This window comes from Lepidochelys olivacea (assembly GCF_965140295.1).
Source record: "Lepidochelys olivacea isolate rLepOli2 genome assembly, chromosome: 4".
NCBI classification, from domain to species: Eukaryota; Metazoa; Chordata; order Testudines; family Cheloniidae; genus Lepidochelys; species Lepidochelys olivacea.
Genome location: NC_140414.1, coordinates 52,780,937 through 52,853,025, shown reverse-complemented (window position 1 = coordinate 52,853,025; position 72,089 = coordinate 52,780,937).

Sequence of the window (72,089 nt, the reverse complement as noted above, 5' to 3'; positions counted from 1 at the left end):
AGAAGGAGAGGTAGTAGGCAAGAGAACAGCATAGCAGGGTTTCTTGAAATCTTTGTAACCCTGAAAATGTTATCCAAGACAACTCAGTAATGTGCCTCAGTAATGTGCTCCACTTTTTTAATTAAGACAGTAAATGCTTTCTGATTCACATCTTATTCTCATCCCATATTCCTTTCTGAGGCTACTTAGTGATGCCTTCAGCTTAATGAGCTACCATTTGGCAACCACTGAGCAACTTTGATTTAGTGATGTGCCACTCTCAAAAGGAATCTGCAGTAAATATGTTCAGAGCTGCCTGCCTGCTTTCTGGAATGATTGAAGGTACAGTCTTCAAACAAAAGCAGTTGCTTTGTTACTGTCATGAAACTTCACATTATTTTGTACTAGCTATATTGTATGTCAGCCTCTGTCAGTGTGGAATACTTTGCCATTGTCACACAAAATTGGCCTAATATGCTGGATTCCATCCAAAATTTTAAAAGAGATTTCTTAGAGAGGATACCTGGAATGCAGTTCAAGATTATGGCAGACGTTTAATGATGAATCCAGAGTTATCTCTAGAAATATTTCCTCTAAGGCACTTACACATCTCAATACCTTGAATAAACATCTTCACATATGAGATATAGATAAAGCAGATAGAGACAGAGGTTTTGAAAGCATCTTGAGTTATTTAGGAGGTTGAAAATTCACCAAACTACAGTATTTCAAATTTGCAAACTTTTTCTATTTTAAATCCATACCTCTTTTCTGTAGTGGTGATGCAATGTAAAACAAAACAACTCTCTCTCTCTGTGTTTTAGTTATTGGGAAACTGGAAACTCTGTCCTGTATGAAGGACAGAATATGTTATTCCAAATACTGGATACTTACATATGGTACATATGAAGTATTTTTATCAGAGTTTTCTGCCTCTCCTTTTCTGTATCTTTATTCTGTTTCTTATTTTTTACTCTGTCCTCTCTCATCTTAACTTTTCAGTTCCTGTGTTCTTTCTATGCCTGCTCTTTTCCCTATGTCAGTCTTTCCTAATTAAAAAAAATGCTAACTTTTTAATAATGTTCAAGTCAAACCTTTAAAACATTGGCTTTTGTGTTCATTCAAAATGAAGCAGTGCCTATTCCTAATAATAGAAATAGCTATTTTAATAGTTTCAGAGTGGTAGCCGTGTTAGTCTGTATCAGCAAAAAAAACCCTAGGAGTACTTGTGACACCTTAGAGACTAATAAATTTATTTGTTACCACAGTGAAGATACCACAGTAAGTAAGCTTTCGTGGGCTAAAACCCATTTCATTGGATGCCTGCAGTGGAAAATACACTAGGAAGATTTATATACACAGAGAACATGAAAAAAATGGGCATTGCCATACCAGCTGTAACAAGACCAATTAATTAAGGTGGGCTATTATCAGCAGGAGAAAAAAAAAACTTTTGTAGTGATAATCAGGATGGCCCATTTCAAACAGTTGACAAGAAGGTGTGAGTAACAGTAGGGGAAAAATTAGCATGGGGAAATAGTTTTTACTTTGTGTAATGACCCATCCATGCCCAGTCTTTATTCAAGCCTAATTTAATGGTGTCCAGTTTGCAAATTAATTCCAATTCTGCAGTTTCTGGTTGGAGTCAGTTTTTGAAGTCTCTTTGTTGGAGAATTCCATCTTTTAGGTCTGAAATTGAGTGACCAGGAAGGTTGAAGTATTCTCCGACTGGTTTTTGAATGTTATAATTCTTGACATCTGATTTGTGTCCATTTATTCTTTTACATAGAGACTGTCCAGTTTGGCCAATGTACATGGCAGAGGGGCATTGCTGGCACATGATGGCATATATCACATTGGTAGATGGGCAGGTGAAGGAGCCTCTGATAGTGTGGCTGATGTGATTAGGCCCTTGGATGGGGTTCCCTGAACAGATATGTGGGCACAGTTGGCAACGGGCTTTGTTGCAAGGTAGGTTCCTGGGTTAGTGGTTTTGTTGTGTGGTGTGTGGTTGCTGGTGAGTATTTGCTTCAGTTTGAGGGGCTGTCTGTAAGCAAGAACTGTCCTGTGTCCCAAGATCCGTGAAAGTGATGGGTCATCCTTCAGGCTGTAGATCCTTGATGATGAGCCTGAGAGGTTTAAGCTGGGGGCTGAAGGTGACGGCTAGTGAACTTCAAAAACAGACTCCAACGAGAAACTGTAGAATTGGAATTAATTTGCAAATGGGACACCAGTAAATTAGGCTTGAATAAAGACTGGGAGTGTATGGGTCAATACACAAAGTAAAAACTATTTCCCCATGCTATTTTTTTCCCCTACTGTTACTCACACCTTGTCAACTGTTTGAAATGGGCCATCCTGATTATCACTACGAAAGGTTTTTTTTTCTCCTGCTGATAATAGCCCACCTTAATCAATTGGTCTAGTTACAGCTGGTATGGCAACACTGATTTTTTTCATGTTCTCTGTGTGTGTGTGTGTGTGTGTGTGTGTGTGTGTGTGTATATATATATCTGTATCTATCTATCTATCTATATATAGATATCTTCCTACTGTATTGTCCACTGTATGCATCTGATGAAGTGGGTTTTAGCCTACGAAAGCTTATGCCCAAATAAATTTGTTAGTCTCTAAGGTGCCACAAGTACTCCTCGTTTATTTTAATAGAGGTGAGCAATGCTTAGAGTGCAGACAACAGCCATGCAAAGGTAAATTCAGTGCCTTTGTTCCTGCCTATGTAACAATCCATGGGAAAGGGATTAGAAGGAAGAAAATGTGAGAGTTTCTTCCCAGTTGTTCTGTGTGTGTGTGTGAAACATAATTTGTTCCTCATGAAACAGACCTTGGGCCACCTCACAAATCCCTTCACACGTGATAGGCTGTGGCTATTATCATGGAGATCCTAAGGCTCTGAGCAAGGTCTGGTTCTCTGGCAGCCTGCCCACTTCGTTGAAAAGCTACAACTGAACCATGCTGAAATGGCTCCTACAGCCAGAGGTTGCCCTGGGACACTGATTTCCCATCTCCACCATTTAAAGGGGTGTCCCTGGAGCAGTGGTGCCACAGAAAGACAATACAAACTGAGGTTTTACTAACTTTCTTTCACGAAAGCTCATGCTCAAATAAATTGGTTAGTCTCTAAGGTGCCACAAGTACTCCTTTTCTTTTCATAAAAATGTTGGCATACTGTGGGGCCGTGTGGGTACCCATAGCAGTGCCGCTGACTTGAAGGTATATATTGTCCCCAAATGTGAAATAGTTGTGGGTGAGGACAAAATCACAAAGGTCAGCCACCAGGTTTGCCGTGACATTATCAGAAATACTGTTCATGATAGCGTGTAGTCCATCTTTGTGTGGAATGTTGGTGTAGAGGGCTTCTACATCCATAGTGTCCAGGATGGTGTTTTCAGGAAGATCACCAATAGACTGTAGTTTCCTCAGGAAGTCAGTGGTGTCTCGAAGATAGCTAGGAGTGCTGGTAGCATAGGGCCTGAGAAGAGAGTCCATATGGCCAGACAATCCTGCTGTTAGGGTGTCAATGCCTGCGATGATGGGACATCCATTAATCTCTGTCTCTAAGTGGTCACGGTGCTGCTACATGGGAGAGAACACCACACCCAGGATGTGTGTGGGTTACATTAGCACAATACATTTACCCCTTTTAGCATAGACTCCTCTTAGGGCTTGTCTACATTACCAGCTGGATCGATGGACAGCGATTGATCCAGTGGGGGTCGATTTATTGCATGTAGTCTAGACATGATAAATCGACCACTGAGCACTCTCCTGTCAACTCCAGTACTCCACCAGGGCGAGAGGCGCAGGTGGAGTCAAAGGGAGAGTGTCAGCTGTCGACTTACCACAGTGAAGATACCACAGTAAGTAGATTTAAATACGTCAACTTCAGCTACGTTATTCACGTAGCTGAAGTTGCATAACTTAGATTGATTCTCCGCCCCACAGCGTAGACCAGGCCTTAGAATGCAGAACTTATGCTTCCTTCTCTCTCAGGTAGGTACATATAAATAAAAAACATTTCCTTCTAATGTTGGAATTAGCCATGTACATACTGAGAGTTTTGTTTTGTCCTGTCTGGACAAAGAAATTTCACTGGATTTTGAACATCTCTTCCAGATCATGTGGCTACTGGAGTTCTCAATGTGAATGACTTTGCAGAGTGGAAACAGCTCAACAAAGCAGAGTGCTGCAGCCCATGACTACTGATAAGACTAGTGCAGATGAGACCCCCCGACCACCATCCCAACCCCATTATAGTTGATTCAACATCAAAGACCAACTACTAAGCAGAACCGGTCCTTAAGATTCCTTTGAGACAGTCAGCATTTTCTTCACCACCCGCTGTACCTATCAGGCAGAGTTATTCATTAAATACTTAAAAAAAAAAAAAAAAGAACAAGAACAGATTGAATACATTCTAGACAACAGAATAGACATACATAGTATATGCACTAGAAAGATGAAGGTAGTTCACCTTATCCCTTGTTGTGCCCCACAGTCAGTTGTTCATGATTTTTTTTTAAAATTCAACATTCTTACCTCAGAAAATGCTAATTCATCTAAACCAACATTTTTTGCAAAAATACATTTGTTTTGATAAACCTTTTATCGCAAAGTTTTCTCAGGTCCAGGATGGAATTTCTATTCAAATCCACTGCGGGGAGAAAGAGAAAGAGAGACCCACTCCAGAATAGCCTAGTGGTTAGATACAGAACAAAAAACATTCTGAAACTTGTCATTTTTTGCAAACTAAATTTTTGTTTTCCGGACAGCCCTTCTCACACTGCCCCCAGTGCAGTCATATAGCGATACTATCCATCTTTGCAAATGAAAACTTTGTGTTCTGTTAGCCTTACTTATTCTTTGAGTAGATTGCTGGTTTGATAACAAAATTTTATATTTCCTTTTCTTAAATATTTTCTTTTGTTTTGCTATTCTGTTATATTTAATGCTCCTTTATTAATGAGAACATTGTGGTTCCTTGAGTCTGATCCCTAACCCTAACACAGTACAATATAATTATTTTGTTCTTATTTTTTATCCTCTGCTCTTTGTTTCTTGCTTTTCTGCCCTCATGTAACAAAGATTCACCATAATAGAAAGGAGACTCTGCAATAATTGCCTGATACGTTTTTGCTTAATGTAGTGTACAAAATTAAACAAGGGTGAATGTTCTTAGATGGAGCAAAAATCAGTGTGTCATTATTTCCAGTTGTATTTTAATATAAAAATAACATTAAAAAATGTTACACAAAGGTAGAAAACAAGCTGAATTTCTAAGGGTCAGAGGTTTTAACTACTTTCCTCCCTTCACCCCTTCTTAAAGGGGTCAAAGAAAGAAAGCAAAGAATAACAAAGCCCCAAAACCTGGAGCACTTTTTGTTTTCAGAAGTATTAACTTATTAAACAGATTACTGAATATTCATGATGGAAATAACTTCTTGAGTATACATTGTAGAGAAATAATTTCCTATACATGAGATATTTAAAATTCATCTTCATATCTAGCCATTTTAGTCAGAGGCACAAATAACTAAACTAAGGAAGGGAACATCGTCAGTGTTAATGTTAAACATTTATTGCAATCCCAAATCCTTCTATTAATGGAATTTTTGCATGCATGCTGAAATCTATAATCACTGTGAAATGTGCATGTTAATTTGTACATTGCTAGGCATTTTGAGAGAACGATTGTTTTACTATAAACACTCTTCTATGTGAATCTATTTTGTATACATTCTACCAAAAGAAAATGTGTTTTACACTTTTAGCTGTATGTAAAATCTCTAAGTCTATTACTTTCATTCTTATTGTCATGTAATCCAGATTTAGCTGTGATAGCTTTGATCCACAGGTATACTTTAGTAGTATCTGCACATCAATTGGCATTGCATTACTAATCTGAATTTAAAGCAATCGTGTCTAGGTTTATTAATTACCCAGTTCTCGCTATCTTTAGTATTCAAAGGCAAGATGCAGAATAGCGTGTATTGATTTTTCCAATTTCTGCAACTGTATGTGTTTACTGTAAATCAGTATATTTCAATCCTCAAACTGAGATGTGTTGTGTTAAATGTAAACAAAAAATCAAATTTTTTGTCTTCTGCTATGACAACAAATTCTAGGTTTTGTTGCATACCTAGCTTCAGAATATATTCTGAAAAGAAAATGTCTCTTTAGGTGTGAAAGCTACAAATATACTAGAAAAGCTGCCAGGTAGACTGACGTTTAAATAATCAAGTGTGAATTTAATATAGGAGTAGGGAAATACTTTTAGTATATTTAAATTAGACTTCAAGGGCCTACTTTTCAAAACATCAGAAGCTCAGGGCTGCACAGTTATCATCACTACATATACTTCAAGTAAGGAAAAGGTTCATACATTGGATTTATACCAATGTGTTTAGACTTCATGAAAGGCATGTAAATTGCTGGAGGCATTAATCTCACTTATGTCTTGATCACATAATAACTTAAGTTTTTGCTTCGTAACTGTTAAAAATGTTCTGAAACTGGGAACCCAGTCGGCGGGGATCATCTCCTAGCCATCAAGAAGGCCTGTCAAATTAAATGGGCTATTATGGGACATCAAAATACAAAGACTTTCTTAATTGCCCCCTTACACTTCTGAAGAAGCTGCATGCAAAGAGGCTCATCCCATAAGCTTGAATTCTGGAAGAAGGACATAAAAATAGCTGACAAGATACTTTTGCACATTTTGCTGTTTGGACGTGCACACGACCTGAGCTATGAAACAGAAGCAGAGATCCCCAGAGCTAAACTGAGTTTGCCCTAAAAGAAAATTAGACCTGACAGATTACTAAAATTCTGTCACCTCTTGAAGCCATAGACTGTAACTCATTTGTGTATGTATGTTTACCTGCTTTAACCTTGTAATAACTCTCATTTCTTTCCTTAGTTTTCTATAGGATTGGCTACAGCATTGTCTTTGGTGTGAAAGCTAAGGTACAAATTGATCTGGTCTCTTGGGACTGGAAGCAACCTGAATAGTTTGTGATATTCAGTGTATAGCAACCATTTACCACTAATGACAGGTTTCAGAGTAACAGCCGTGTTAGTCTGTATTTCCAAAAAGAAAAGGAGTACTTGTGGCACCTTAGAGATTAACACATTTATTTGAGCATAAGCTTTCATGAGCTACAGCTCACTTCATCAGCTGTAGCTCATGAAAGCTTATGCTCAAATAAATCTGTTAGTCTCTAAGGTGCCATGAGCTGTAGCTCATGAAAGCTCATGCTCAAATAAATTTGTTAGTCTCTAAGGTGCCACAAGTACTCCTTTTCCATTTACCACTAAGTCCATCTTGCCTTGGTGGCAAGATAGACTGGAGTGTCCCTTGTAAGACTGTTATAGTGCTTTAGGAGTTCACACATTTTACTGGGTTGGTGAATCTAATTATAGAACATACCAACACTTTGGGTTTTCTGCCCTGCTTTTTGACAGTCTGCACTGAGGTTGGTACTCATGGTCATGAGCCGCTCCAGAGAGCATGACAGGCAACAGCGAGATAGATAAGACTCCTTGATTCTGGGGACCACCCAATGCCTTAATACCACTCAGAGCTGCTTTCTGGCAGCTTTAAATTGTGCCACTGATGTAGGATTTTTAATGGACCCAAAGCCAATGGAGGATTAGCATAGCTCTGCACAGCTCTACCATTCCCACTCCCCATCCCTGATATGCTCCTACACCAAAGGTGTAGGGCACTGATCTGCCATAGGTATTCTTTGCAGAAAGCTTCTTTACATTAGGAATTTGCTGGTGAGAATTTGCAGGTGATTACAGCTTCATTATGTCTCCTGAACACAACAAAAGGCCTGGATCAAATTAACAAACCTGGCCTAAAGTGATTATTAGTCCTTCTTCTTACAGAAAATGCAATTACTTTTGGACCCCAGCACTTTCCATATCCTTACTAATAACCAGCTTCTTCCTTCCAGACCATGCCCAGGAATTCCAGTGGGAGGGTGATGTCCTCATTATACAGCAGAATTGAGCCCTACAAATTTGCCCATAGAAAAGGCAACAGACATATTGGCAATGCCATTTAAACTTTATAGAGTTTCTCAATATTTAATATTCCACCATGAGGGAAGAATAACATAGTTAATATAGTGAACTCAGAATCTTAAAAATTCTTTCAGAGAGAAAAGAAACTTTACCTTCCTAATAAAACAATAAAATTAGCTACCCAAATGGAATATTTTAGGCTATATACCAATGCTTCTGCTCAGTGCTGAATTTTAACATTTCTTTTAAAGGTTTTCTCCTGAGATGCTGTTAATGAGCTATACCCTCGCCCCAGCTCTTCAAGGAGATGAGAATGTAAAATGTACTGCTTATACAGGAAAATGTTCTATGAAGTACTTACAGAATATTTTATTCTGATTCTTCAAGACTTTTGGTCATAGCTACTTTTTGAAAACCCAAATCTATTCCCACCTATGAAACATTTCCCAAGCATCTTATCAGACATTTATAATTAATAGGAAATCTTACCATCTATCTTCTTTCTAAATTATAACCCTTGCTATACGTTATTTGGAGAAGGAAGAAGCTTGTTCTAGGCATGGATGCAGGAGTGGGGTAGTAGCAGAAGCCAACAGTGTGGTTACTTGCATCAGGAAAACTAGTGATGTAAGAACCTCAAAAGGTTTAGAGTTTGGGCTTGATTCAGGTAGGGAAAAAAGGCTGAAAGTCTCATGAAAGCTAGCCTTCCTTGGAGAATACTGATAGATTGTTCGTCTGGAAGTACCTCTCTCTTCCATCAGCTGCAGCACAAAAGGTAAGAGAGCTGTGTCTGGGCCAGCAGGGAAAGGAAAACCTTTGGCCCTGTCAGGGTTCCTTCCCCCACTCTGAACTCTAGGGTACAGATGTGGGGACCCACATGAAAGACCACCTAAGCTTATTCTTACCAGTTTAGGTTAAAAACTTCCCCAAGGTATAAACTTTGCTTTGTCCTTGAACAGTATGCTGCCACCACCAGGTGTTTTAAAAAAAGAACAGGGAAAGAGACCACTTGGAGACATCTTCCCCCACAATATCCCCCCAAGCCCTACACACTGCCTTTTCTGGGGAGGCTTGAGAATAATATCCTAACCAATTTGTTATAAAATCGTCAAACACCCAAACCCCTGGATCTTGGAACAATGCAAAAATCAGACAGGTTCTTAAAAGAAAGGTAAAAATCATCTCTATAAAATCAGGATGGAAAATACTTTACAGGGCATTCAGATTCAAAACACAGAGGATCCCCTTCTGGGCAAAACCTTAAAGTTACAGAAAACAGGAATAAACCTTCCTCTTAACACAGGGAAAATTCACATAAAACAAAAGATAAACTAATCTGCCTTGCCTGACTTACCTATACTGGTTTCAATATTGGAGACTTGAATTAGGATGGGTTGGAGAAGATGGATTTCTGTCTGGCCTCTCTCAGTCCCAAGAGAGAACAACCACGTAAACAAAGAGCACAAACAAAAGCCTTCCCCCTCCCCCCAAGATCTGAAAGTATCTTGTCCCCTTATTGGTCCTTTGGGTCAGGTGCCAGTTAGGTTACCTGAGCTTCTTAACCCTTTACAGGTGAAAGGGTTTTGCCTCTGGCCAGGAGGGATTTTGTAGCACTGTATACAGAAAAGTGGTTACCCTTCCCTTTATATTTATGACAGGCCCATTTAAGGATTACCTTTCCTTCCCTCCTCATAGGCACTGATAAGTCCTTCCCTTTGCTTGCAGCCCCATTCTGTGCAGAGATGAAAAGCTGCATGTAGGCAGGAGGCAGCGGAGGAGCCTGCCATGGTTGTATGCAACTATGCCTCCTCCTCCACCCACTATTGGGTTAGGCTGTCCCCAAGAGCAACTGGGTGACCAGCAGGATCCCAGCAAAATTTCTCCTAGAGGCTTAGCAGATGGAGCCAGGGTAGCAATAAAGAGCATGTGTAGTGAGTGGGCAGTCCAGTGGCAGCCATGACAGCCCAATGTCTGGATAGCTAATATATGTCAGGAACCAGAGCTTTCACTTTTTGGTGGTGACAAAGAACCCTGTTTGCCCCCTGGCAAAAGCAGAGAAGGATGGCAGCAAGTGCAGGTGTTTTCTCTTGGTGAAGGATTCTTCTTGGCTGGGGGTGGATGCATATTACCTTGAGGGGTATGGTTGTTGTACCCTATCTGAGCCCTCCCTAGTAACCTTCCCTTCCAGACCTGGGAGCAGGACAGGAAGTGGGAGAGACTTGTGAACTTTCCTATGGGCTGAAATTATTGACCTGTTCATAGAATCATAGAATATCAGGGTTGGAAGGGACCCCTGAAGGTCATCTAGTCCAACCCCCTGCTCGAAGCAGGTCCAATTCCCAATTAAATCATCCCAGCCAGGGCTTTGTCAAGCCTGACCTTAAAAACCTCTAAGGAAGGAGATTCTACCCCCTCCCTAGGTAACGCATTCCAGTGTTTCACCACCCTCTTAGTGAAAAAGTTTTTCCTAATATCCAATCTAAACCTCCCCCACTGCAATTTGAGACCATTACTCCTCGTTCTGTCATCTGCTACCATTGAGAACAGTCTAGAGCCATCCTCTTTGGAACCCCCTTTCAGGTAGTTGAAAGCAGCTATCAAATCCCCCCTCATTCTTCTCTTCTGCAGGCTAAACAATCCCAGCTCCCTCAGCCTCTCCTCATAAGTCATGTGTTCTAGACCCCTAATCATTTTTGTTGCCCTTCGCTGGACTCTCTCCAATTTATCCACATCCTTCTTGTAGTGTGGGGCCCAAAACTGGACACAGTACTCCAGATGAGGCCTCACCAATGTCGAATAGAGGGGAACGATCACGTCCCTCGATCTGCTCGCTATGCCCCTACTTATATATCCCAAAATGCCATTGGCCTTCTTGGCAACAAGGGCACACTGCTGACTCATATCCAGCTTCTCGTCCACTGTCACCCCTAGGTCCTTTTCCGCAGAACTGCTGCCTAGCCATTCGGTCCCTAGTCTGTAGTGGTGCATTGGATTCTTCCATCCTAAGTGCAGGACCCTACACTTATCCTTATTGAACCTCATCAGATTTCTTTTGGCCCAATCCTCCAATTTGTCTAGGTCCTTCTGTATCCTATCCCTCCCCTCCAGTGTATCTACCACTCCTCCCAGTTTAGTATCATCCGCAAATTTGCTGAGAGTGCAATCCACACCATCCTCCAGATCATTTATGAAGATATTGAACAAAACCGGCCCCAGGACCGACCCTTGGGGCACTCCACTTGATACCGGCTGCCAACTAGACATGGAGCCATTGATCACTACCCGTTGAGCCCGACAATCTAGCCAGCTTTCTACCCACCTTATAGTGCATTCATCCAGCCCATACTTCCTTAACTTGCTGACAAGAATACTGTGGGAGACCGTGTCAAAAGCTTTGCTAAAGTCAAGAAACAATACATCCACTGCTTTCCCTTCATCCACAGAACCAGTAATCTCATCATAAAAGGCGATTAGATTAGTCAGGCATGACCTTCCCTTGGTGAATCCATGCTGGCTGTTCCAGATCACCTTCCTCTCATGCAAGTGCTTCAGGATTGATTCTTTGAGGACCTGCTCCATGATTGCCATGTTGCCAGGGTGTGGGGAAGAAGAGCTAGAAGGTCCCATCTCAGGGACCTCGGTGGGAGTTCCTGAAGCTGTGGTAACCATAAGATTTTCTTTGGGGTTAGGGACATCTCTACAGAAAGACTGGGTGTTGGAGGGTTTCCCCTTTTCCCTGGATTCTCCAGGAGTTAGAAGTAGCCTGTACTCCTTGCTATGATGCCAGCAGCTGAGCTGCCAAACTAGGATGTGTAACCCGCATTGGAGTTTACCAGCTCCTGGAACTCTGGACTGAGCCTACCATATGGACAACAACAATAATGACTACCAGAGCCCTCTGACACTATTTCTCAAAACGTGTAAAATCAGTGGTGGGGACAGAATGGACTAGAAATGCATGCAGAGTCCAATAGGGAGATTTTTGCATGATAGCAGTTTCTTGGGCCAGGGCCGCTCAGTCCTCTCAGTGGGAGGGGACAGCCTGACTCAGAGCCAAAGACTAGTTTTAGTTAGTTTCAATTTTGAGCTTTGAGTTCAGGAGCTGAGAGAGAAGCAGAACAGTTCAGGGAGTCTGATTAACTCCCACTCCACACATAGGGAGTCTTTGAACTGCTGTGAGATGTAGTGCATTGGTCAGTCGTGTGGATACCGGTGTCCAGAGAGGCAGAGACTTGACTCACCTCTGGTTATTGAAAGCCAGCAGAGACTTCCCTAGGCAGTTTGTTCCATTGTCCTACTGTTCCTAACTGTAAGAACAGTAGGACAATGGAACAGATTGCCTAGGGAAGTCATGGAAGCTCCTTCTCTGGAGGTTTTCAAAAAGAGGCTGGACTAATAGATTTTGGGGTTCATAGGCAATTCCAGATCTCACACATACACTCCACCACACCTAAACTGATCAGCTTGAAATGAAAATTTTCATATTTTTTGGTGAATTGAAATGTACAAAAAAATCATTTTGGGTTGAACTAAACATTTTGTTTTGACAAAATTGACACATTTCATTTTGATTTCAGCCATTTAAAAATAACATATATGGAAAATTAGAAACAAAAAGTCATTCCAAACCAAAATTGAAACATTTCATTTTGAAAATGTAAGATGAAACATTTTGATTTTTTCTAAATTATTTTCTTTTAACTGAAAAAAAATTGACAAAATTGACACAAACTTGTAAAATGTTTTGGTGACACCAAAAACATTTTACATTTTTTGCCAAAAAAGTTCCATCTAAAATTTTTTACCCACTTCTAGTGGTTATTTTATCTGTTTCCCTCTCTTTAAATCCAGTCTGTTCAGACTATGTTTCAAGATCAGGGTGAAAGCCCAACGGGTTATTGGGGATCCCAGCGTCCCGGCAGGTAGTCTCAGTCATAATGGTGAAACTAAGCTTCTTCCATTTCACTCACTCTCCTGTCCAGGTGGGTACTTTAGTAACCCCCAGATACACAGTGTCCAGAAAAAAAGCGACAACTTATTTCCATTAAAATTAACTGAACAACTATATTCTTGATGATTTCATCCATATTTTCCCCCATTTCTAGAATATTTCAGTTCATTAACATGCCAACCAATGATCTTACCAGGAACCTCAAGACTCTTAAATAATACTTCTACATTAAACATATCCAGTTTGTAATCGGGTAACTGGTCCGTTAAATGAAAGCAGACTCAGGTCTCCTGTTCCAGTCTAGGTACTCCTAGTTGGGCCAATTAAGAGGATGAGGAGCACCTTGGGTGTTTATGAGAGTTCTAGTGAGAAAGAAACCCTGATAGGCGAATAAAAGTATTGCTGGAATTTAATTGGAGAGCGGGTGAGAAAGCACTGATGATGCTTTATAGAAGCATTTATGAAATCATAGATTATGGATGCTCAGCCTTTAGTTATTCATCCAGATTGGAGCTCAAAAAGTTAGAAACAATTCAAGCTTGAGTGCTACAAACTTTATCTGGGATAATTCTTATGACATCACTGTGTGTAATATCTGAAGAAATGCCTATTAATTTAACAATGAAATTGTTAGATCTGACATTTTTGACTTAAGTCCAGTGAAGTAGTGCAGATAAGAATATGGGACAAATATATGAGTTATGTTGGGAATTAAGTGGACAAAATATAGCCAAACAACAATAACTTCCTTCATACTCTTAGGGTTAAAATGTGGGTAAAAGAGAAGTGAAATGAAAGGACCAGAAGAGATTAAAATCTAGAGTTATGGGGCAGTAAATTATATCTGGGAAATGGTCTCTCTGGATGTGTATTTAGAATTATGTAATGAAATAAAGAGAAAGAAAGAGTTATCAAATATACATATGTATATATCCTATATATACAAATAAAGCTTAAGATGTAAATTGAGTCACCTTTACTGAATATATACTGACAAATCTAAAAATAAAAAATAGGTAGAGTAGGAGCAGCCTTTTGCTTCTCTGAGATTAGAGTTCAGAAATCTAAAAGACTATCTAATTTGGTAGCAATTATGACACCTGAATTTCTGGGCATAATGTTAGCATTAGACTGGATAAGGGATGTACAGCCCATGGCATCTTTTATCATTTCAGATTCATTATCCGATATACGGTAATTAAAAGGAGTACCTCAGAAAGCAAATGATATAAAAATGAAATATTGTTTTTCATAACAGAATTATTAGGTTCGGGTGTGAACACGGTACTAGAATGGATTCCAACACATGCTAGGATACCTGGCAATGAAACGGTGGATAAAGTAGGAAAAAATGCTTTAACACATAGAGAAACTGATATAAAGATTCCTTTGAGTAGGTAGGAATTTTAAAGTTTGGTTTTAAAAGGATTCAATAAGCAATGGCAAGAATGGTGGACCAAGAAGAAAAGAGGAAGAAAATTCCATGAAATATGCCCCAAATTAGAAGAGACTGTGCTAGTCCAAAGTTACAAAAGGATCAGTGAAGTATTCATATTTAGACTATTAATTGGTCACTGTGGATTGAGTAACAACATATAGTTATTGAATAGACAAAAGGATGCATTATGTAATACATGTAAGATTAAAGAAAAAGGGGATCACTAGAGGGAATGTAGACAATGTTCCCAGGGAAAAGGGGCTCTTTATGAAGAATTTGGACCTTTTAAGGTGACAGAATAAACTATGAGTAGTTTAGTGAGAGTACTGGAAAAGTGGGGTAACATTAAACAAGCTCTACTATGTTTTGTTTTGTTTTGAATGAGGTAGAGCAGGGTGAGAGAGTTTAGTGGCATGAATGTACAACAAATATAGTAGTCGTGGTTATAGACTACATACAAATGTCTGCTTCATGATAAAGCAGAAGAAGACGATCCAGAAGAAGACGACCCAGGGAGCACAAACTGGTTCAGTCAGGAAGGATAGGAGATGAGAGCTGCCAGAAGCAGAAGGTGGTTCCTAGGAAAGACTTGAAGACAAGAAAACAGCAAGAAATGTTTGCTCACTGGTGTCCCCAAGCTAGAGAGCCAGGACCAGAGAAGACTGATGGCAAGAGGAGTAGCAGATGGAGATGCCTGCTGGTTCTCAGCAGAGAGCCAGAGCCAAAGAGGGCTGAATGAAGGGGGAGCCACCCAGGGGTTTACCTGGTGACATCTGTTTGCCAGAGAGCTGTGCCCCAGAGGAACCTTGAGCGGGCCAGGCGAAGTGAGGGATGCTTCTCTGGCAAGAATGCTCCCAGAAGAAAGACTGTGGGAGTTCCCACTGAGAAAAATGGGGTTACATGTCAGAAGGAAAGGCTGTGGTGGCTGATTTGGCAGAGGGACAAAATAGGACTGACAAAGAATCTAGCTGTGGTGAGAACAAAGCTGGGTTTTAAGGACTACATACACTGGGTGGCGGGGAGGGTGATATGGGCTATGTTTGGGGACTTTTAGATTATGGTCTTTTCCACTATGTTTAGTTTCTGGGGACTCAACAGGGAAACTGAGAGATGGGACCCCCTCCAGGATTTCCCTGAGGCCACACATTTACATACCAACGTTTGGTAATTTCTATAAACACGTTTATGTAATAGACCGAGTTGGATTTTTGTTACCCTGGACACCTTAGGCTATGTCTGCACTTGGAGATAAGGGTGGGAGTCCCAGCTTGAGTAGAAATACTCATTTTAGCTTTCATTGAGCTAGCATGCTAAAACGAGTAGTGTACTGCAGTAGCATGGGCAGTGGCAGCACAGACTAACTGTCCCAAGTGCAAACGTGCCCGGACCCAAATGGGCACATATTAGAGGCAGCTAACCTATGTCACCACTTGCCGCTGTCTATGCTATTGCACCTACACTACTGTTTTTAGTGAGCTTTCAATAAAAGCTAGGGCAAGGATACTTATTCAATCTGGGAACCACGCCGCGAGCTGCAAGTGTAGATGTAGCCTTTGAAGGTAGGACTCTGCACAGCACTACATTTAAATGGTTATCATGTCTCCCTTAGTCATTATATGACCAATCCATATTGAGTTATTTTAATCCTTTGACACATTCTATCCCTTCCAGACCCTTAATCATTTCTGTTGTTCTTCTCTTTGATCCCCTGCAATATGCTGACATCTTTTGGCAGTTTAGCCATTATGCTTAATAAAGGCCTGCAGATAAATAGAAATGGACAGTTCTGAATGTACTACAAGTGCAAATAAATAGAGACAGCTCTCAGTATATGATAAGGAATAGAGCCATGTGGCCTAATGTATATATTTTTATTGCCAGATTTTAAAAGTAGCTTCAAGCTGGCCCATATTTGTGCCTACACAACTATAAGCATGATAATTACTTGCACACACAATTTGTACAGTATCATTTGTGTATTCACGGGATAAAATTTACTAATACAAACCCCATTTTCACTCAGAACTGAAATGCTTAGAAATGGTGTATGCAATTTACTATGAAGTTATGCATTCACAAAGAGGTCATACTTTGAACGTGTGCCCTGTAAAGAATTTAAAGCAAAATGAAGTATTAAGAGCTATTTTAGACATTATGGAAATATATCTATGATATATGATATATTTTGTTCAGTTTTTCCCATATGGTATCAAAATATGATCATAAACATGATGTTACCATAACTAAAATAATAAATTATGATTTGACAAAGGACAGTAAATCGGGTTAAGATTACATTGACCATAAAAAATGCTGTATAAATATGTTACTGTTGTGCTTGGGGAGCGATGATGGGAGATGTTTAGAAAAGCTCCAGCTAGAGACAGAGAACGCTAATAACATTTCATTTAAAAAAATCAAAGATGAAGAGGTTTTTTCTCACGTTTCATATATATTAACATAAAATTATGGTCATGAATAAATTACTTCTTGCAAAAAATGATACATTCCAATTATGAGACAGGAATAAATTCAGGTGACCACAGCTGTCAAAATCTTGGGGGTCATTAAATAACAAATCAGTGAATGAGAAAGGAATAAAACTAACTGAAGAGCATTGTTGGTGAACAGCCATATTGTATTCCCAATCCCTACCTCCAGGGCACAGTTCCAATTTCCTATGCTCATAATACTATCCGCTAGGAGGAAGCATCTCTAAATTATAATTTTCTACAAACATAGCTCTACAACTGCTGTAGTCCAAGGACCATTAATTTCCTGAGTAATATGAGTGCAAATATCATCAGTATTTTCCAAACTTAACTTAACCCTCTGTTTACTTAAGAAAAAAGCCTAAAAAATTCCTTGACTGCCCAGCTTTTATCAAATATATCTTATGAACGCCCTTCTTAACATAAAAAGGGCATACTGGTGCTCAGTAGTGAAAGGACATCGTATAATAATCTAATAATTCAACCCCTCAGGAAATTCTTAGGTTCCCCAAGAATTACTGCCTCAAGGCCAGCTGACTGTACAGAAGTGTGTGGCAATGATCAGCTTGTTCCAGCCAGCTTCCACAAAGCCCTGACCTAAGGAGGAACAGATAGAGGAGTTTCCAGTCTTAGCTCACTTCCTCAAGGTCATCAAACACTGTGGAAGTTGTAGTTCTGCTCCCTGTAGTTTCTAAATTCCCAGTCATCTGACAGTTTTGAGTACCAGATAATCAGCTTTTTATTGTAGTAAATACAGTTTTAATTGACGAGCTACAAAATTATCTTTGGTCTATTATAGTAATTGGTACTATTTTATTATATTAACTATTGTTAATCTGGAGTAATTTCATTGGTGTCAAAATAGATACTCCTGATTTACACTGGTGTAACTAAGAGCAGAATCTGGCCCATTAGCTACATTTACACTTCAAGAAAAGGAGTACTTGTGGCACCTTAGAGACTAACCAACTTATTTGAGCATAAGCTTTCGTGAGCTACAGCTCACTTCATCGGATGCATACTGTGGAAAGTTTAGAAGATCTTATTATATACACACAAAGCATGAAACAATACTTCCTCCCACCCCACTCTCCTGCTGGTAATAGCTTATCTAAAGTGATCACTCTCCTTACAATGTGTATGATAATCAAGTTGGGCCATTTCCAGCACAAATCCAGGTTTTCTCAGCCCCCTCCCCCCCCAAACTCACTCTCCTGCTGGTAATAGCTTATCTAAAGTGACCACTCTCCTTACATTGTGTATGATAATCAAGGTGGGCCATTTCCAGCACAAATCCAGGGTTTAACAAGAACGTCTGGGGGGTGGGGGGGATAGGAAGAAAAAAGGGGAAATAGGCTACCTTGCATAATGACTAAGCCACTCCCAGTCTCTATTCAAGCCTAAGTTAATTGTATCCAATTTGCAAATGAATTCCAATTCAGCAGTTTCTCGCTGGAGTCTGGATTTGAAGTTTTTTTGTTGTAAAATAGCGACTTTCATGTCTGTAATCACGTGACCAGAGAGATTGAAGTGTTCTCCAGCTGGTTTATGAATGTTATAATTCTTGACATCTGATTTGTGTCCATTTACTCTTTTACGTAGAGACTGTCCAGTTTGACCAATGTACATGGCAGAGGGGCATTGCTGGCACATGATGGCATATATCACATTGGTGGATGTGCAGGTGAACAAGCCTCTGATAGTGTGGCTGATGTTATTAGGCCCTGTGATGTGTCCAGATGATGAAGATGTCATCAATATAGCGCAAGTGACACTTCACACACAGTACTGTGTTGTTCTTCCTACCCATTTTAGCGGGAGGAGGGATTGTGGGAAAGGAAGAGGTGAGGGTATGAATGAAATAGATAAATAGACAAAAAGGGTTTCATTTTGGTCTTACCTTCGTTTGAGATTCATGCTAACTAGATGGATGTTTGCTCTTTGAGACAGAGAACATGCTTTTACTTGTTGTTTTGAGCAACTAGCATATTTTTGGGTACTCAAATGAATAATAATGTCATAAATATAAAGGGAAGGGTAAACCCCTTTGAAATCCCTCCTGGCCAGGGGAAAGCTCCTCTCACCTGTAAAGGGTTAAGAAGCTAAAGGTAACCTCGCTAGCACCTGACCAAAATGACCAATGAGGAGACAAGATACTTTCAAAAGCTGGGAGGAGGGAGAGAAACAAAAGGTCTGGGTCTGTCTGTAGTCGTCTTGGCCGGGGACAGAACAGGAATGGAGTCTTAGAACTTTTAGTAAGTAATCTAGCTAGGTATGTGTTAGATTATGATTTCTTTAAATGGCGGAGAAAAGAATTGTGCTGAATAGAATAACTATTTCTGTCTGTGTATCTTTTTTGTAACTTAAGGTTTTGCCTAGAGGGGTTCTCTATGTTTTTGAACCTAATTACCCTGTAAGATATATACCATCCTGATTTTACAGGGGGAATTTCTTTATTTCTATTTACTTCTATTTTTTATTAAAAGTCTTCTTGTAAAACACTGAATGCTTTTTCATTGTTCTCAGATCCAAGGGTTTGGGTCTGTGGTCACCTATGCAAATTGGTGAGGCTTTTTATCCAACATTTCCCAGGAAAGGGGGAGTGCAAGTGTTGGGAGGATTGTTCATTGTTCTTAAGATCCAAGGGTCTGGGTCTGTAGTCACCTAGGCGAATTGGTGAGGCTTTTTACCAAACCTTGTCCAGGAAGTGGGGTGCAAGGTTTTGGGAAGTATTTTGGGGGGAAGGACGCGTCCAAACAGCTCTTCCCCAGTAACCAGTATTAGTTTGGTGGTGGTAGCGGCCATTCCAAGGATAACGGGGGTAATATTTTGTACCTTGGGGAAGTTTTGACCTAAGCTGGTAAAGATAAGCTTAGGAGGTTTTTCTTGCAGGTCCCCACATCTGTACCCTAGAGTTCAGAGTGGGGGAGGAACCTTGACATGGTGGCACAGTGGTGGGATTAACCTGAAATCATTTTGAGATCCAGTTGAGATTTTTTGAACTAGAAATACAGATTTTAAAAAGGAATTTTTAGGAAGTCCAGAAGGCAGCTTTGAAACTGAAAGCAGCTTGGTTTCTCTCTGCTTTGTGGCCAAGCAGAGACAAAAGGGGATTATCTTGTGAACTGCAGGTTTTCTTTGCCTGGAGGCAGGGTACTTAACTCCTGCAGGGAAATTCACAGTCTTCCAACCCAGAGGTTTTTTTTTTTTTTCTTTTCTTCCTAAAAGTAAATAGGGGGTGTGTGCTCTACCCATTTGCCTGGAGACAAAAGTGGCAGGGTTTTTTTTAGGATTTTGATTTTTTTTTTTGTTTTACAAGGAGCACAGGTTTGAAAAGAAATTTTTTTTCTTCTTTGGGCTGGGTAAGCAGGTTTCCAAGTAGTTGGAGGTTTTTTGCTTTAATTTGGGCCCAGAGCAGAGACAAGGGAATTGTCTTTTTCTGTAGGCTGACAATCACTATCAGAGAATAGGTATTCTATTCCAGCACAGCAAAATTTTACAGCCAAGTTTTGTTTGTTTATTTCTAAACCTCAGGTGTAAAGTTAGTTAAAAACAGAGAGGTTAGAATGGCCAAATCCTCAGCTCGACTACAGCTGGAATTAGCCAAATTTCAGGCTGAGGAAAAACAAAGGGAACATGAAAGACAGATAGAACTCATGCGGCTGAAGGAGGAGGAGAAGGAAAAAGAGAGGAAGCTTGTGGAGGAGATGGAGAGGATAAAGGCCCAGCAGAATATACCAACAAACCCTAGCAATCCTTCTCCAGGTACCACTTCCCATCCCAGAAAGTTCCCCACCTACAAGGCAGGTGATGATACTGAGGCCTTCTTAGAAAACTTCGAAAGGGCCTGCCTTGGGTACAACATCTCTACTGACCAATACATGGTAGAGCTGAGGCCGCAGCTCAGTGGACCCTTAGCTGAGGTGGCAGCTGAAATGCCTAAAGAACACATGAACAAGTATGAACTGTTTAAATCCAAGGCGAGAGTCAGAATGGGGATAACACCCGAGCAGTCTCGTCGGAGGTTCAGACCCCTAAGGTGGAAACCAGACATGTCATTTACCCGAAATGCCTACCACATTGTAAAACATTGGGATGCCTGGATATCAGGAGCAAGTGTTGAATCTCCAGTAAATTTGCCCTTCCTAATGCAAATGGAACAATTCTTAGAGGGTGTTCCTGAGGAAATAGAAAGATACATCCTAGATGGGAAACCCAAAACTGTAATTGAGGCAGGAGAGATTGGAGCCAGATGGGTGGAGGTGGCAGAGAAGAAGAAAACTGGTCGCAGTTGGAGCGGAGACCAGAAGGGACCACCCCAGACCACACCCTATTACCGGGGGCCGCCCAAAGCCCCACCTACCTCCCAAAGAACCCTCCAGACCCCTTATCGTCCCACCACCCCGTTCTCCAGCAACCCTCCTCGCCCCAGTGACCCGTCAGCTGGACGATGTTTTAAGTGTAACGAGCTGGGGCATGTAAAGGCCAACTGCCCCAAGAACCCCAACAGATTACAGTTCATTGCACCGGAATCACACCAGAGGTCCACAGGCCCAGATACCTCCCAGATACCCTTGGAGCGGAGGGAAACTGTGAGTGTGGGTGGGAAGAAGGTCACCGCGTGGAGGGACACCGGAGCACAAGTGTCAGCTATCCATGCTTCCTTAGTGGACCCCAATTTAATCAACCCAGAGATCCAAGTGACGATTCAACCCTTCAAGTCCAACTCTTTCAATTTGCCTACAGCCAAGTTGCCTGTCCAGTACAAGGGCTGGTCAGGAATGTGGACTTTTGCAGTCTATGATGATTATCCCATCCCCATGCTGTTGGGGGAAGACTTGGCCAATCATGTGAAGCAGGCCAAGAGGGTGGGAATGGTCACCCGCAACCAGGCTAAACAAGCCGTGAGGCCTAGCTCTGTTCCGGAAACTTCTATCAGGACCCAGTCAGAGGTGATGGACCTGGACCCCAGGCCAATGTCTGCAACAGCAGTAGTGGATCCAGTCCCAGAGACCCAGACGGAACCAGTCCCAGAACCGGAACCAGCCAAACAACCAACACCAGACCCCGTGTCAGCACTGAATCCAGTACTTGCAACCTCAACACCAGAGGGCCCCACCGAACCTGAACTGGCAGCAGCCGATAACCCTACACAAGAGGCTCAGCCGGAGCCTGAATCCCAACATAGTGCACCAGCGGAGAGCGGTTCACAGTCAACAGAAACAGCTCCATCCCCTATATCGCTTCCAGAGGGACCAAGCCTAGGTCCACAATCCCATGAGGAACTGATGTCTCCAGCATCAAGGGAACAGTTCCAGACCGAACAGGAAGCAGATGAAAGCCTCCAGAGAGCTTGGACGGCGGCACGGAGCAACCCACCACCTCTCAGCTCTTCTAATCGATCCAGGTTTGTTGTAGAAAGAGGACTTTTATACAAGGAAACTCTTTCTGGGGGACACCAGGAAGACTGGCATCCTCAGAGACAGTTGGTAGTTCCAACTAAATACCGGGCCAAGCTCTTGAGCTTAGCCCATGATCACCCTAGTGGCCATGCTGGGGTGAACAGGACCAAAGACCGTTTGGGGGGGTCATTCCACTGGGAGGGAATGGGCAAGGATGTTTCTACCTATGTCCAGTCTTGTGAGGTGTGCCAAAGAGTGGGAAAACCCCAAGACCAGGTCAAAGCTCCTCTCCAGCCACTCCCCATCATTGAAGTTCCATTTCAGCGAGTAGCTGTGGATATTCTGGGTCCTTTTCCGAAAAAGACACCCAGAGGAAAGCAGTACATACTGACTTTCATGGATTTTGCCACCCGATGGCCGGAAGCAGTAGCTCTAACCAACACCAGGGCTAAAAGTGTGTGCCAGGCACTAGCAGACATTTTTGCCAGGGTAGGTTGGCCCTCCGACATCCTCACAGATGCAGGGACTAATTTCCTGGCAGGAACTATGAAAAACCTTTGGGAAGCTCATGGGGTAAATCACTTGGTTGCCACTCCTTACCATCATCAAACAAATGGCATGGTGGAGAAGTTTAATGGAACTTTGGGGGCCATGATACGTAAATTCGTAAATGAGCACTCCAATGATTGGGACCTAGTATTGCAGCAGTTGCTCTTTGCCTACAGAGCTGTACCACATCCCAGTTTAGGGTTTTCCCCATTTGAACTTGTATATGGCCGTGAGGTTAAGGGGCCATTGCAGTTGGTGAAGCAGCAATGGGAGGGATTTACACCTTCTCCAGGAACTAACATTCTGGACTTTGTAACCAACCTACAAAACACCCTCCGAACCTCTTTAGCCCTTGCTAGAGAAAACTTACAGGATGCTCAAAAATAGCAAAAAGCCTGGTATGATAAACATGCTTCAAAGTAGGAGACCAGGTCATGATCTTAAAGGCGCTCCAGGCCCATAAAATGGAAGCATCGTGGGAAGGGCCATTCGTGGTCCAGGAGCGCCTGGGAGCTGTTAATTATCTCATAGCATTCCCCACCTCCAACCGAAAGCCTAAGGTGTATCATATTAATTCTCTAAAGCCCTTTTATTCCAGAGAATTAAAGGTTTGTCAGTTTACAGCCCAGGGAGGAGACGACGCTGAGTGGCCTGAAGGTGTCTACTACGAAGGGAAATGTGCTGGTGGTGTGGAAGAGGTGAACCTCTCCATGACCCTTGGGCGTATGCAGCGACAGCAGATCCAGGAGCTGTGCACTAGCTACGCGCCAACGTTCTCAGCCACCCCAGGACTGACTGAACGGGCATACCACTCCATTGACACAGGTAATGCTCACCCAATTAGGGTCCAACCTTACCGGGTGTCTCCTCAAGCTAAAACTGCTATAGAACGGGAGATCCAGGATATGTTACAGATGGGTGTAATCCGCCCCTTTGAAAGTGCATGGGCATCTCCAGTGGTTCTAGTTCCCAAACCAGATGGGGAAATAGGTTTTTGCGTGGACTACCGTAAGCTAAATGCTGTAACTCGCCCAGACAACTATCCCATGCCACGCACAGATGAACTATTAGAGAAACTGGGAAGGGCCCAGTTCATCTCTACCTTGGACTTAACCAAGGGGTACTGGCAGGTACCGCTAGATGAATCTGCCAAGGAAAGGTCAGCCTTCATCACACATCTCGGGCTGTATGAATTTAATGTACTCCCTTTCGGGCTGCGAAATGCACCCGCCACTTTCCAAAGACTTGTAGATGGTCTCCTAGCGGGATTAGGAGAATATGCAGTCGCCTACCTTGACGATGTGGCCATATTTTCGGATTCCTGGGCAGACCACCTGGAACATCTACAAAAAGTCCTTGAGCGCATAAGGGAGGCAGGACTAACTGTTAAGGCTAAGAAGTGTCAAATAGGCCTAAACAGAGTGACTTACCTTGGACACCAGGTGGGTCAAGGAACTATCAGCCCCCTACAGGCCAAAGTGGATGCTATCCAAAAGTGGCCTGTCCCAAAGTCAAAGAAACAGGTTCAATCCTTCTTAGGCTTGGCCGGTTATTACAGACGATTTGTACCGCACTACAGCCAAATCGCTGCCCCACTGACAGACCTAACCAAAAAGAAACAGCCAAATGCTGTTCAGTGGACCGGAAAGTGTCAGAAGGCCTTTAACAAGCTTAAAGCGACATTCATGTCTGACCCTGTACTAAGGGCCCCAGACTTTGACAAACCGTTCCTAGTAACCACAGATGCATCCGAGCGTGGTGTGGGAGCAGTTTTAATGCAGAAAGGACCTGATCAAGAATTCCACCCTGTAGTGTTTCTCAGCAAAAAACTGTCTGAGAGGGAAAGCAACTGGTCAGTCACTGAAAAAGAATGTTATGCCATTGTCTACGCTCTGGAAAAGCTACGCCCATATGTTTGGGGACGGCGTTTCCACCTGCAAACCGACCATGCTGCACTAAAGTGGCTTCACACCGTCAAAGAAACTAACAAAAAACTTCTTCGGTGGAGTTTAGCTCTCCAAGATTTTGATTTCGACATCCAACACATCTCAGGAGCTTCTAACAAAGTGGCTGATGCACTCTCCCGTGAAAGTTTCCCAGAATCAACTGGTTAAAATCGTCCTTGAGATGTGGAAAATATTGTTAGTCTTTATGTACTTGGTAGTATATTTAGAGATGCATGTGTCTTATTAACTCTGTTTTCCTAGAGCTCCAGGAAGAAATCCCAGCCAGTGTTTCACCCTAGCTGAGATTTGGGGGGCGTGTCATAAATATAAAGGGAAGGGTAAACCCCTTTGAAATCCCTCCTGGCCAGTTGAAAGCTCCTCTCACCTGTAAAGGGTTAAGAAGCTAAAGGTAACCTCGCTAGCACCTGACCAAAATGACCAATGAGGAGACAAGATACTTTCAAAAGCTGGGAGGAGGGAGAGAAACAAAGGGTCTGGGTCTGTCTGTAGTCGTCTTGGCCGGGGACAGAACAGGAATGGAGTCTTAGAACTTTTAGTAAGTAATCTAGCTAGGTATGTGTTAGATTATGATTTCTTTAAATGGCGGAGAAAAGAATTGTGCTGAATAGAATAACTATTTCTGTCTGTGTATCTTTTTTGTAACTTAAGGTTTTGCCTAGAGGGGTTCTCTATGTTTTTGAACCTAATTACCCTGTAAGATATATACCATCCTGATTTTACAGGGGGAATTTCTTTATTTCTATTTACTTCTATTTTTTATTAAAAGTCTTCTTGTAAAACACTGAATGCTTTTTCATTGTTCTCAGATCCAAGGGTTTGGGTCTGTGGTCACCTATGCAAATTGGTGAGGCTTTTTATCCAACATTTCCCAGGAAAGGGGGAGTGCAAGTGTTGGGAGGATTGTTCATTGTTCTTAAGATCCAAGGGTCTGGGTCTGTAGTCACCTAGGCGAATTGGTGAGGCTTTTTACCAAACCTTGTCCAGGAAGTGGGGTGCAAGGTTTTGGGAAGTATTTTGGGGGGAAGGACGCGTCCAAACAGCTCTTCCCCAGTAACCAGTATTAGTTTGGTGGTGGTAGCGGCCATTCCAAGGATAACGGGGGTAATATTTTGTACCTTGGGGAAGTTTTGACCTAAGCTGGTAAAGATAAGCTTAGGAGGTTTTTCTTGCAGGTCCCCACATCTGTACCCTAGAGTTCAGAGTGGGGGAGGAACCTTGACATGGTGGCACAGTGGTGGGATTAACCTGAAATCATTTTGAGATCCAGTTGAGATTTTTTGAACTAGAAATACAGATTTTAAAAAGGAATTTTTAGGAAGTCCAGAAGGCAGCTTTGAAACTGAAAGCAGCTTGGTTTCTCTCTGCTTTGTGGCCAAGCAGAGACAAAAGGGGATTATCTTGTGAACTGCAGGTTTTCTTTGCCTGGAGGCAGGGTACTTAACTCCTGCAGGGAAATTCACAGTCTTCCAACCCAGAGGTTTTTTTTTTTTTTCTTTTCTTCCTAAAAGTAAATAGGGGGTGTGTGCTCTACCCATTTGCCTGGAGACAAAAGTGGCAGGGTTTTTTTTAGGATTTTGATTTTTTTTTTTGTTTTACAAGGAGCACAGGTTTGAAAAGAAATTTTTTTTCTTCTTTGGGCTGGGTAAGCAGGTTTCCAAGTAGTTGGAGGTTTTTTGCTTTAATTTGGGCCCAGAGCAGAGACAAGGGAATTGTCTTTTTCTGTAGGCTGACAATCACTATCAGAGAATAGGTATTCTATTCCAGCACAGCAAAATTTTACAGCCAAGTTTTGTTTGTTTATTTCTAAACCTCAGGTGTAAAGTTAGTTAAAAACAGAGAGGTTAGAATGGCCAAATCCTCAGCTCGACTACAGCTGGAATTAGCCAAATTTCAGGCTGAGGAAAAACAAAGGGAACATGAAAGACAGATAGAACTCATGCGGCTGAAGGAGGAGGAGAAGGAAAAAGAGAGGAAGCTTGTGGAGGAGATGGAGAGGATAAAGGCCCAGCAGAATATACCAACAAACCCTAGCAATCCTTCTCCAGGTACCACTTCCCATCCCAGAAAGTTCCCCACCTACAAGGCAGGTGATGATACTGAGGCCTTCTTAGAAAACTTCGAAAGGGCCTGCCTTGGGTACAACATCTCTACTGACCAATACATGGTAGAGCTGAGGCCGCAGCTCAGTGGACCCTTAGCTGAGGTGGCAGCTGAAATGCCTAAAGAACACATGAACAAGTATGAACTGTTTAAATCCAAGGCGAGAGTCAGAATGGGGATAACACCCGAGCAGTCTCGTCGGAGGTTCAGACCCCTAAGGTGGAAACCAGACATGTCATTTACCCGAAATGCCTACCACATTGTAAAACATTGGGATGCCTGGATATCAGGAGCAAGTGTTGAATCTCCAGTAAATTTGCCCTTCCTAATGCAAATGGAACAATTCTTAGAGGGTGTTCCTGAGGAAATAGAAAGATACATCCTAGATGGGAAACCCAAAACTGTAATTGAGGCAGGAGAGATTGGAGCCAGATGGGTGGAGGTGGCAGAGAAGAAGAAAACTGGTCGCAGTTGGAGCGGAGACCAGAAGGGACCACCCCAGACCACACCCTATTACCGGGGGCCGCCCAAAGCCCCACCTACCTCCCAAAGAACCCTCCAGACCCCTTATCGTCCCACCACCCCGTTCTCCAGCAACCCTCCTCGCCCCAGTGACCCGTCAGCTGGACGATGTTTTAAGTGTAACGAGCTGGGGCATGTAAAGGCCAACTGCCCCAAGAACCCCAACAGATTACAGTTCATTGCACCGGAATCACACCAGAGGTCCACAGGCCCAGATACCTCCCAGATACCCTTGGAGCGGAGGGAAACTGTGAGTGTGGGTGGGAAGAAGGTCACCGCGTGGAGGGACACCGGAGCACAAGTGTCAGCTATCCATGCTTCCTTAGTGGACCCCAATTTAATCAACCCAGAGATCCAAGTGACGATTCAACCCTTCAAGTCCAACTCTTTCAATTTGCCTACAGCCAAGTTGCCTGTCCAGTACAAGGGCTGGTCAGGAATGTGGACTTTTGCAGTCTATGATGATTATCCCATCCCCATGCTGTTGGGGGAAGACTTGGCCAATCATGTGAAGCAGGCCAAGAGGGTGGGAATGGTCACCCGCAACCAGGCTAAACAAGCCGTGAGGCCTAGCTCTGTTCCGGAAACTTCTATCAGGACCCAGTCAGAGGTGATGGACCTGGACCCCAGGCCAATGTCTGCAACAGCAGTAGTGGATCCAGTCCCAGAGACCCAGACGGAACCAGTCCCAGAACCGGAACCAGCCAAACAACCAACACCAGACCCCGTGTCAGCACTGAATCCAGTACTTGCAACCTCAACACCAGAGGGCCCCACCGAACCTGAACTGGCAGCAGCCGATAACCCTACACAAGAGGCTCAGCCGGAGCCTGAATCCCAACATAGTGCACCAGCGGAGAGCGGTTCACAGTCAACAGAAACAGCTCCATCCCCTATATCGCTTCCAGAGGGACCAAGCCTAGGTCCACAATCCCATGAGGAACTGATGTCTCCAGCATCAAGGGAACAGTTCCAGACCGAACAGGAAGCAGATGAAAGCCTCCAGAGAGCTTGGACGGCGGCACGGAGCAACCCACCGCCTCTCAGCTCTTCTAATCGATCCAGGTTTGTTGTAGAAAGAGGACTTTTATACAAGGAAACTCTTTCTGGGGGACACCAGGAAGACTGGCATCCTCAGAGACAGTTGGTAGTTCCAACTAAATACCGGGCCAAGCTCTTGAGCTTAGCCCATGATCACCCTAGTGGCCATGCTGGGGTGAACAGGACCAAAGACCGTTTGGGGGGGTCATTCCACTGGGAGGGAATGGGCAAGGATGTTTCTACCTATGTCCAGTCTTGTGAGGTGTGCCAAAGAGTGGGAAAACCCCAAGACCAGGTCAAAGCTCCTCTCCAGCCACTCCCCATCATTGAAGTTCCATTTCAGCGAGTAGCTGTGGATATTCTGGGTCCTTTTCCGAAAAAGACACCCAGAGGAAAGCAGTACATACTGACTTTCATGGATTTTGCCACCCGATGGCCGGAAGCAGTAGCTCTAACCAACACCAGGGCTAAAAGTGTGTGCCAGGCACTAGCAGACATTTTTGCCAGGGTAGGTTGGCCCTCCGACATCCTCACAGATGCAGGGACTAATTTCCTGGCAGGAACTATGAAAAACCTTTGGGAAGCTCATGGGGTAAATCACTTGGTTGCCACTCCTTACCATCATCAAACAAATGGCATGGTGGAGAAGTTTAATGGAACTTTGGGGGCCATGATACGTAAATTCGTAAATGAGCACTCCAATGATTGGGACCTAGTATTGCAGCAGTTGCTCTTTGCCTACAGAGCTGTACCACATCCCAGTTTAGGGTTTTCCCCATTTGAACTTGTATATGGCCGTGAGGTTAAGGGGCCATTGCAGTTGGTGAAGCAGCAATGGGAGGGATTTACACCTTCTCCAGGAACTAACATTCTGGACTTTGTAACCAACCTACAAAACACCCTCCGAACCTCTTTAGCCCTTGCTAGAGAAAACTTACAGGATGCTCAAAAATAGCAAAAAGCCTGGTATGATAAACATGCTTCAAAGTAGGAGACCAGGTCATGATCTTAAAGGCGCTCCAGGCCCATAAAATGGAAGCATCGTGGGAAGGGCCATTCGTGGTCCAGGAGCGCCTGGGAGCTGTTAATTATCTCATAGCATTCCCCACCTCCAACCGAAAGCCTAAGGTGTATCATATTAATTCTCTAAAGCCCTTTTATTCCAGAGAATTAAAGGTTTGTCAGTTTACAGCCCAGGGAGGAGACGACGCTGAGTGGCCTGAAGGTGTCTACTACGAAGGGAAATGTGCTGGTGGTGTGGAAGAGGTGAACCTCTCCATGACCCTTGGGCGTATGCAGCGACAGCAGATCCAGGAGCTGTGCACTAGCTACGCGCCAACGTTCTCAGCCACCCCAGGACTGACTGAACGGGCATACCACTCCATTGACACAGGTAATGCTCACCCAATTAGGGTCCAACCTTACCGGGTGTCTCCTCAAGCTAAAACTGCTATAGAACGGGAGATCCAGGATATGTTACAGATGGGTGTAATCCGCCCCTTTGAAAGTGCATGGGCATCTCCAGTGGTTCTAGTTCCCAAACCAGATGGGGAAATAGGTTTTTGCGTGGACTACCGTAAGCTAAATGCTGTAACTCGCCCAGACAACTATCCCATGCCACGCACAGATGAACTATTAGAGAAACTGGGAAGGGCCCAGTTCATCTCTACCTTGGACTTAACCAAGGGGTACTGGCAGGTACCGCTAGATGAATCTGCCAAGGAAAGGTCAGCCTTCATCACACATCTCGGGCTGTATGAATTTAATGTACTCCCTTTCGGGCTGCGAAATGCACCCGCCACTTTCCAAAGACTTGTAGATGGTCTCCTAGCGGGATTAGGAGAATATGCAGTCGCCTACCTTGACGATGTGGCCATATTTTCGGATTCCTGGGCAGACCACCTGGAACGTCTACAAAAAGTCCTTGAGCGCATAAGGGAGGCAGGACTAACTGTTAAGGCTAAGAAGTGTCAAATAGGCCTAAACAGAGTGACTTACCTTGGACACCAGGTGGGTCAAGGAACTATCAGCCCCCTACAGGCCAAAGTGGATGCTATCCAAAAGTGGCCTGTCCCAAAGTCAAAGAAACAGGTTCAATCCTTCTTAGGCTTGGCCGGTTATTACAGACGATTTGTACCGCACTACAGCCAAATCGCTGCCCCACTGACAGACCTAACCAAAAAGAAACAGCCAAATGCTGTTCAGTGGACCGGAAAGTGTCAGAAGGCCTTTAACAAGCTTAAAGCGACATTCATGTCTGACCCTGTACTAAGGGCCCCAGACTTTGACAAACCGTTCCTAGTAACCACAGATGCATCCGAGCGTGGTGTGGGAGCAGTTTTAATGCAGAAAGGACCTGATCAAGAATTCCACCCTGTAGTGTTTCTCAGCAAAAAACTGTCTGAGAGGGAAAGCAACTGGTCAGTCACTGAAAAAGAATGTTATGCCATTGTCTACGCTCTGGAAAAGCTACGCCCATATGTTTGGGGACGGCGTTTCCACCTGCAAACCGACCATGCTGCACTAAAGTGGCTTCACACCGTCAAAGAAACTAACAAAAAACTTCTTCGGTGGAGTTTAGCTCTCCAAGATTTTGATTTCGACATCCAACACATCTCAGGAGCTTCTAACAAAGTGGCTGATGCACTCTCCCGTGAAAGTTTCCCAGAATCAACTGGTTAAAATCGTCCTTGAGATGTGGAAAATATTGTTAGTCTTTATGTACTTGGTAGTATATTTAGAGATGCATGTGTCTTATTAACTCTGTTTTCCTAGAGCTCCAGGAAGAAATCCCAGCCAGTGTTTCACCCTAGCTGAGATTTGGGGGGCGTGTCATAAATATAAAGGGAAGGGTAAACCCCTTTGAAATCCCTCCTGGCCAGTTGAAAGCTCCTCTCACCTGTAAAGGGTTAAGAAGCTAAAGGTAACCTCGCTAGCACCTGACCAAAATGACCAATGAGGAGACAAGATACTTTCAAAAGCTGGGAGGAGGGAGAGAAACAAAGGGTCTGGGTCTGTCTGTAGTCGTCTTGGCCGGGGACAGAACAGGAATGGAGTCTTAGAACTTTTAGTAAGTAATCTAGCTAGGTATGTGTTAGATTATGATTTCTTTAAATGGCGGAGAAAAGAATTGTGCTGAATAGAATAACTATTTCTGTCTGTGTATCTTTTTTGTAACTTAAGGTTTTGCCTAGAGGGGTTCTCTATGTTTTTGAACCTAATTACCCTGTAAGATATATACCATCCTGATTTTACAGGGGGAATTTCTTTATTTCTATTTACTTCTATTTTTTATTAAAAGTCTTCTTGTAAAACACTGAATGCTTTTTCATTGTTCTCAGATCCAAGGGTTTGGGTCTGTGGTCACCTATGCAAATTGGTGAGGCTTTTTATCCAACATTTCCCAGGAAAGGGGGAGTGCAAGTGTTGGGAGGATTGTTCATTGTTCTTAAGATCCAAGGGTCTGGGTCTGTAGTCACCTAGGCGAATTGGTGAGGCTTTTTACCAAACCTTGTCCAGGAAGTGGGGTGCAAGGTTTTGGGAAGTATTTTGGGGGGAAGGACGCGTCCAAACAGCTCTTCCCCAGTAACCAGTATTAGTTTGGTGGTGGTAGCGGCCATTCCAAGGATAACGGGGGTAATATTTTGTACCTTGGGGAAGTTTTGACCTAAGCTGGTAAAGATAAGCTTAGGAGGTTTTTCATGCAGGTCCCCACATCTGTACCCTAGAGTTCAGAGTGGGGGAGGAACCTTGACAAATAATATGGAAGAGAAAACATTAAGTATTGTGCAAAGAGAGTCTTGTTGCAAAAGCCTGCTTGAAAAGGTATTTATTGGGAAAGAATCAAAAAGGTTTTGTATATATCTACAAAGGGATTTTCCCTTGAGTATTAAGGTAAGTGATGGATATGAATCTGTATCCAAATTGTAAGACAGATGTGAACCTTAGTGTGTGCATACTCTTGCTTGTTCCATAGGTGTGCTTATGTGCAAAAGTCTTGTTGAATGTCCACATATGCTACTATGTACACATCTGTTTGAAAATCTGAGTTCTAATTTACAGTGTGCTAGCTGTTTCTCCTCAGAAGAACCTGCCTCTATGACAGTAGGAAATCATGCATCCACTATAAGGAATATTTTATATAAATGGTTACTCATATGTAGCAGGGTGGTTACCCGGCTCCATCCCTGAAGCGATTAAAGCAGCCCTGGAGAGGGCTGCAGCTAGGGAAAAGCCAGGCTGATTGCGGGAAACAGCCACAGCTGGGGCCATGCCCCAATCAGGCCACCGCTGGCCCTATAAGAGGGCTGTGGGCCAGAAACAGAGGAGTCTCACTCTAGTCCTGGAGTGGGAAGGGCTAGCTGCCTGAGAGCGAGGGACCTTAAGCTGGGACAGAGCAAAGGGAGCTGAGGAGCTCCAGCCTAGTAAACCCCCAGGCTGCAGACCTTGGTGAAGGCCTACAAAAGTACTGGGGCTGCAGAGGGGCAGCCTGGGAATAGGCAAAGGCAGCAGGTCCTAACCCCTTGTGAATGATGAATGGCCATTACACTGCAGTCTGCCCCAGTGAGGGGGGGGGGGGGCTAGATGGTGACTGCCAGTAGCCACTGAGGCAAGGTGGGGGCAGAACCCTGATGTAGAGGGGCACCGGGGTCCAGGAGGGACACGGGGGCCAGCGGCAGGTGAGACACTGGTCTGCAGAGGGAGCTCTGGAGGCTGGAGAGCTAATTCCCAGGACGACCAGCAGGAGGCGCTGCACCAGTGAGTCCCGCCTTGCTACACCATATGTAAAATTTGTCTAATAGCAATGAGTGAAAATTTGATCTCAATTACACCACTGTAAACCTTAAGAAAATTTATTGCAGAAAACAGAGATACTCCAATTCACACTGGTGTAATTGAGATCAGAATTTATCCCAAGGACTGAACCTCTATATTGAACAACTTTAATCCTTTTAATCAAAAAAGCAAAGGCTAATTTCAGTTGTCACACATAGATGAGTAATCCCCATTTTTCTCTTTTCTAAGTGACAGGCAGAAGGATGACTTTGGCCCTTTATCTTTATTCAGTAAAACACTGTATTTGGTAATGTCCATTAAAATGACCAGTTCTGATTTCCACGTCAGCTCTAAAACTTAATCTAAATTCAGGAGCCTAAAAAGTGATCTCTCCTTTGACTGTTGTAGCTCTATGATTAATTTGGGGTGCAAAATGCCCTTGTCATTTCTTTCTTTGTTTCTTTCTTTAGTGGCTGCTTAGAGATTAACTAAGAAGATGATTGGTGAGACACATCTAGAGACCTTATCAGTTTTACTAATACTATGATCAATATAAGCAAAATGACAGAACTAGAAAACAAGATAAGAATAACAACAGAATCCGCATCACATATACTCACAAATCTGCAGGACAGTGGCTTCTTCTCTTAAAGTGAGATTGAGATTTAAGGTTGTCACCAATCTTCTACCACAAAGTCCTGCTGAAGATGGATTTGATTCCCCCTTTATGCACCTATTCCTTACACCCACATATCTGCAAAACCATATCTAGTTAAGTCTTGGCCTCTTGTCCATATTTGCCATTCCTGCTGTCCATTTTGGGGGTTCCGACAATTATCATAAGCATTTGCACAGAGAGGACATTCTCTATACAATAAGGTTAAGAAAGTCTGGCTGAATAAAGCCTTTACAGTCTAGACAGTTTATCACAAGATATTTATTGCTAAATCTTCAGACCCAAGTTTATTTACTAATATTAACTTCTATTAGATTTAATGTGGCCTCGTGCTAACTATTACTACCACTAGGCCTCAAATAAATACTAGCATTAAGACTTATTCCAAATCACATTTAAAAAAAAAACAAACAAACAAAAAAAAACTTTGTTTCTTTGCTTACTCCTTTGCATTATAGCTTTAGTTTCATTTGCACTAATTTAGCAAGCATCATAACTCTTGTTAAGATATAAATGATTATTTACTTGATTACCTGTGCTCAGTGTCACACTGTCTGGAGTGTCTCACGACCATCAGGGCTGCTCTCCCTACTGTCCACAGACAAAGAAGGAGAATCAGAAACACACTCTTTGTGGCTGCAGGTAATGACATTAACATATTTAGACATGGTTAGATATCAACAGGAAGCAGGTTTCTGACGTCCACAATAATCCCTCCTTTAAAATCCTCCCACTCAAGGCGGACCTTAGCCAGAGGCACAGTTACGAAGAATTCAATCAAAGCTAATATAGCTAACTCTGACCAGGAAGTGTGTATTCTTTCCTTGCCAAAACGTCCTTGACTAAAGTGACTTGGGATGCTCCATCCCTCTGGCCCTTACAATTCATGCCATTTACTTTAGCATCCTTAATGAATTCTTCACTACCTTCGCAAGACTCCGTGCTAACATAGTTCACTGTCTCCTGCAGCATCTCTAATGCTACCTCTAGTACCATGGTAATAGTACTCACATTGGGAGTTCTGGATCATGGGGTCACCTTAAGTTTAGTGCAATTTGGTTTTATATGGCCTGGAGCCCCACAGTGATGGCAGAGTATCTATGTTCCCTTTGTGTAGGGAGTTTTTAAAACCTGGGCTCCTTTGGGTTTTTTTACTGAAGTTGGGGATAGGTTTATTATTTCCAGACCCCTTCTCCCTCTTAAACTGCGTGACAGAGGAATTTCCTTTCCCCTGGGATTTGTGCCTTCCACCCCACCCACAAATGAGCCCTTGATTCAACATATCCATTAGCAATTTCTGCAGCTTCCAGAACTGTGGAAGGTTTTTTGTCACAGATGGCTGCCTTCACCTCACCCATAACAATTGTTTCTTGGCCGTCAAATCAACCAGTTTTTCATAATCCCCTTCAGCCCATGCCCCCATTATCCATTGTCTCATAAAATTACACATTTTATGTACATACTCAACATGAGTAATATTGTCAAACATGTTGACATTTCTTTCTATACTTCAATAATTAGGGGTAACCTTAAACCTTTTCAATACATTTTCTTTAGATTTTCTATACACTCTCCTCCCAATCATTAAAAAGTTGTCTTGCCTTCCCAATTAATCGGGTCAAGAGGATAGGCATCCACTTATTCTCTGGGATCTTGTGGATCGCACAGAGTCTCTCAAAGATGAATAGGAACTCTTCTATACAGTCAGTCGCTTTATAAATTGTGCAGTCTTTCTCCCATTCCCTTATATTCACTGACTCGGGAAGCTCCTTTTGCTGCTCCAGTACTCTGAGCTGCAATGTGTGAACTCCCTCCCAGGTTTCTTGTTGCCCCATGAGTCTTTGGTGGGCTTTCTCCTCAGCCTCTTTGATCTCCTTTAGCCACAGTTCCACCATCAAATTGTGGGGTACACCTCCCCAAGTGGGTGTGGAGGAACGTGGGGTGGCAAGCAGTAGGATGACCAGATGTCCTGATTTTATAGGGACAGTCCTGATTTTTGGGTCTTTTTCTTATATAGGCGCCTATTACCCCCCCCCCATCCCAATTTTTCACACTTGCTGTCTGGTCACCCTAGCAAGCAGTGATGCCAGGAAGCTTATGCCAGCCCCACACAGAAGTGTCCAGACTAACCCCCAGGGGGGCAGGAAGGGAGCACCACCTCCACCCCGACTCACCTCAGCGGACCACCCAGCCTCTGGGTTACATTCTTCCTGGGCTGCCAGGTACTGCAATCAAGCCAGTTCCACTGCAATTGTCTCTATGGCACCTAGGGCAGGAGGGTGCTTGGATGCCTAGTCAGAATTTATGAGGAAAGCCCTCAGCTCCTGATATGGAGTTTTCTTTTTAGTAGATAGTCCCCTCTCCTTACATAACTTTACAAGGTCTTTTGTCTCAAGACCATCATATGACCACTCATTGTGTCTATTTTTTAACTTTTAAAAACTCACAGTATCCAGTTTAAACTTTTAACGGCGCTGGGTTATGATCCATAAATCCAGTTTGATCTGTAGTATGTGAATCCTGCCAAGACTACGCCAGATGTCATGCTGACTAGGGTTGCTCACGAGTGAGAATACTAACCTCTGGGCAGACTGTTAAGAAGCAGAACACCAACTACAAACTTGTTTTGAGTTCTATACTTGCATTTCACCAACAATTAACAAGTGTAAACTCCTCAGGCATTATACAGCCTTAACATGGACTCACAGACAGTCCCCTTGGGCATTCTGATATATCTTGCCACAAAGCAAGCTTGACTTTGTGGTAGATGGTCACTTTACAACAAAGATCACAAAATATTCAGGTTACTCCCAGTCCCAAAGTCACTTACCCAGGTCTATGTGTACCTTAAATCTCACACTTGTAGCCAATCCTATAGTAAATGGACTAAGAACAAAGAAATAAGTTTTTTACAAAGTTACTCAGGTAAGCATACACACAAATGAGTTACAGTCAGGTTTCAAAAGGTAATAGCAAATTCTATAGTACGCAGTCTCTGTATACCATTTCGGGCTAACCTAGGCAAAACATCTGGGGACTCCTTACATAAGCTTAGAAATCAAGCAGCAAAGGAATAATACATTTTCCTTAACAGGCATTTTTATTCAATTTCCCCATCATTCAAGCTGTCATTGGATGCGGGTTTGGACACGTACCCTCTTCAGGGCTGTGGGAAAACAACCAACAAAGTCTGCGGTCCACAGTGTCTTGTCAGACCTTCTTTTGTTGGGGAGAAAATAACACCTCTTGTGTTGAACTGGTATTTCACATTTGGTAATGATTCTTCCCTGATGGTGGGGGATTCGCAACCTTAGCAAATATTTTTATAGTTACAGAGCAAGCATTTAAACTTTACCTTATAACAGAGGTTTTCAAATTGTGGGGCACACACCTCCTAGGGGTGCGTGGAGGAATGTTGGGGAGGGGTGAGAGGTGATGTAAGGCAGCTTGTGCTGGCCCTGCACAGCAGTGTCTAGGTCAGCCCCCAGGGGAGTTGGAAGGGAGCACTACCTCTACCCCCTAACTCACCTCAGCGGCACTCAGCTTGTGGGTCAGTGTCAACATCTTCTGCGGCAGCGCCAATTTCCATTCCCAGCAGCCTCCATGCCGAGCACTGGGTCGACCCTCATAGACCATAGCACATGCCTTCCCCCACACTGAAATCCTGGGGGGGGGGGTGGCAGAGGGGCAGTTATTGGCCATGCCCAAGCAGTGCATTCCAGCTGCAAGATAGAAGCAGTCCACTGCTGAGGATGCCTTGGCTGTGCCATTGGTAAATATCTGTGTATTTCAAACTTACAGGTGTAGGTAATTTAATTAAAGTTGTATTAAGGTTTCTGATAGGTTTGAGTAGTCTCTCAAGCATACTTTTGCATGTGTCTATTTTTGTCCGGGTTTAGGGGGGGCGTAACCAAAAATGGTAACTCAAAGATGGGGGCGAGGGGAGGGGCTAGCTCCAAATGTTTGCAAACTGCTGCCTTATAACATGGAATAAAGATATTTTATGTAGGAGTAATACATGCAGCATCCTATGAGCATTCCATAAAGTCTAAATACGAAACACATTCTTAGCATTCTAATATCGATTTTAACTACATTAACACACAGGTAAGCAAAACTGGTTTCCAACTGCATTTGTCAGTGTTCAGTGAGGCCTAAGGACCTTGGCAGGATCTGGCACTGGGTCTGCCAGCATCACACTCAGGTCATGGGTCGAGGGCCAACATTGTATATTTCGCCTCCTAGCATTGCTACACACCCTTCCTGGTGCCGCAAAACAATGAAATGACAGTTGTGTACTCACATTCCTATGTGAGAAGTGATCCATTCTGATGATATATAAAGGTACTAAATAAAAAAAGCTTTATCCTGCAACACTCAAGTCCATAGAAGTCCATTTACTTCAATCCCTAGATACAGTATCATTTTGGTAATTGACAGTGTGGAGCCAGAGACTTATGCAGCTTCAGAACATAGCTGGAATTCTGAAAGGGGAAAGGGAAGGGGAAGTCTCTCCATAGCTCCTTCCTCAAGGACCTGGAGAACCTCAGGATTTGATCCAATTGTTGCAAAGCTAATGTGCATGTGTATGATCATGTCTGTCTGGGGTTCTGTTCACCTAGGCCAGCAGCAGGCTGAGCGGGGCCCTGGCTGGCAAGGGGCCGGCAGCCAGAACCCCAGACTGGCAGCTGGCTGAGCGGGGCTGGCGGCTGGGACCCCAGACCGGCAGAGGACTGAGTGGCTCAGCCTGTGGCCACTCAGCCCGCTGCTGGTCTGGGATCCCAGCCCTGCCCACACAGAGTGGGTACCTACCTTCTCCTTGGTTTTAGCCCATTCTCTTCCCCTCTCTCTGCACTGAGCTGAGGGTGGGAGTGCACTGAGCACAGGGCTGGAGGTGAATGAGCAGGCTGGGGGTTGGGGTGTAGGGTCTGGCCAGGAGCTAGAGTAAGGGGGTTCAGGGTTGGGGCAGGAGGTTTGGGGGTGGAGTGCTTACCTGGACAGCTCCCATTTGGTGTGAGGGGTGCAGGTGGGAATGGGCAGCACGGTGCAGGAGCTCCCGTTTGGTGCTCAGGGTGCGGGTGGGAATATGGGGGTGCAAGAGTCAGGACATGGGGTGTGGTGGGGTTGGATATGGGGGGTGCAGGAGTCAGGGCAGAGGGCTGGGGGTGTATGAGGAGTGTGCAGGAGTCAGGGCAGAGGGCTGGGGGCATGCGAAGGGGAGGTGCAGGGGTCAGGACAGAGGGTTGGGGGTGTAGGCTGGGGTCGTGGGGGTACTCCCAGCCCCCTGCCCTGAGCAGCTCACAACAGGGGGCTGGAGGGGATATGCCTTGATTCCACCCCACGGGCCCTGTCCCCACCTCTTCTCCACCTCCTCCCCAGAGCAGTGAGCACACTGCGGCTCCGCTTCTCCCCCTCCCTCGCAAGGGCCATCAGCTGATCGGCGGCAGGGAAGGAGAGGAGGAGGGGCAGGAACTCAGCACGCTGGGGGAAGAGGCTGGGGAGGGGGGAGCTTGCCTGCTCTGCAGCAGGCAGGGCCAAGCTTCTTCACTCTGCCCCCCCCGGGGGGGGCAGAGAAGAGCGAGCTGGGGCAGGCAGGATTTTTAATGGCACTCTACTGCCTGCCGGGGTCCTGACCTGGGTTCGGCAGCGGGCTGAGCAGGGCTGGTGGCTGGGACTCGGCAGGCAGCAGCGTGCCATTAAAAATCAGCTTGCGTGCCGTCTTTGGTACGTGTGCCATAGGTTGCCGACCTCAGTTACAGACTGTAATCAAGTCCCTTCTTACCCTTCTCTTTGTTAAGCTAAATATATGGAAGTTCTTGGGTCTATCACTAGAATGCATGTTTTCTAATCCTTTAATCATTCTTGTGGCTCTTCCCTGAACCTATTTTATCAACATCCTTCTTGAATTGTGGACACCAGAACTTGACACAGTATTCCAGCAGCACTCTAGTCATCAAGTTTTGCTTGGCTATGCATCCAAGATTCCCCTGTTTATAAATCCAAGAATTTGTCCTTAATTTCATTAGCCCTTTTGGCCACAACATTGCACTGGGAGCTTGGGTTCAGCTGGTTATCTATCACACGACCCTCAAATCTTTTTTTAGAGTCTCTGCTTCCAAGGATAGAGTTCCCCCTTCCTGTACATGCAGCCTACATTCTGATTTTGACATTGTTTCGTATCAGTGAATTGTCACCTACATTATTTACCACTCCCACAATGTTTGCGTTGTATGCAAACTTTGTCAGTGACGATTTTATGTTTTCTTTCAGGAGAGTGATAAAAATGTTAAATAACATAGGGCCAATAACCAATCCCTGTGGGACCCCACTAGAAGCACCCCCACTTGATAATGATTTCCACTCATAATTACATTTTGAGACCTATCAGTTAGGTTTTTTTTAATCCATTTAAGGTGTGCCATTTTAATTTTTTATCATTCTAGGGGTCTTTTAATCAGTGTCATGCTGTATCAAATCAAATACCTTACAGAAGTCTATGTATATTATACCAACACTTTTACCTTTATTGATCCAACTTGTAATCTCATCAAAAATATATTTAGTTTGACAGGAACTACTTTCCATTGGGATTAATTATATTACCCTCCTTTAATTCTTTTTGATTGGGATTAATTATATTACCCTCCTTTAATTCTTCATTACTGAGTCATGTATCAGCCCCTCCATTATCTTGCCTGGGATTAATGTCAGACTGATAGGCCTACAATTATCTGTGTCATACCATTTACCATTTTGAAACATCAGAACAAAATTAACTTTATTCCTATCTTCTAAACTTCCCAGTGTTCCAAGACTTATTAAAAATCAACATTAATGATCAAGAGAACTCCTCAGCCAGCTCTTTTAATACTCTTGGATTCAAGTCATCTAGACCTGCTGATTTAGAAAAGTTTAACATTAGTAACTTCCGTTTTACAGCCACCTGAGATACAAGAGGAATGGAAACAGTGCCATCTGTTTTCCCCCACATCAGAACAGAAATATTTGTTGAACATTTCTGCCTTTTCTGCATTATTGATCATTCTACCATTTCCATCTAGGAATGGACCAATACCATATTTAGGATTCTTTTTGCATCTCAAATACTTTAAAAAACTTCTTCTTGTCCTTAACTCTGATGTTTGTAGAGATCTCCTTTTTGTCCCTTTTGCTTCCTTTATCAATTTTCTACAGTTCCTAGCATCTGATTTATAAAAATTACTATTAACTTTTCCTTTCTTCCATTTTTTATATGTACAAAATATTTTTTATAGCTGCCTCCACTTCTCCTCCAAACCAGTTTGTTTATACCAATATGGCTTATTCCCAATTGGCATTAACATTTTTTTCTGATTAAATTCTTCTTCACAGTTGATTTGGTTGATAATTGTTTTCATCTTTGTGAATTTGGCCCTTTTAAGGTCTGGATTTTATTTTGTTTGCACATTATAAATGTGACCAAGTCATAATCACTTGTACCTGAACTACCGGATTTTTAGTTCTGTGATCAATTTCTCTTTATCTGAAAAGGTTAGAAATTCCAAGGATATTTTGGTGCTGGCAGCAAGAGACCTCCAACATCTGTCACTTAATTGAAGTGCCCCAAGATAACACAGCTTTTTGTCCTACACATTATAGATAGATGCTTAAGGAACCGATCATTCTGTTGTATGTAATATGATTTGGTGGTCTGTAGCAGACGTCAACTAATACCCCATCTTGTGCTTTATCTGGTAGGACATTGATCCGTAAGCATTCAAGATCATTTTCTTCTGAGTTATCAGTGAGTCACAAACAGGTAATGCAATTTTTGACATAGTATGCCACTCCCCCATACATTTTACCTACTTGATCCTTCCAAATATAACCATTGATTTTAACGTTCCAAATGTGAATCATTCCACCAGGTTTCAAGTATACCAACTAGATTGAATTTTTGTTCATAAATGAGCAATTCCAGTACCTCTTGCTTATTGCCCAGGTCTCCTAGCATTAGTGTTTTAGGAAATTAAATAATTTCTTCTCCATGTCCTGTAGTTCCTTGATTAATTTTGTTCTCAGCATATAAATTTTATGCTAAATGTTGCACAGTCTTCCCTCTTTTTACCCTCCTCCTTTGTTATTATTTTAATACCCTCCTGACTTGTCTAGCCCATATGCCCCCAGGAGATTGATTCCCATTTTACTGAGGTGAAGGTCATCCAAACTATACAGCCCTAATCTCCATAGAAGGTATACCCATGTTTCACGAAACCAAAATCGTACACCACTTACCTAGCCAGCGGTTCAATTCTGCCTTTTTCTCAGAGAAAATCGTTTAGACATAGATGTACTTGCTTGGTCATTCTCTAACATGAATGTTCTCATTTACATGCAAATACACATGTTTACATTCAAACTTGACATAAATATTTGAATAGATAAACGCTCTTCCCCAAACCTATATGCAAACCAAAGTAGTTGATCTAATATTTATGGAAAATTGTACAAAATCAAGGTCTGAACATGGACATATTGCACCATGAAGTGGGTTTAATTTGAATGCATATGAATATGTTTTTCTACTCTTCAACCAGCTCTACTTGAAATATTCTTCTGTATGATTTGATGTGGTTCTGGACACAGATGAGACATCTTACTTTTTTCTTCACTTTGGATAAGGCCTTTGAAGAAACACGTGACAAGTGCCTTAAAAACACCTTATATGGGTGAGTGTAAGAAGTATCCCTATGGCATATGTTATACTTATACAGTGCTGACACACATTAACCCCATATGCTTTGAGACTGTAGTTGATTTTTATACAATATTATATTTAGTCATACACTGAAAATGCAAACTTATGGTGAAGTTAACCCACACAAAGGCATGCTAATGGTATCTTGTTATCATATGATAACATTGCTGTTACTGCATGCCCCACTTCATGTCATTCACACATAATAGTGGCATGAGGCCAATATCTTCAAAGGGAGTCATTTCTTACCGGTTTCTAGGGTTTTGTTTTTGTTTTATGTTATTAACAATTCATGAAGCACTTATTGAAACTAATAAACTGATTGCAAGCTAGAAAAGTGAATTGATTAATAAATGTAAAGTGGAATAGTGATGAGCTCATTTCCATTGTAAATAATGAAAAATAAATCCAATAAATGTTGGCTCTATGGGGGGCAAATGAAATAGGCTCAACACCAAATCAGTCTATGATATTGAGTGATGACTAAGTTAAAAAGAGATTTAAATATGACGCCACATATATGGCTTCTGATTTCTAATTAGTCAGGTAAGCAGTTTTTACAAAATAAAAATTAAAGGTTAAACTGTCTTGTGCCCAATTTTGATTTCAATTTATACTGATTTGCATTGACTTCATTGGTGCTACTCCCAATCTACATGACTTGGGGACTGTTGCCTTTAAAATAAGAGGCCAATCAAGGAAACACACAAATTCATAACTTTTTGGATAGGTCTATCTGCAGGATCGAGCCCATAATGCAGAAAAATTATCTGTCTTGTCTGCTTCAAGATTCTTTTGAAAGACTTTGAGGATATTTCATACTGCTTCTAAAGAGACTCCTGTGGCCTGTCATGCTATCCATGTTGAAGGGCATGTTGACTCCAGAGGCATGCTCACATAAGTGGCTTTAGGCCTGATAAAATTTCCATCAGTGCACCTGGTCCCACCCAACCCAATGAGGAGCATGAAGGTTAGTATCAGTGGCTTCTTAGTGCTATGCCTCCTAAGTAGAGACTGATTCCACATTAGCTTTTCCAAGCTGGGCTTTCTGTGCTTTCCATGGTGGAAGAAATTTGAAGTCAAGTGTGATGGTGCAGTCAGGTGCCCACTCCAACTGGATGTCACATAAAATGACGAGGCATGGTGCAGTCATCTCCTAGTAGCTGTTGGGTATTAAAGGGTAGGGGGTCATTTGTTCATCTTAGGTATCCTCACCACAGAGGACTGTGGGAGCTCCCTGTTCACCTCTGCCTATATTCCCTCCAGCAGCTGGAAAAACAGTGAACCAGTTTGACTGCTTTTGCCTTTCTTCTTCTCAGTTGACCACAATAAAGCTCTTTGCCTTGTTACACTGCTCTGGGTTCCAATACTAGAGCCTCAGAGAAGAGGTTAGATGCCCCTACACCAGTCTCCACCAGTAGGGGAACATGCGTTCCACGCTGTGATTCCTCATTACTTTTTCTTATTTAGGTTTTCTTATACCCGTAGGTGCAGATGGCAAAAGGACTTACCCATACTTAACCTATCTTTGGGTTTGCTGGATGATGGGAGTCCTTTTGGACTTCATTCTTATGGAATCGTTGGTTCCTTGTCTTGTTTTGTCTTTATAGTCGCCTCAACTTGGCCTTGGAAGGCATAATAGATCAGTCTCCAAAGAGGAATAAATGATGGTCTCCTTCAGAAAATATCCATCCTGCAAGGAAGTGATATTTAACCATCTTCCTGTGTCTACTAACTTGGCTTCCCAACAGTTGTAGTCTCAGACATAAAAAGTCTGAAGTGTCTGATCAAAAGGTCAAAAAGACTCACATCAAGCTCATCTTTCCCAGATGACTTGGAGGGCTTTGCATCACCTCCCATCTTAAAGCAAGTCCACTGTAAGATGTGAACAATTTCATTCTCAGAAAGGTTTGAATATTTTAGTATCACTGACATCCAATACTCTGGATCCTCAAATAAAGGTAAAAATGCCAGAAGACTAGAACTTTTGGGAGGGTAGTGCCTATTTCTCAGACCACTGCAGAAAGGATCATGTATGAGTATTACAAGTTGGCCAAAAAATGTTGTGTGAAGCATTTGAAGCAAGGATAATGCAAAGTCAGTTTGCAGCCTTTCAGAACTGCAAGCAGAACTGGAAGAGAAAAAAAGAATGTTTAAAGGGATCAGAGCAACATTATATAGAATTTGCTTTTTAGAAAATATGCACCAAAATGATGCTCTGAAGAAGAAACTGGAAGCCAAGTGAAGAAACCAGAGGTTTCTGTGAAAAATCAGAATAAAAACTTAAAGCAGTTGCAGACTAAAAAAGTGCTTATAACAGAATGGCATAGGGATAAAAGTGAACAGTAAAAAAGATGTTGAAATATGCAAAGATTCAAGGTCTAATGGTAAACCTAGATGAAGGAAAATTAAACCGGTTGTTGGAAAATCATTTGCAACCCTCTTTTCTGCTAAACTGTAGGGGGAGGCACTGTGCTGACACTTGGACAGCTCACACTAGAGTGAACATGCTCAGGATAGAGAGATCTTGCTCAGGTGAACAAGAATACTCAGTTCCATACAGTTAAGATTCTATGGCAGCTGGAAGCAGATAGAAAATGGCCAGGTAGTTCTCTGTGTGAGGTGACCGTCTTGGTTGACTATGGCTCTGAGAGAGTGTTTTAGATGTCAGAGAGTTTGTTTTTGTTTTTTGCAACCCAATGACCTGCTGGTCCTGCTACTGCCTTAGACAAACTCCATGCTATCCTGATGATTTTGGTGATTTCTGAGACTTTGTGAGCTGGGGACAGTGAGTTTTGCTGGTTTGTTAGGTACAATATATTTTTGTTTTGTTTTCTCACAATGGACTCTAGGTTTAAAAAAAAGTTATAAAAGTGGTAGTTTTTAAATCCATGTCTATCTTTAAGTTCAATATTTGTTGTCAATTCTTTAATTGAAGAATCTTTTTATCATGTTGGCTCATTTTTTCTGATCGCTGAGAATTTATTAATGGTAGAAAGGATTTGCACTATACCTGAGGCAAAAAACTTTAGTTCCTACATTGAGTGAACCAACTGGATTATGTGCAACTTCATGTGCCCCTATTATGACAGTACAATATAGATAAGATAGAATGAGGAAAGCAAATAAAGCTTGCCTTCTATTTCAGATTATCCAGAGACAGAAAAAAATATGCAAGTTAATTACAGTAGAAAAATATCTGCAAAAATCAAAGAATCCAGGAAGATGGATGGTGAAATGACTCAAAAATCATAGGAACTTTTTGAAGATCAGAACACCTTAGTACCATTCCAAATAATACAAGCCCTTGTATGCTCCCTTAAAATATGTATTAATTACTTATTCTAAACTATCTGTTTCATCGTCTATTTAGCTGTGACACTCTTAGTAAGTTTCTCAGACCTGAAGAAGAGCTCTGTGTAAGTTTGAAAGGTTGTCTCTCTCACCAACAGAAATTGGTCCAATTAAAGATATTACCTCACCCACCTTGTCCCTAATCTCTGTTTGCCAGAAACTGGGAATGGGCGACAAGATAGACCACTTGATGATATCTGTTCTGTTCATTCCTTCTGAAGCACCTGGCATTGGCCACTGTCGGACGACAGGATACTGGGCCAGATGCCATACTGGGTCAGACCAATGTCCATTTGTATGTGTATGAGAACAAAAGTGTGGGGTTATATTTATTAGCAGTTGGTGGGTTTGTAAAACATTCGGGAAGGGGAGGTAATGATGTGTCTTTCAAGGCTCCTTTAATGCTGTAAATTGAGAAGGACAATACTGCTGGAAGTTAGTCTAGTGCAGAGCTCTTAGTATGCAGAGCAGCCTGCTTGTAGCCTGTGCTAATAGCAGAGCATTAATCCCATACTTTTGTTTTTCCTTGCATTTACTTCTAAAAGACATTACAGTGGGGTGTGTGTGTGTATGTATAAACTCTGAAAAGCAATTTAGTTTCTGTTTGGTGTTTGGGCTGGGATTCAGATTTTTCATTTTCCATCCCAAGTTGACTAGTCATACTTCTGATTCAAATCAGGACTATTCACTGTTTCATAGCGATTTTAACTTAATCATTTAAACACATCTTCCCTGTAGTTTGATTCATTATCTGCTGATAAGTCACCTTCTCCCTGCAATAATCTAGCCCTCTAGTCACACAGAGCTTTGGCATGCATCTCTCTGGAAACCATCAACCATTGTTCCTGAAATGATCAAAGGCTTCACTATAGCGTAACAAGAAATACTTTCTCACCACAGGGTTAAGGATGCAGCTACTATATTGTTCCAACCTCTTGAAGTACATGAGCAGAAGGACTGTCTTTAATACACTGTATTTGCCACAGTGGGAATCAATTAGTTGGCAGAAAAAGTGACAAAATGGCAAGAAATAGCTTAATGTTCCAATAAGTTATCTGCTGGATTCAGGGAATTTAAAAAAAAAGAAAAGAAAAAAGGATCTTAATTAAATGGATTAAATAAATGTACAGAAAATACTTCATTAAAATATGGAAAAGGTTAAATGAAATTCTCTCTGCCAGTAAGGCCTTAGAATATTATGTTACTGTATTACTTACGTCATACACAAAACAATTCTTAATTTTTTCTAGTGCTATATTCCTTTAATTAACAATAATTTGGTCATAAGTCCATCAGGTCTGACCTATTTTAATCCATTAGGATGTATTTCCAGGCATCAGACCAAAACTATAAACCCCTTGAAACTTCTCCTCACTCTCCCCCTCCACCCCAGAGACTATATACATCCACAATCATTTCAAAACCACCAACCTAATGTCTTTAATAAATAATTCTCCTCTCTTACATGAATACATTATATGACAAAGTTCCTCCTCTGCCTGGGTGGGTCCTGCACTTTTTGGCAGATTTGCTCACCTCAGAGGTTCATGGCAGCCCTCAGTTTGGCCGCTTCTGCTAGAGGCTCAAACCTGCCATTCACTCAGCTAACCTCATCACTGAACAGCATGGGGGAAACAGAGAACAATCCCCACAGTCTCTGTGTCCCACCTAGTGGGTCAGTGACAGGACAGATCCCTTTCCAAATTAGACCTTCCCTTCTGGTGTTTCTCACAGACCAGGTCACCTCTCCTGTGTCCAATCAGGAGTTGGGGGGATGGGAGGAACCAGGGCCCACCGTCCACACTGGGTTCCAGTTCACGGCCCTGTGGATAGCAGCTGTCTACAATGTCCCCTGATCAGCTGCATGACAGCTACAACTCCCTGGGCTATTCCCAAAGCACCTCCTTTATCTACACTGAACAATCTTCCTCCTGAAGCCTGATCACGCTTGTACTCTTCAGTCCTTCAGCAGCACACCTTCTCACTCACTCACTCACTCACTGCTGTGTGTGTGTGTGTGTGTGTGTGTGTGTGTGTGTGTGTGTGTCCATTCCTCCCCCCCTCCCCAGCTGATGGGAGGTCCTTTTTAAACCAGGTGTCCTGATTAGCTTGCCTGCCCTAATTGATTCTGGTAAGTTCTTAATTGGCTCCAGGTGTCTTAATTTGCTTGCCTGTTTTAATTGGTTCTAGCAGGTTCCCGATTGCTCTAGGGCAGCCCCTGCTCTGGTCACTCAGGGAACAGAAAACTATTCGTCCAGTGGCCAGTATATTTTCCTTCTACCAGACTCCTGAACCCCACTGGGCTGGGTCTGTCACAATTACTAATAGTTTTAAAAATATATAACCATAAATAAATTAAAACCTTGAATATCAGTTCATAAACATTGTAAAGACCTTAATTCCCTCCATTAATCTGGCTGAATGGGTTATGTCCCACTCTACTGGCTAGATCACCTTGAGCAGTGGTTCCCAAACTAGGGGCTCCTGCCACGTCCACAGGGTGGCCAGCACATCCCTCGGCCCGTGCCACTTCCCACAGCCCCCATTGACCTAGAACGGCGAACCGCATCCACTGGGAGCCACAATTGGCCGAACCTGTGGACGAGGCAAGTAAAGAAACCGGCCTGGCCAGCCAGAGGCTTTCCCTGAACAAGCGGTGCCCCTAGTTTGGGAACCACTGACATAGAGAATGAATCCCAGATTCTTAAAAGTATTGAGAGTTAGGCACCTAAATACCTTTGAGGATTTGAGCCTAAGAGTCTATTTCTGCAACCTCCTAATTGAGCTGTACATTTAGCTCAGTTGGTAGACAGTTGGCCCCAGGTCCTCAACAGTATTTAGGCTCCTGACTTCTATTGAAATCCATGGAAGTTAGAAACCTAAGGGCTTGTCTAACTTAAAACACTACAGTGGCACAACTCCACCACTGCAGCACTTCAGCGTAGACACTAGCTATGCCAATGGTAGGGATTCTCCTTTTAGTAAAGTTAATTCACCTCCCCAAGAGGTGGTAGCTTGGTCAGTGGAAGAAATCTTCCATCCACCTAGTGTTGTCTATGTGGGGACTTACGTTGGCTTAACTATGCCACTCAGGGGTGTGGATTTTTCACATCCCTGACTAGTTAAACAGACATAATTTTCTTGTGTACACCAGGCATAAATAACTTTAAGGTTCTGGGCTTTGGTTCTTCTGTGCTTTAGGTCTTGGTGTATCCCTCCTGATGATTCACAGAAGTGATAATGGGGACAGTGTTGATTACACGGACAAAAAAAGCAATATATCTGCTACCTGCTATCCTTAACATAAAAAAATACCATATGTAACTGCAAAAATTTGACATATCTCAAATTATCAGGGGGGATACATTTCTGCGAGGCTGCTTCAGGGGGTTACATTTGTCCAGTCAACCTCTGGAAAAACAGTACAAAGTTAAAATCTTTCATTATTTCATCCCTTCAATACTCCATGGGCCTGGTTGTCCAGCATCCTAGGGTTTTCTCTTCTTTGTAATCTTGGATAATAAATCCACAAATACTTCTGTTTATGAGATAAAATCTCTAATAGCAGACAGGTAATGTGCTTGATTTAAATCTCTATTTAACTATATTACTGTGCCGTCTCAGCCTCCCATTTTTTGAATCCACTAATTCCAAAGTTCGCTCTGAAAAGCTCAGACCTTTCTACTTTTATGGCTAGTTTCCTTCACAGCCTCCACCCCCAAACTCCCCACATGGTCTCATGAACAAAATTAAGATTGAGACTCAAAGTCATGGGTGCCTGCATTTAATGTATTTTTAATACTCTTTTCTCAGAATTCATGGATGTAATTTGCATTCAATATGAGTAAAGGATGTAGGTATAGGCCCTTCAATAACAAACAATGCATTTTATAAACTATCGTTCAAAGACATTTGTGGTAAACTTACAATAATGAATCCTGATGTTGTAATATGTGGTACTTGAATATCAGTGGCATATTACCCTTTGTATTGTGTGTACTCATTCAAAACTAAATTAAAATATAGGTCCTAAAGCTACAACTAGCTCCACACAGGTACAGGAGCTAGTTGGTGTTACACAGGATGCTGTCCGGATGCCTGAAGCACGTTACTGAAGGACAGTTCAGTGCATGAAAGCTAGTAGGCATGAAGGGTGTGGTGTTCATCCCTGTGCTATGACAGGGCCCTGGACCCATTCTACAGTATAGTGTGTACAGGGAAAAAGGGCTTGTACTGGGTCATGGGTCCATAGTCCTCCAGGGCCATTAACCCAATGCATTCATCCCTTTGCTGCCTCTGAGAGCAGCCACCTTGTCTCTGAAGGACACACAGAAGCTGATCAATATGTGGTGAGAGAATGCCATCCCCCATGTCTTTGCCCAAGTCAGCAGGAACATTAATCTGTACTGGGAGATTTCACAGAGGCTAGAGGAGCGTGGCATTCACTCAACTCCGACCCACTGCTGGGACTGCATGAAGCACCTCAGTCTCCTGTGCCCAAGAGGGTGAAGGACTCCAACAGTTACTCTGGGAGGGCAGGAATGGGTGCTCTCCAGGGCAGTGAGTATGGACCTTTACGTGACTCATGACCCTCTACTCAACCCTGATGGCTTCATTGTATAATGGGATACAGATAAGGGGCAGAGTGAGGAGGGAGTAGGGACCTTGGAGGGAGTCGTGGGGGAAGCCTTTGGAGACACGGAAGAATATGAGCAAGTGATTCTGCACTTGGCCCGGTGGAGCCAGTTAAGGAAGGTCTTCTGAAGAGCTTAAGGACCCAGAACAATTGCAGGAACCAGAGTCTGACACTGGTAAGTTTTACAATGGACCCCAACTTCTCTGACAATATTCCATCTTGCTTCAGTACTACATGCCTCAGCCTGGCCCTCCCACCACCCCCACATGGTCCTGGAGCAACACATGGCTGTAAATTAATGGTTTTATTGAAATTCCATGAACCACTGTAATGCATTTAACAGATGCTATAACAGGTTATAAACAACCCATCACTGTGCTCCTGTGTCTGTGCATTTCTTGGTCAACACTGACAAGGATAGTCCCTAGACCACGTGAAACTGCGGGGAAAGGAAATGAGGGAGGAAGAGAGAAGGTGAGTTTTAAAAGGGACCATGTAGAGATAAAATGGTTTCATGACACTCACGGTTGTGCAAAAACCCAAACCACCCCTCTCGACTCCCTGTTTTTTCTTCCCCTTATGAACAGGAGCTGTGAAGAACAGGGGTGTCAAGGTTCCTCCCCCACTCTGAACTCTAGGGTACAGAAGTGGGGACCTGCATGAAAAACCTCCTAAGCTTATCTTTACCAGCTTAGGTCAAAACTTCCCCAAGGTACAAAGTATTACACCCGTTGTCCTTGGACTGGCCGCTACCACCACCAAACTAATACTGGTTACTGGGGAAGAGCTGTTTGGACGCGTCTTTTCCCCCAAAATACTTCCCAAAACCTTGCACCCCACTTCCTGGACAAGGTTTGGTAAAAAGCCTCACCAATTTGCCTAGGTGACTACAGACCCAGACCCTTGGATCTTAAGAACAATGAACAATCCTCCCAACACTTGCACCCCCCCTTTCCTGGGAAATGTTGGATAAAAAGCCTCACCAATTTGCATAGGTGACCACAGACCCAAACCCTTGGATCTGAGAACAATGAAAAAGCATTCAGTTTTCTTACAAGAAGACTTTTAATAAAAATAGAAGTAAATAGAAATAAAGAAATCCCCCCTGTAAAATCAGGATGGTAGATATCTTACAGGGTAATTAGATTCAAAAACATAGAGAACCCCTCTAGGCAAAACCTTAAGTTACAAAAAAGATACACAGACAGAAATAGTTATTCTATTCAGCACAATCCTTTTCTCAGCCATTTAAAGAAATCATAATCTAACACATACCTAGCTAGATTACTTACTAAAAGTTCTAAGACTCCATTCCTGGTCTATCCCCGACAGAAACCAGCATATAGACAGACACACAGACCCTTTGTTTCTCTCCCTCCTCCCAGCTTTTGAAAGTATCTTGTCTCCTCATTGGTCATTTTGGTCAGGTGCCAGCGAGGTTACCTTTAGCTTCTTAACCCTTTACAGGTGAGAGGAGCTTTCCCCTGGCCAGGAGGGATTTCAAAGGGGTTTACCCTTCCCTTTATATTTATGACAAGGGGAAAGGGTGGTTGGTGGCTTGTGTGTTGGCCCGCCTACATCCAGGAAGGGAAAGTGTAGCATTTGGTTGTTCAAAGAAAGTCAGAGCGGTCCATTCTCCCTGTGACTCTTTCACATGTTTTGTACCATTCCCATTCCCTGGTGTCTGTCCTCTCCTTGTATGGAACCGCTCCACAGAAGCTGGGAGAAGCAGGTGTGGGTCAAGAATATGCTCCAGCAGTTGTACAAATGTCATGCCATATCCTTTAACAGTGGAGAAACAACTGGATTGTGATGTTAATCCAAAATTTCAGGAAAGAAAATACACTTTTGGAGTCACTTTCAGTTTCCCTGTCCCTTTCAATGCTGTTTGCTGAATGCTACCCTTGTCTTTGACTTGAATATGCCGGTGCTGACCATGAAACCATTCTGGTGGTAGGGAACAAGCGGCACCACAGAGATAACAGAGAAAGATGCCGAAGGACCCTGGAAGACCTGCTTCATGATATAGGTAGAAGGAGTCACGAGCAGGTCAACTTTCTTAGGGAAAGGGAGGAATGGTCTCTTAGGGTGAGGCATTCCTGAAAATGGAGAGATAGCACAGGCAATGGGAACATGTACAGAGGGAATGGGATAATGCACTCAGGCTCTAGTGAAATTGGTGGCAAATGCTTTCAGGGCCCCCCCACAGTCATGGACATTGTTCCTGTCCTGGAACAGGCACCAACCCCTTCTTCTCTTCCTCCTCCTTCAGTTGCTGTCCAGATTGCTGCTGAGGCAGTGAATCCCACCACCACACCTGATGGGGAACAGCTTGCTGGATGCCTGGTACAACATCATCTGCAGGCACCTGAAACCCCTCGCCAGGGAACCCCCCAAGCATTCAGGAGGGAACTGATTAGCCTGATTCAGGCTCTGTAGCCCAGTCTGTGTTTACCCCCCAACTAAGCCTCACACAGTAGACATCCTCATTTTTCCCCATTCACAACATTCTGCAGCCCTTATTCCCTTGTCAAGGAGAGGAGGAGGGGAAGGGTGAGGAGATGTATCCACAGACATTAACGTTTGCCCACTTCTCAGGGAATTTGACTTTTCAGTTTTGTTTGTTTTGGGTTTTGGTTCAATTGTTCTGTTAAAAACTGGTTTAGCTCAATGTTTGATGTGTGTATATAAATAAAAAGCTATTGTTTATTTTACTGTTCACTTTAGTCGTGTGCATACCTTGTTTTCCAAGTACAGTCACTGAGATACTGCTCAGAGGATATAGCAGAATTCAAAGTACATGAATGTGGTTTCTTTAAAGTCTGGTGACAAGGAAATGCAAACGATTTCACCTCTCCCACACAGTCCCTCTTGCCAACCCCTGGCCATGAATTTGCTATTTTTTTAAAAGGTTCATGACAATGGTATGCTGTGAAATAGCTGTTGCTGTCCAAAGCACCAGAATGAAAAACAGAAGATAAGTTAACTGAAATGTCTTTATGGTTTTGTGAACAATTTAAGTGGTAATACAGGCAAGGGAAACAAAACTAAGTTAACACTGAAGATATCTGATACTGATATCTTGTGCTTTTCCAACCTTTCCCCTCCAACCCTCACCAAAATTCACTACTGGAAACCATGGGACTACGTATGTCATTGTAGTACTCATGAATAGCACCTGATAAAATGTTGTGACCAATGATGCCAGGAAACATTATGAGGAAGGAGTGTATGAAAGCCCTACCAAAACAATACGGAACTTTTTTTCAATTACTTTAAAAATGTCTAAGTGCTCCACATTACGCGACCCAAAACAGAACAATTAACATATAATAAAAACATTACTCAATGATTCCCTTAAAGTGCATTAAAACTTCCCTCAGCACAAAACCAGGGCCAAAGGTGTTAACAGGGGGAGGACCCTCAAGGTTGTCTGCTTTCATTTAGTACATTAGCTGCAGGAGATTGAAACCCACTGAGGTGTCTTGCAACAGAAGTGTGTGGCAATACCCTAATGAGCTTTTCCAGCAGCACCGTAGCATCACAACTGAGTCCATTATCACAATCCTAAGTCACCTTCTGGCTCTTCAGTGCTCCATGATGTATGAGCACACAGCACCACAAATTTCTTTGGCCCACTGGGAACCAGGAGCAGTCTGTACATGGGCAGGATCTGGTTGCCTGTAAGGCTTTGAAAAACAGCCCTGTTCTGTGCCCACTCTCTGTGGAAGCATTCTCATATAACTTCACATATGTTGTGCAAGGCACAGCAAACCACTATAATCCAAACTTTGGACACAGTGACATCTAGATGGGTCCAGAGACATCACCAACGAAGTTTCAGCTGCCCAAAGATGCACTCCCTATTCATTGGGTAACTACTCAGTCTGTAGTTGAACTTCCTTTTTCTTGAGTCCTTGGCACTATCGGGTATGGCTTCATGAACCACGGGAGGAGCAGATATGGCATTGGCACAGAAACACCATATGCAATCACATTGTTTGGAGGAATAAAGTACCCCCCTCCCCAATGGCACAACCCTGACCTCCTGACCACCCTGGCATCATGGACCTTTCCCATGTGTCAATTGTTCATGTTCATGAACCAACCCTTGTAGTCCACTAAGCCTTGGATAACCAATGAATAGTAACCTTTTCAGTTAATGCATTCATTGTCCCCTTTTGGTGGACAAAAGTACAGGCATGTGTGTTTTATTGATGCCCCCTGCATAGTTCAGAAACCCCATCTACTGAAATTCTGCAATAACTTCAGGGACTTGAGTTTTGGCAACCACTCTTGGATATATCACAGTGTTAATAGTCTGGCAAATCTGTACAACCACTGCCCCAAGGGTTGACTTGCGCATCCTGAACTGGTTTGCAACTGACCAGTAGGGGTCAGATGATGCCAGCTTCCAAAGGGTGACAGCCTCCTGCTTATGCACTGGTATGGGTTTCCAAAATAGAGTGGGCTGGCACTGGAGGGTTGGTGCAAGCAGCTTGCACAACTCCATGAAAGTCTTTTTCCTCATTCTGAGTGTCTCCAACCACTTCTCATCATCCCAGGTTTCCAAGATGATGTGGTCCACCACACTGTGCTGCTTCTTTGGGAACAGAAGTGGTGATCGACCCATAGGCACACTACTCTCAACATATGTGTTCCTTGGGACAACAGTGTTTTTTCCTCTGTCCCCTGGTCAGCTATTTTTGCTGTATCAAATTTTTATGGACCAATTCCATCCAGTATCCGGTACTTCGCCTGAAGAACATTTGTCGAGTAAGCAGTAGGAGGAGAAGAACCACATCAGTATGCACTTGCTCCATATCACCAGCGCAGTTTGGCATAAGGGAGAAGTGTCAAAGCATATGTGGGCATTCGGCATAGGTACAGAGTATGTGTGTTAACAGTACATATACAAATACCCAGGGAAGCATGAACATGTAGACATAGCCTTAGAGGAACAGCTCAGAATCTCCCATATTTATTTTTTTAGGTTACTTTAGTTAAAGTTTTGATATGACATCATTACAACAAAGCAAAGCACTCTGACATTGATATAAAGCTGTAACAATAAAAAAACAAATTATTTCACACTAGAAATAAATGTCAGTACCATACCAAAACTTACCGCTTATCAGTATTAGCACATATTACAGTTAGGTACAACATAACTCTTATTGGTTCATTGTATTCCTCTTTGCAGTTTGATTTTACCCAGGAAAGTTCACCTTAGATCTTACCTCTAATTTCTAAGGCAGCTACATCAGTTGTTGTGGATCTAAAATGTCAGCAGTTCTCCTGGCTGTCACTAAAATAGACTATGCCTATCCACTGAGCTGGTGGTAAAAGCACAGCTGGTGCTAAATAGGCAACTATATGCTATTTGTCAATGCTGCTGAATTAGTGTGCATGGAGGCACTACTGTGCCAGGTGCCTGTAACGGTTATCTGTATATTACTTTAGTGCCTAGACACCCCAAACAAGATTGTGGTAGGCACTGTATAAATATGTTGTGTGTAATAGTCCCTGGACCAAAGTGCTCATAATCTGAATTGACGGAGTGAGAATAAAGCATTATCATCCCAAACTGGTGGGGAATTGAAGAATAAACAGAGTTTGTGATACAGGAATTCCATATTAGAGGCAAGACTTTAACTCAGATCTCCTAATCCTAGACTACTACCTTAACCTCAAAAAACCTTCTTTTCTCTGTGAAGTGTTTTATGAGCAGAGAGGCTTGCCCATGATTATCAGAATATAAATGAGTGTTTCAGCCTATAGTACATTATTACTCAGAAATTTACCCACTCTGAGACCAAGATTCTCTTCTTGCTAATGCTGCTGTAAATCAAGAGTAACCACATTCAAGTCAATGGAGTTAAACCAATATAAATCTGGTGTGAGATGAAAATCCAGCCCTTGGTCTTTTACTACAGCCAGTAGCTTACAAGATCCCCACTAGTGTTCCTAGTACAAGGGTACATTTTATTTTGACTTTACTCAACAATGCTAATAAAATAGCACTCTAAGGCAAGAATTTAAAATGATTAACTCTGAGACTTTAAAATACTAAAAAGAATCTCAGTGTGTCACTTAACCTCATGGGGCAAAGAATAATGAAAATGAAATGCACACAGGAGTGAGTTTTATATTGTCAATGATAAAAGTGATAATCGCTTCAAGTCAAAGCAAAATGACAGATGAAAGAAACCTATAGAACATAGCCTGGGGGAGCTCCTGAGGCCAGAGCAGGGTACCAGATATACACCTGCTAGACTGATATTTAATGAAGCTTTGGTTGGCTCTATAATAAATGTTCAAGGTCTCTAGAGCATCAAATACCATTTAACACCACTACAAGGAAATGCTCTCTTTGGGCTGTGGTTTGTTTTTGTTTCTGTCTTCCCCACGGGGACGAGGGGGATCTTTTCTACACTTTGTCACCTATTTCAACAAATATCTTTCATTTGGAAGACAAGTGTGAAAGAGAGACAATTTGTCTGGATTATGTATTTGCAACCTTTATATTTATGTAAAACAGAATAGGAGATAAATGTGGAGCTGAATATGGGTGATAGCAAAGGTGGTTATAAGCCATTTTTGAATTCCCCCAATCTTGGGCCCAGTTGGAGACCAAGATGGGTCTTTGTGTAATGTGAAGCAGCCTCCAGACTCCTTGTGTCCATGGTCAGAGAACTGAGGGACACAAGGAAGGTAAAACAGAACTGCAACACTGGTCCTATAGCATGCACTGACTCTTCCTACACCAGGGAAGTGTCCAGTCATCAGTTCCACTGAAGCAGTGCAATGGGACCTCAAAGTCATCATAACGTAGAATCATGCCCAATGTGTCTAGAAGTCCATATCACAATATATTGAGCTGCCAGGCAACATTTTCTTTCTGTGTTGATCTGATCAATTCATTTACATGAATTAGCTCTCTCCAGATAAACTTCCTACAAGTTAATCTCACTTCATCAGATTCATCCCTGGTGAAATTTCAATAACTTTGCCAGAGTTCTATCAGAGCTGAATTTGGCCCTGTTGATGGTTTCAGTTCTGGTGATCACAATTAGCATGGAGCAGTTTAGCCAGTGCCCGGAGGATCCTTGCCCCAGCAAGGTACAGCATGTTATTTATATCTCTAAACTGTTGTGGCAAGTTTTTTTCAATATCGTGAAGTGGTATTACTAGCATTATACCCCATTCCTCATTTTTGTTACTGTCTCCAGGCAAACAATGGGTTAAAAGTTCAAGGAAAAGCCCATGAAAGAAAAATTCCACTGGTAATTGGAGTGGTTAGATATTTGCGAGGATCAGCTGAAGTTCATTATAATGAGATGAAATGAAGTAGGATACATACCTGAGGAGAGGCAAAGGCCCTAGCTATATATACACAGGTATTTCTTTGTCTTTTGACTGCTTGTATGAATAGGGAAGGGAAAGTTTTCTTCAGTAGTGAGGTTAGAGTTGAGAAAGGCTGTATAGGTGGTCCCACTATAAAGCAGGAAACCTAAACTGAACTAGTTGTTTGTACACTATTGGTTATTTAGTTTGTTATTCTGTAGACTTTTTTGTTCCTGTTTGCTTGGATGTTGAAGTAAATCTATTGAATGTAGGAACTGTTTCCAAAAGTAATCTAGCATAAAGACTTCCTTCAATATTTATGAAATTACACATGGAAGTGGGTGTGCTAAAAATTGATATTTTAAGCCAATTAATTACCTTAGCAAGTTAATAGAAAATAGGATTTGTTTGTTTTTATTTGGTTTTTATACCCATTTGTCAGATATGGACACTCTTGAGTGCTTATTTTCAGGAAAAATGGTGTAAAGAAATTAAGCATTCAGATGCTTAGAATTTATCATACAGTCTCTCTTTGCAGCTCATAATTCTCTGTTTGTTGTGCCAAAGTGGTGAGAAAAAAAGTAAAATGCTCTTAAAAATGATGAAATAGATTTTAGAGAACATTTAACACTCTTGGGTATGTTAGCATCAATTGCCACCTCCATGGATCAAAACTTGTTAATGATCTCTCATGTGGTGCAATTCAGAAGAGAAATATGACTGACTGATTTCTATAGGCTCCATATAATTGTGGAAATCTGAAACATTTAGTGAGCAACATTACCCAAAGGAATACTGCTGTCTGAGACATAAATCTAGAATAACAAACTAAAAGTAAAAGAGTAAAACAAGCGATTAATTTGGTCACTTTCTACCTGAAAAGTTTTGATACTTTGAATCACAATATTCCAGCATCTTCATCAACTCTAAGCTCTAAACATTAGGAATAGATCCTAGGTACCAGTGTATTGCCACTAGGCAAGTCTCTTTCTATATATTGATCAGTAATGAAAACATGTCAGAACAAGTCTGTTGTAAAGCTAGGGCTCAAAGAAAGAGGGAATGTAACTCCCTTCTCCTCCACCTAAGTTGGCTAAGCAACTCCCCTTTTTCAGTTGGTGCACTGACAGTTTCCCTTATCTTTTGGTGTACTTTAACCACTGTGTATAGCTCCTTTAGGCCTTGTATCATTGTAACACCCTGATGTGTGTTATATGTCACTTTAAGTAATGGCTGATATTTTGGCAGCCACTAGTGATTGAAGTGGGGACCTCCAGAGCTAAAAGCATGAATCTCTACAGCTTGAATTAAAAGGCTAGCCTCTATAGCTGGGGACTGGAACAGACTTTCATCCTCTGTGAATCATATACAATAGGGATACATAAAAAGAAAACGAGGACTTGTGGCACCTTAGAGGCTAACCAATTTATTTGAGCATAAGCTTTCGTGAGCTACTCTGAAACCAGTGATAGAAGAGAAAGTTTATGCTTGCAAACATGAGCATTGTGTAGCCACATATGGTTCAGGAAAAAGAGAGAGAAAATACAAAGTGTCAGATCCCCATCTAGCATAAATTTGCCCTGACTTATATCCCATATAACCCCATTGATCTAAATCAGGTGTGAGTAAGGGCCAAATTTGGCTCATGGTAGCACAAGAGAGCAGGTGATCTGGAAAGAAACAAACTACAGGAGGTAGGACTGGCAGGTGCAGAGAGCACTGCTGAAGAGTGCACATAGATTGCCACAGACATGAGTCTCCAAAATCCACTTTCATTGGCATTGCCAAAAGTAAATTGTGGGAATGCAGAAAAAATTGACTCCGAAGAGTCAAAGTGAGGAATCTTCCAGCACCATGGTAACTACAAATGACAAGTAGGACAGCTTTGAGATCCCAAAATATGAGAGAGTAGGAACATAAAAATAGCCATACTGAGTCAGAACAATACTTCATCTAACTCAGTATCCTGTCTCCTGTCAGTGGCCAATGCCAGTTGCTTCAGAGCGAATGAACAGAACAAGGCAATTATTGAGTGATCCATTCCCTGTTGTCCAGTCCTAACATCTGGCAGTCAGATATTAGGGTGACTCAGAGCATGGTGTTGCACCCCTCACCATCTTGGGTCATAGCCATTGTTGGACCTATCCTCCATAAACCTTATTTAATTCATTTTTAACCTAGATATATTTTGGATCTTCATATCATCCCCTGGCAACAAGTTCCACAGGTTGACTGTGTATTGTGTAAAGTGCTTCCTTTTGTTTGTTTTAAACTGCTGCCTATTAATTTCATTGGGAGACCCCTGGTTCTTGTGCTATGAGCAGGGTAAATAATACTTCCTTCTTCACTTTCTCCACATCATTCATAATTTTATACACCTCTTGAGGTGACTTGTTGAAAGATCTCTGAGCATGACATGCATTTTAAATTGGATTTTATTTTTTCTGTCTTGAGAAGTTCATATGTATATACTATTCCAGGGGTTCCCAAACTTGTTCTGCCACTTGTGCAGGGAAAGCCCCTGGCGGGCCGGGCTGGTTTGTTCACCTGCCGCTTCCGCAGGTTAGGCCGATCATGGCTCCCAGTAGCCGCGGTTCACTGCTCCAGGCCAATGGGAGCTGCTGGAAGCGGCGCAGGCCGAGGGACATACTGGCTGCCACTTTCAGCAGCTCCCATCAGCCTGGAGCAGCGAACCGTGACCACTGGGAGCCGCGATCGGCCGAACCTGCGGACACGGCAGGTAAACAAACTGGCCCGGCTCACCAGGGGCTTTCCCTGCACAAGTGGCGGAACAAATTTGGGAACCACTGTACTATTCATTAGCGATCTTCCCAATTGGACTAATTTCCTAAAATCAGGAGTCAGAAAACATCAGTAAATGTAGCTATTCAGTATGAAGAAAAAAATCTGCATAAATCAGTAAAGGAATGTGTTAATCATTTTGTCATAGAAGTCCTGTCAAATATTTTTGATATACCTCTTGAAAGTGGTTGTCCTTCCTCTGCTCATAGATTTTTGGTTCCTAGTTTTAGTGTATCTAGCAGGTTTATGCTGCTAGTACAGCCCAGATAAAATATTATTGGATTGCCTGCCAAACCTATTAAGATCTCCCTGGGTAGAAGCCAAATCTTGAGGAGCTAGTATCTGGGTTTTTACTTGTTTATAGCTCAGCAAGGCTTATACATGTAATTAGTGCTTAGATATAAGGTCATTAAAGAAGTTTTGAAACATCTGTTTATATTACTGAGATGCAAACTACACCTCTTCCAAAATAGATAAAATTCCCTGAAAGCATGGAAATGCATAGTAAAGGGTCAATACACCAGTACTGGGGTGTAATATAGGAAGCAGATGGATAATAGCAGGAATGGCATATCATCCTGAGTAGTCATTAAAATGTCTTGCCATTGGAGCTGGTTGGAAAGTAGTAAAGAGTTTTCATGAAAAAAATCAAAATAATCTTCCCTCTTCAGGTTTTGAAAAAGAATAATGTTCAGTTTTGAAAATGTTCAGGTTTTTGGGTTTCCCTCTTTTTTTATTCCCCACCAACTTGCCTTGTCACCCTCCCCCTTTTTTCCCCATTTTGCCACTGAAAAAAAGAGGGGGATAGGGTAGGAAGGAGTGAGAAATGAAATATCAAAACTCATTTTCATTTTCAGGTTTTGTTAGGCCCACCACACTGTGACTTTTACCAGGGGTACCCAGGGCTGTGAGGCACCTGGTGACCACCTTCCCTTAGTGTGAGGAAGCTTTGTCAGTGCCTGCATGGTCTGCTCCCTGACAGCACCAGCCCCAGGCAACACAGCCTACACAGGCTCTGTTGTCCCTCTGCAGGTTAGCAATTGGCATGCTCCAACTCTTAAGCCTTCCAAACATCTCACTGGAGAGTTGAGCCCCTGTTCCCTTGGACACTCACATAATTCACAGATTCACTGCTTCCAAAGGAACAGTACACCCCACCTTACAAGTTACACAGCATATCACCACTCTGCTTAGCTCATAACGCTTAGATGTGTTTATAGTGGAAAATAAGCAGAAGTTTATTTAAACAAAGAGATAGCAAATGATAGCAAGTAGAAATATTGGAACCAAATGAATTCAAGAATCTAGACTTATTTAACAAGATAAATTCTCATGTCTTTTAGAGAAAATTCACCCCAAAGTCCTGCCAGCATTTTTCAGCCAGGCCTGTCTGTGATTTTGTTTTCATGAGACTGCCAGCTTGTCAACAAAGTAAAAGATGCCAGCTATCTCTCAGTACCTTTAGTTATATCAGGATAGTTCTTTTTCATAATGAGGATATCTCCTGCTGATTGTTTTCTTTTCCTGTGGCCTCCCTCTCATGTCAATTTTGCAATCTTTTAATCACCATCTGGTTCTATATGCAAATAGGCTACTGTCATAAATATAAAGGGAAGGGTAAACCCCTTTGAAATCCCTCCTGGCCAGGGGAAAGCTCCTCTCACCTGTAAAGGGTTAAGAAGCTAAAGGTAACCTCGCTGGCACCTGACCAAAATGACCAATGAGGAGACAAGATACTTTCAAAAGCTGGGAGGAGGGAGAGAAACAAAGGGTCTGTGTCTGTCTGTAGTCGTCTTGGCCAGGGACAGAACAGGAATGGAGTCTTAGAACTTTTAGTAAGTAATCTAGCTAGGTATGTGTTAGATTATGATTTCTTTAAATGGCTGAGAAAAGAATTGTGCTGAATAGAATAACTATTTCTGACTGTGTATCTTTTTTGTAACTTAAGGTTTTGCCTAGAGGGGTTCTCTATGTTTTTGAATCTAATTACCCTGTAAGATATCTACCATCCTGATTTTACAGGGGGGATTTCTTTATTTCTATTTACTTCTATTTTTTATTAAAAGTCTTCTTGTAAAACACTGAATGCTTTTTCATTGTTCTCAGATCCAAGGGTTTGGGTCTGTGGTCACCTATGCAAATTGGTGAGGCTTTTTATCCAACATTTCCCAGGAAAGGGGGGGTGCAAGTGTTGGGAGGATTGTTCATTGTTCTTAAGATCCAAGGGTCTGGGTCTGTAGTCACCTAAGCAAATTGGTGAGGCTTTTTACCAAACCTTGTCCAGGAAGTGGGGTGCAAGGTTTTGGGAAGTATTTTGGGGGGAAGGACGTGTCCAAACAGCTCTTCCCCAGTAACCAGTATTAGTTTGGTGGTGGTAGCGGCCAGTCCAAGGATAACGGGGGTAATATTTTGTACCTTGGGGAAGTTTTGACCTAAGCTGGTAAAGATAAGCTTAGGAGGTTTTTCATGCAGGTCCCCACATCTGTACCCTAGAGTTCAGAGTGGGGGAGGAACCTTGACAGCTACATTGTGATACACACAATACACAATGACCAAATAGGGAGATAAGCATTTGTTACCTGCTGCTCAAAAGGAATCTCTATAAGATATATCAGCTCTTGGTTACCTAACTTACCTCTAAGGCTTTGGGAACATAATTTCCTATATAGATATGTAACTTCCATATATTAATATGGATAATATAATATTATACATACATACATTTCAAAATGATTATGATGGCCAGTGGAACTCTTGGCAAAGAGCTTACATGCCACCTTTGATTAACTTAATATACATATATCTAACCCATGGGATTCTTCTCTTGAATTCTCTACCAGTTGGTATCAGTTTTCCCTTTCTTGCAGGCAAACAACGCTGGAAACAGCTCAATATACCTCCACTATAGTGAGGGTAAAAGGAGCTGCAGTCCCAGCAAGATGGTCCCAAGATGCCCCTGAAGGTTTAAATTTGAGGGGGGGGGAGAAGTACAAGAGCCAATTGCTCCCCTGTTCTCCCTGTGGCTAGTCAATGGGAAGCCCTTCCCTTCCCCCAGCCAGATGCACTTTGAAGAACAAGGAGGGGCTAGACTCCAGCATGTATGGGCAAAAGTGGCATTTCATGATGCAGGGTGTGCTGAATTTGAACATCCCCTAGCTGTCCTTTTAATGATAAACACAGTGATACTCATTTGACTGCTTGTAAAGAGACTAGGCAATGTATCCATCTGTTTTCCACTTTAACCAAAAATACTTTCTCATAACTTTGGCAATAAATGATGACACAACCTGTGTACCTTTCCCATGCCTAAAGACTTGGAAGCTAAGAGAAGGATTGTGCTGTTAGTCATTCTCTCTTCTTGAGCTCCTCATGGAAAAAATGCAGTTCTGAAGCTTCCACAACACAGGACTATGCGTAAGTAGCAAAGTCCAGGCTATAATGGATACACATAGGAACCTATTGAGCATTTCACAAATTGAAAGATATAAAATGATAAACACATTTCACATGTTACAGGCAATGTAATTAAGCAGTTATGAAATAATAACTTTGTCATTGTTACTACTATCGGTTGAATATGAACTCCAAGTATAGCAGGGAAAAGCCTTGTATGCCATTACAACAACCTGACACATTCAGTCCCTTTCGTGATTTTATATTGCATGCATTATTTCCTTAAAAAAATATTCTTTAGATTTGCCCTCCCTTAAATTCTTCTGCTGGTGTATTAGTTCCCCTGGAGGCAGTGACTAAAGTCAAAAGGAAAAGGAACGTTCTTCCCAAGAGAAGAAAATATGCAAAACCAATATACTGATGTCAGAGTGCTATCGGGAAGGGTTGCATATATAAAAATGTGAAATTTATCAAGTCCCAAGAAGCAATTCAGTCTACTGTAAATTTTTCATCTAAAATATATTACATTCTGAAACCTTCATTTCACTTTGAAAGAGCAGTGTTGATTTTAAGAAATAAAACAGAGGAAATCCTAAATGCAGAAACTTTAGACTGCCCCTGAGGACTTGCACGGTCAGATAATAAACTCAAGAAAGTGTATGTGTGTCTGCATGTGCTCGCAAGGAAATAAGCAAATATTTGTCATACTTTAGAACCAATATACCACATTTCAAAGTGTAGTGGTTCTCTGAAAAGTGTCTCTGGAAAAATAGCATTATGAATTTCCATGTTTGTCTTTCAAGGAATTACATGTCAAATTTGCTTAATTTGTAACATAAAAGTTGTTTTTCTAACAGCTCTGCAAACTCTACTTGGGCCAGGAAATTCAAGTTGGAGTCTTTCCTTTTCCAGCAGCATTGCTAAGATCCTTCAGGACACATTTTGTCCTTATGGTCACCTATGCAAACCTCATTTGTATTCAAATTAAGCCCTCCTTGTGAGATCCCATTGCCTTCAGTTGGTTTACACAGATGAAGCTGACTGAACCTGATATACAATTATTGTGATGCACAAGAAGTAATAGAATCAAACTCACTCTCTGTCAGCTGTAATGGGTCTGCATTTCTAACAGGAGTAAACCTTAGTGTTGTCACTAGAATCTGCAACGATGGCTTCAAATACACAAACAATATATCGATAGAATAAGAAGGTGATATTTCAAAAGTTACCTTTAGGTTAGAACTGCACTTTAAGATGGTTTGAAACTGATTGAACTGTCTGGCAAGAATTTTTGCATTTTTTAGTACCATTAATGTGTATATGGCTGTTTATGAAAATTGTGCCATTATTTAGACACATGCTATTAGGACTTACACACTCATGTAAATTAGGAGCATCTATCTCAATTGAAGTCAATGGAGTTACACTAGTATAAAACTCATGAGGAGAGAAGAATCAACCCCCTTGATTTTCTGAAGCTTAATGGCTGTATATTCTCTCTCTCTCTCTTTCTGTGTATCTCTCTCTCTCTTTTTTGAACCCCTTACCCATATCAGTGGCATAGCTAGGAGTGGAAATTTAAGGGGGGCCTGACTTTCAGGTGGACAGGCAATAACAGACTGTGCTAACTCAGCTTCTCCAACAACCCCGCACCATCTTCCTGGCCCTGGTGCCCTCAGAGAGAGGGTTTTACCTGCTGAGCTGGGCACGCACAGGGGTGGCTCAGAAAATGGCAAGGCAGAGCTGCCAGAGAGTAGCTTTTTGAAGGGTGGGCTCATAGCTCCATCCTGGATTTCAGGTGCCCAAGTGATGCTCCAGGCTGCTGTGTCAGCACTACACTCCCGTTCTGATTTGGGTGGGCTTGGATGCTAAGTGGTTGACTGCCTGTGGCTATGCCCCTGTCCCATATCAAAAAAAGGGTTAGGTGTTAGTGACAGCCTGCACTCCTTTGGCCCCACTGATACCAAGGAAGTCTCTCTGTGAGTACACAACAGTGTGGCACTGCATGGATTTGGAGGCAGAGGCACTGGCTAGAGCAGGGACAGGTGCTGTCTGTGTCATGCTGTCCTGCAAACCCAGTGGACTTATTAAAAAAAATGGATTGGGACTTATAGCTACTCCTACGTGCATTAACTTCTGGTGGGCTGCTCCCTGGATGAGCAATGGCAGGAGCAATACAATTCCTTTAAGAACCATACATTAACAACTGGGGGAGGGGGAAGGAAGGGCAGAAGGATTAAGGCAGCTGTGCAGAGATGCTGGATATTCAAGTGTTTGGAGATCTACCAGTTTATGGAGCTGAACTCCCTCCTCATCCCATGGGTTTTTTTCCATCTGATGGAATGATAAGCAGGAACTTCTGTGAGCTATATCTTGTCTTTCCTGCTCGCTATGTGGGTGTTTAATGTGTGGCCCTAGGAATTCATTTTCTAATGTTCTTAATTTTTGCATATTCAGAGAGCTGAATCACTCAGATATTTTAAAACCAAATCAAATGCTTGTTTGATGTTGCTTTTTAATTATATTTGAATTGCAAAGCACCCTGTGATGCGCTTTGTTAAGGATGCTGCACATTAGTATTATTGTTGTCGCTGTTAGCAGCAATAATGATCAAGGACTAGTTTCTCAAAATGTTGTATACTACATTATTTGTACATGTGTAAATTAAAAAAATTGTGCATGAAAGTGAATGTTCAGACTGCGGTGCATGAAATTAGATGCCCTGACATTTTCAGCAGGTATAGGTTTGGACATCTGTACAATTCTTTTAGTGTTGCCATTGATTAGGAGTGGATAGAGATACAAATGCATTCACTAAAGTTTAAATTTCAAAGTAGTTTTGTAGGTAGCCAACTTCCATTTGGTCTGATCAGGTTCAACCTTGATTAAGTAAAGTAAGACTTCTATACAATTACCAGAGAAATACCTTTTGCCTAGAAAACATGTCTCTAGTTGATTGTGTAGCAGAAGAAGCATTACGAGGATCAGTATTCCATGCAGGTAAATTGCTGTTTATGAACAGAGTAGCTCTTCATTTTAAGACTTCCCGAGAGAACACATTTTAAATAATTATATGACAAAAAAACCTTTTAGGATCCCTGAAAAAACCCTCCAAAATGTCAAATGCATAGAAGCCATACTTCACTTGTAATGATAAAAACTATGCAAGCTGTAACCTTTTTCAAAGTAGACTTACTAAACACAGTAATTGAATTTTATGGCACTGTAATGTCCATGGTACTGTACAATAGGAGAGCTGCGATAAACAAATATCAGTTTTCCTGCAGGGATCATGTGGGAATAATACAAAATGTTTCAGAATTACACAATATAAAACAGGAGTAGCGAGTGGATTATAATTAGAATGTGATAAAATAGTGGATTTTAAGGCATTTTTTGAAGAAAGAATGAGGGAGATTTTTATGTATTAATTGGGAAGCTGTTCCAAGTTGCTGTTCTAAAGGGTATTAGTCACTATCTGTTAAGCTATTTTTCATTGACAGCTCCAGTTACAAGTCAAGCCCAATTTTAATGACATGATAATCTACTACTTCTAAATTGAACCCCTATAGAAATCTTCCTCAAACTTGTAATACATTCTGTCAAGATAGAAAAATCTTAAAAATAAATAGAATTTGTGATTTTAAATGTTATGATTTCAATGTGGAAGCAATGGATGAGCTAAACCCATGGATGAGTGGGTTTTGTTTACAAGCTATTAAGGCAGACAATGCAAAGAAAACAATATTTTTCATATAGTACAACAAAGATTACAGGATAAATATCTACATTTCATTTTGTCAGGCACTTACTGATTGTTATGACACAGTTGGGGTTCTTTTCCTTACAGAGTAAGGCCCTTATTCTTCAAAGCACATTCACAGTTTTGCTAGTGTGAATACTTCCACTGACTTTAATTGATCTACTCCAGTGAGTCTCAAACTTTTGTACTGGTGACCCCTTTCACATAGCAAGCCTCTGAGTGTGACCTCTCTTATAAATTAAAAACACTAATATATTTACCACCATTATAAATGCTGGAGGTGAAGCGGTGTTTTGGGGTGGAGGCTGACAGCTCGTGACCCTGCATGAAATAACCTTGTGACCCCGGGACGGGTCCAAAGCCCCAGTTTAAGAACCCCATATCTACTCCCATGAATAAAGTTACGCACTTGCTTAAATACTGTGGAATTGGGGCCTAATTCAGTACAATAATGGAATACCCTGAAAAACACTGCAGAGGGTGTTCTAGTCTAGTCTATATTCTTATACCATGCTCATCACTGCAGTATCTGAGCGCCTTCCAGTAGTGTGTTAGTAAGGTGATTATACATCTGTTATGTATTGTTTGTTCTCGCATCCTCTCTTCAGGGGGAGAAGTGTGTACAGTGGAGTAACTTTTTAGTAGGGTTTAATTATCATTGTTAATTAAATAAATATACATGTTGTTACATGTTTGTTTGAAAAAGCAGATCAAAGAAATGCACTTACAGTGCAAAGTGGTGAGGTTTGTGATGGCCCCGAGTTCTTGGGATACGTCACTTCACTGTCTTGGACAGCTCCCAAGAAAGAGCTCTGTCTCCCATAGAGACGAGCTTTAGTCTTACTGCACTGTGTTCCATTGCTGTAATCCATCTGAGAGGTGATGAAGTCATGAATAACAGAAGATGGAGTCTCCTAGCCAAGCAGAGATGGTAGAAAGCATTCTTCATGGAGGCTGCTATGTGAGAGCTCAGCATCAGTGAGGAATTCAAGAGTACTCCTCGACCAGGGATCTCAAAGTCAAATCACCACAAGGGCCACATGAGGACTAGTACATTGGCCCTAGGGTAGCAGCACTGACACCTTTTCATACAAAGATACAACCCTCCCGCTCTGCCCCCGGCCCTACCCCCACTCCACCCCTTCCTTGAGGCCACGCCCCTTTCCCGCCTGGGAGGTTGGCGGAGGAGTGGGGACGCAGCACACTCGCGGTGAGGGGATCTATGGCGGGCCGCAGGAAATAACTCCACGGGCCGCATGTTTGAGACCCCTGTCCTAAACTATGGGGTGAATTGATCAGTTGTAGGTGTGTATCTTCACCTTCTTACATATGTTAGTAACTTTCATTTTAGGAATGCCTGACTAATAACTGACAGAGGCTTTAATCCTGAAAGCATAAGAATAAAAGAGGGTATATAAAAGGTCTGTTTACGCATTCACATAAGTGTGAGTTGAGATGATGCATATGGGCAAGTAGGGTGAAAAGAGAGAGAGAGAGACAGAGCCTCAAGCCCTCTGCTCTCTCCCCATTTTTTACCCTATCCCCCTTTTTCAATAAGGCAGGGAAAGGAGATAAGGATTAGGAAATAGGCATTTATTAAGAGATGGGAGCTTAAGTTTAATCATCATGCTAATAAAGTATAAAGCTCTATGTCCCCTGTTAGTTCCTACTGTTGTCTAATAGCAGGAGTTTCTTAGAAGCCACACAGCAGTGTTCTCATTAATGTAGAATCTGAATCCCCTGCTTTCCTTGTGTCTTATCCAATATCCATTCAACTGAAAGGGAATCTTAACTTTACTTATACACACTGAATTTTCACTGTGGAGGATCAAGCCCAGAATGCACCAATCAAACACAACCACAATTCTTAATAGGCTTTGAAAATCGCAAGGGGAACTAAGATTTTAATATCAGTTAAATATTATATACCACATAGTCATAATTATTAGCATATTACAAGAATGACCTTTGTCAAGGTTCCTTCCCCACTCTGAACTCTAGGGTACAGATGTGGAGACCTGCATGAAAACCTCCTAAGCTTACTTTTACCAGCTTAGGTTAAAACTTCCCCAAGGTACAAATTAATTTTATCCTTTGTCCTTGGAATATCCACTGCCACCACCAAACTCTAACTGGGTTTACTGGGAAACGTAGTTTGGACACATCTTTCCCCCCAAAATCCTCCCAACCCTTGCACCCCACTTCCTGGACAAGGTTTGGTAAAAAGCCTCACCAATTTGCCTAGGTGACTACAGACACAGACCCTTGGATCTTAAGAACAATGAACAATCCTCCCAACACTTGCACCCCCACTTTCCTGGGAAATGTTGGATAAAAAGCCTCACCAATTTGCATAGGTGACCACAGACCCAAACCCTTGGATCTGAGAACAATGAAAAAGCATTCAGTTTTCTTACAAGAAGACTTTTAATAGAAATAGAAGTAAAGAAATCACCTCTGTAAAATCAGGATGGTAGATACCTTACAGGGTAATTAGATTCAAAACATAGAGAATCCCTCTAGGCAAAACCTTAAGTTACAAAAAAGACACACAGACAGAAATAGTCATTCTATTCAGCACAATTCTTTTCTCAGCCATTTAAAGAAATCATAACCTAACACACACCTAGCTAGATTACTTACTAAAGTTCTAAGACTCCATTCCTGGTCTATCCCCGGCAAAAGCAGCATAGACAGACACAGACCCTTTGTTTTTCTCCCTCCTCCCAGCTTTTGAAAGTATCTTGTCTCCTCATTGGTCATTTTGGTCAGGTGCCAGTGAGGTTACCTTTAGGTTCTTAACCCTTTACAGGTGAGAGGATTTTTCCTCTGGCCAGGAGGGATTTTAAAGGGGTTTACCATTCCCTTTATATTTATGACAACCTTGATTATTACTTTTGTGAAATTCATGACTCTATGAAGTCTGTTCTGACCTCAATATATGCTCATAATTTCCATTAACAGTAATATACCCATCTGAAACTAAAGCAATTTTCTATTATATGTATAATATATCCTATATTACCTATCTTAAAGGTATGATCCTGTGAGAAGTTTAGCACCTTAAAGGTGCTGAGCATCCTCATGACTCAATTCTTTGAGAAGGATTGGCCCCTAATTGCTCCCACCCTTTAAAAAAATCTAGCACAATATGACAAGAGTATTTATTTTTCTGGGTTTTTTTTTAACAGTACTTTAAACGTCAACCTTCACACAAAGCAAGATAGGAAAATAAACTTAAATATTTTAGCTGCATTGGGAATTGTGACTGATTCATACTTAAAATCTCTGTGACACTCAAATCATCAAAAGTTTATCCACCTCTGTTTTCCAATTTACTGCTCTCTGAATTCCCATTAACATGACAGTCATCTAATTTGCAATTGCTGATTTGCTAGATGTTTTTGTTCTACTGTATTATCCAGCAATGTTGCTTTTTATATGAAAAAAAGGTTTGACTGACCACTTGGAAACTCTTTTTAGTTGTGTGTAATGCTGCCAGTTCTGACACAGCCAGAGAGACACTTTAAAATGTGTTATGTCTGGCTGGGATGAGAGCCAGATTATTAACAGGATGACTTGTTGTGCGAGAGAGCAAAAATTCAATACTACCTAGGCTTTCAATCCTTTCTCTCAATTTTAATGCCTGGAGTCTTTGAACTGATATTTGATTATTTATGAATGTATAATAACCGAATAGTGGCACTAAATTGAGGGCCATTATGTTCACGGGTGACATCAAAGCTCCAGAACAGTCCATTTCTCATTTTTTTAACACACTTGAATGACAAGCTGCTGATAAAAAATAAATACTTTGTGACAGAGGAAGAAATATGACTTGAGGGTGTCAGTGGTGGAATGAATATCATAGAGGTCTTCCATCACAGCTGTTAAATGTGGAATGGCATCTAAAACTGCACAGCTCAATAAATGGCCACTGTGTAGTCCATGTTTATAATCAGGGCACGCAATCTGAAGCCTGATATTTGTGCATTTCTACGTGGATGAAATAAATATTTCTAAAATTTAAAATTTAATTCACCTAAACCTGAGCTTTAAGATCATAATGAATGACTTTCAGCTGTTACTTCACTATAATTTAAATTGTTTTTCAG